Below are 70,458 nucleotides of genomic sequence, written 5' to 3'. Positions count from 1 at the left end.
CTAAAGAACTAGAGAGAGGTCAGCCCTACCTCAGGATGTCCTTAACCAGCAGGAGGAATGTGACTCTGAAGTCACTTCTGCATCTGCACTTGATAGGGCAGCAGCAGGAATGTGTCACGGAAAGAGACTGTGAGGCCACTTCTGTCTGGAGGTGGCAGGTCAGCCTTGACTTCTCCCTGGGATCTGCACTTTTGGGCTGACATCTGGCAGTGGCCCTGCTAGGCCAGCACAAGGCACCTGCTTGGCATGCTGACTGGGGGATCCCCTCTGCCTCCAGACCCAGAAGGACCCAGGCAGAAAGAAGGCCCCAACATGGGTTGTCCTGCCCCTTCTGCTTGAGTCCATGAGTGGGCAGCAGCAGGCACAAGGCTTGGCTGTGTGTAGCCAAGAAGCTGCAAGGCCAGCAGCAGGCCCCTGGCTTGGAAGCTGCTGCTGAGGTGACTTGAGTCTGGTTGGCTGACAGGCCACAAGAATTATGATGGGTTGGGATGCCGTCTTCAGCTGAGAGAATGGAGCATCAGTGTGGGCGAAACTTGAGAAAATGCAGGATTTTGCCTAGAGAATCCTCTTGACATTTACAAGAAGAACCCAGTCTTGCACCAGAGGAAGAGGAACCCTACACATGGGCAGACTGGGACCCTGCTAACTGAGCGGTGCCCAGGAGGAGGAAGGCCTGAGCACCACGAGGGATGCCATACAGCAGTGGTGCCTGCTCACCAGAAACCAGGCCAAGCTTCCTACAGAGCTGCCTTAGGAGGAGCATGGACACCAAGAAGATCTGAGTTATCAGACTCAGCTCAGACTCGGTGTAACACCTCACGGACAAGTGCCTACAATAGCCACTAAAGAGGTACAGGTCTGGGAGTCCCTAGGACAGCCTGGTGTGGAGAGGATCAAGGGTTATACCAAGGCTGAAAGTCCCTACTCTCATTTCTGACTGAAACTCACTGCCACTGATGAATTTGAAGAGACAAGTTGATAATGAGCCCAAGGTCCTCATTATCGCTATGCATGCACCCATGAACCAGGCAGGGGTTGTACCATTCTCCTGCACTTGGTCATGTACATCCCCATCTGCTACTGCACCACAAAGAGCCCTGAGCTGTCTCTGAATGTAAAGGATCTCCCTTCCCAGGGGACATGGGTCAAGGCCTGGCCCTTGTGCTTGGTGACACACATCCAGTTTTCCTACACATCAGTGTCACCTTCACATTGCCTTTTTCTCCTTGTCCTCACTGCCTCCAATGTTCTGCTCTAACGAGCTCCAAGGGAGGCTGTGTGAGTGCTGGCCCTCAGGAGAACACTGCAGGAAACTTGCCTCTGACTTGCACTTCTGGAGAGATGTCTTCAATTGTCTCTGAGTGCCTGAGGTTCGTGGGCTCATCAGGAAAGCCCCCAGAGGGGTGATTGCAGTGCCTTGGGCTGGTGCTGTGCTACTGAGCTGGGCCGGGCTCGTGGGACAGAGAGAGCTTGTGGCAAGAGGGCCCTGGTGCAGAGAGACAGCTGTGCCCAGGAGCAGCTCCTCTGCACAGCGCAGCAGGGCTGGGGGCTCTGACCGCAGCTGGCACACAGAGAGGAGAGGAGAGAGGGCTTGGAGGCACTGAGGAGCGCAACAACAGAGGGCAGCGTGTGGCAGGACACATCTGCAGGCTCTTGACACCGTGAGGCTCTGGCAGCAGGGCCATGCAGGTGGGGTTGCCAGAGGGTCTTCTACAGATGGCACATCTGATGGCTGATAGCATCTGTCAGGGTCGGTCTCACTCTTTTGGTAATTTGGACTAGGAGAAACTTTAGAGAATGGCATTTATGAATGGGCATTTCAGGAGGAAGACTGAGGCTCGCTTAGTCTGAGGAGAAAGGCTTTTTTGGATTCAGTGCCCTAAGTGCCAAATTCTTGCAGTGGAGGGGAATCTGAGTGAGTGTGAGCACACAGCTTGTGGTCTGGGGTCTCTTAGCATGGACAGGGAAGAGATGTGGGGACAGAGAACCAGTTCCCAGCAGGGCTATAGGCAGGCAGTGAGAGGGAGCTGCTGACAGAAATGCTGTTTGGGGGAGGGCTCAGGCACCTCCCTGGGACAATCGCTGCTCTTCTCTCCCACCAGCACAGGGCAGCTGAGACCAGAATGGATGGACAGACTGGCTGTGCTCTCTGAAGTACACTCTGCACTAGAGGAATAGTATCTATGACTCTGAGGATCCACAAGGCTTTTTTTTGTAGTGCAGCAGGAACGACAGCATAGAAAAAAGAAATTGCCACAGCCCTTCTCTGCCATTAGGTGATTTGGGAGTAAAAATTTCTTCATATGAAGAGTTAAACTGATCTGACAATACCCCATGCTCCTCTTTACTTTTTTTTTTTTTTTTTTATAGGTAGGGACTGTTAACTACACTGCCTACAGAAGAGTCCCCTGTTCCCACGGACTACTTTAGGAAGAATCCGTCAGGGCTCATGAAATGGACATGCCAAATGTCTGCTTAAAAGGCCGATATTGAATCAGATATCAACAGATAATTGTGTTGTATTTTCTTACTGCCTTTTCCCTCCTTGTAGAACCCCATGGCCACAACCAGCAAATGCCCAACATCAGCTCTGTGAGCGAGTTCCTCCTGCTGGCATTCGCAGACACACACGAGCTGCACCTCCTGCACTTCACGCTCTTCCTGGGCATCTACCTGGCTGCCCTCCTGGGCAACGGCCTCATCCTCAGCGCCGTAGCCTGCCACCACCGCCTCCACACCCCCATGTACTTCTTCCTCCTCAACCTCGCCCTCCTGGACCTGGGCTGCATCTCCACCACTCTGCCCAAAGCCATGGCCAATGCCCTCCTGGACACCAGGGTCATCTCCGATCAAGGCTGTGCTGCTCAGGTCTTTCTCTTTGTCTTCTTGATTGTATCAGAATTTTATCTTCTCACTGTCATGGCCTACGACCGCTATGTTGCCATCTGCAAGCCCCTGCACTATGGGAGCCTCGTGGGCAGCAGAGCTTGTGCCCAGATGGCAGCAGCTGCCTGGGGCAGTGGCTTTCTCAATGCTGTCCTGCACACAGCCAACACATTTTCCCTTCCCCTCTGCCACGGCAATGTTTTGGACCAGTTCTTCTGTGAAATCTCACAGATCCTGAAGCTCTCCTGCTCAGATGCCTACTTCAGGGAAGTTGGGCTACTTGTGTTTAGTTTTTCTTTAGCATTTGGTTGTTTTGCTTTCATTGTGCTGTCCTATGTGCAGATCTTCAGGGCAGTGCTGAGGATGCCCTCTTCTCAGGGCCGGCACAAAGCCTTTTCCACGTGCCTCCCTCACCTGGCTGTTGTCTCCCTGATGGTCAGCACTGGCATGTTTGCCTACCTGAAGCCCCCCTCCATCTCCTCCCCACATCTAAATCTGGTGGTGGCTGTTCTGTACTCCATGGTACCTCCAGCACTTAACCCCCTCATCTACAGCATGAGGAATAAGGAGCTCAAGGAGGCACTGAGGAGGTTATTGCAATATTCAGTATTTCAACGAGGAACTGATCTTCTGCATGTGACTCCCTGAAGTATACCTGGACAAGGCAGAAACACCTTTGTTCACATATTTCAAAAACAGTTCATTCTTTTCAATATTATTCGCATATGCTAAATATTTCTTTATACTTTTGTTTTATAAATTTAATATATTTTTCTTCTTCTGTGTCCTTCTACCTTTTCTTCTAAGCCAAAGACTTCATGTAGAGGTGCTGCTAAGATTTTTGTAACTAACTAAATAAAGGAACCAGCATGTAGTCAATTTCTGTGTATCTCATTTCTCATACACTCTTCTCAGGTACAGCAGTGGTTGTGGGATGAAGATCCCTGATGCAACATGTTGGAAAACCCTGGTGTTGTTTGGGGCTGCCCTTTTCTGCCCTGGCAGGCACTCCTTGCCTGCAGCCTTTGAGTCAGGGTTGCCACTTTCTTGGACCCACGAACACTGACAGCAGCAGGACATGGGCGTTTTGGTGCTGGTCTCACTTCTCTTCCACACTGCTGTCTTGTAGCAACCACTGAATGAGAACTGGCCTTCCAGCTAACACCCCTAGGAGTACGGCTTTCAAAAGTGAGGTGGAAGAAGCATTGAGGAAGCAGCCTGATCTGATGTGAAAGTTCTCCCTGCTCAGAGCAGATCTTAGCACTGGAAACCTCCAGAGCTCCCTTCTGACTCTAATCCTGAAGGAAAGAAGGGCAGGACAGGGAGATAGGGGGAGGAAATACTGTGGTGGGTTGAGGTATTGCTGACATATGTAGTCCTTGCTCCACATTGTCCTCAGGGTTACATCATGAATGAGTTCATCCCCAAAAGATCCTCTGCACCATGAGCACCCGGTGTCCAGCTGGTTTGGAGATATTGCAGAGACGTTCTTCTGATGCTTGTGTAACCAGATTGGTGATGGCAGGAAAAGACTGTTCCTTCACCAGTGATCAACTTTCTTCTTCATGTTAGGCCGCAACTGAACATCCCTCACAATTCTTAGAGTGTTTGCTTTATGTCAGGGATGAACTGCATTAGGTCTCCTTGATTAGTCTGAGGCACAATGCAATACTTTTTCCCTTCTGCCACTCCAGCACAAAACCTCTGAATATTTTTTCCACATTGACCTGATGGGGCATTTCACATTTTTTACTTTCATATCCCTGATGGAAGGGGATGATTCCCAAACTAGGATAAGCAGATGGGTTCTGCTTCAGCCATTTGAACTGTCCTGTTCTTGAGTATTTCAGCCTGAGTTTTGCCACAATTCCTGCACTGTAATGCATCCCTTGTCTGGCATCGCCCTGTCCCCTGTACTGTGGGATGACTGTGCTGTGGTGGGACGTGTTTCCACTGAGTCGTCTACCAGACATCGTAAAGAATACTATAAGCAGGACTAGAGGGGTTCTGCTTCCAGCCATGGGGAGGCGGGGAAGAAAGGAACAATCACGTTTACTGGACTGGGTATAGTTAATGGCCTGGTACATCAGACCCACAAATGTATCAGGCTCTACTGACACATCAGTACTCACCGGTGCACAGAGTACCCTAATGCCATCAAGCTAGAAAGAGGTAGAACCCACCTGTATTTCTGGAGTGACAGGGGGAACCCAATACATAACTGTACTGGAGGCTGAGGTGAGTCTAACTGGGAAGGAATGGCAAAAGCACCCCATTGGGACTGGCCCAGAGGCTATGTGCATCCTCGGCATAGACTGCTTCAGGAGAGGGAATTCAGAGTTCCAAGAGGGCACCACCGGTGCGGCTTTGGCAGAGCTGCCTTGGAGACAAAGGACATGAAACAGTTGTCTACCTTGCTTGGCCTTCCACAGAACCCTTCTGTTGGGGGTTAGCTGAGGGTTGAAGAACAGCAGGTGCCAATGGCTACCATGGTGGCGCACCTGAGGCAGCATCGCGCTAACCGAGACTCCCTGATTGCCATCCATGAGCTGGGTCATCAACTGGAGAGCCAAGGTGTAGATGTAGAGCTTGGCAGCGTGGTTTAATGATGGACTTGTCAGCACTAAGGTAAAGATGTATGACCTGGGTTACACGTCCCAGAGTAGTGTCAGGCACATTGCAATTTTTTTTACCTTCTGCATCTATAGCACAGGAAGAAGGACTTTGCCCTACTCTATTGACTGGGCAGGTCTTTTCACTTTACTCAGTTTAGGTTTCTGTGTCTAGAAGGTGAAATTCCCCAAATGAGGCCAAGCTCATGGGTGCAGCTACTGCCACTGGAAGATATATATTTTTTAATTTTCATCCTGAGTTTCCCACAGAAGACCCAATAGAGCATAGATGTCCAGTTGTCTGCAAAGATTCTAGCAGAATTTCTCAGGTTCCAATTGTCATTTCAATTTTTTGTTATTTTATTTTATTTTATTTTATTTTATTTTATTTTATTTTATTATTTTATTTCATTTTTTTCCCTAGGAACTCCTGACTTCTCTTAGAAAGGGTTTCATGTGCTGGGCTGGGCTGCACTTACAGGGACAAAGACTACTGCTGGCAGCAGATGTGTCAGATCTCTAGACTCTACTTTTCCTCCCAATGAAGGTTTCCAAAGAAGACACCATAGAAAAATAGCAGAAGAAGAAAGATGCTCAAAACTGAAATGTAGCAAAATTCAGGATTTATAAACTGAAAATATTTTCATTAGTTGCTTTTTGAAATCTTCTTCCTTAACTACATCATGCAAGCTCTGCAATTAGCTGCACAAGCCGTGAAGACTTTCTAAAACTATGGAAGAGATGTCAGGAGTTTCTGCATTTTAATGAGGTCCATGGAGTATTTTGGCACTGATGCTATGGAGCTCAGGTACTATAGAAGAGAGTGATGTAACCGCTTGAGCAAGTAAAGTCAGGAGGAAAAGTTGAAGCGACTTGGAGTATGAATGGGCCCAACTGAGGGCTGTTACTAAGAAAGCCTCCTCAGGGATATGTTAGGGTAGATAATTAGAGGCCATGATTGCAGACTGGCAAAGTCCTGTGCTGAGAAAACTCTTGGTTGATTTTAGTGAAGCAGAAGAGCCAAGGCCTGACCCCAGCCACTGGGAGAGGAGATCCTGCATCCCCATGTCTGGCTCAAGGCTCTTCCTGGCATCTGTGGGATGGAGTGGGCAGTGGGATGCCATGAGAAGAACAGTGGTATGACACCTCTGAGCTGCTGCTCAGAGTTGAAAGAAATCAATGAAGCCTCATCAGAATTAATATAACATATCTCCCAACAAACTCTAGCCAAGGGGACAAAAACCTCAGGGCTCTTGGGGCCTTCCCTTTTTACCAGCACCCTCTGCCTTCTCCTCTGCAGGCTTTCCTATGCTGTCCCGCACTTTGTCCTATTTCCTTCAAGTCTACAGACACCCATCTCTGTCTACAAACTTGCTCTCATCCTTTGTTTCACCCATGTCTCGCCAACTCTCACCAGGTACTCCTTGAAAGACAAAGCCCAGGTCTGATCAGACACAAGCCACCTCAGCAGCAGCTTCCAAGCCAGGGGCCTGCTGCTGGCCTTGTAGCTTCTTGGCTAGACACAGCCAAGCCTTGTGCCTCCTGCTGCCCAGTCATGGACTTAAGCAGAAGGGACAGGACAATCCATCTGGGGGCCTCCTTTCTGTCTTGGTCCTCCTGGGTCTTGAGGCAGAGGGGATCCCCCAGTCAGCATGCCAAGCAGGTGCCTTCTGCTGGCCTAGCAGGGCCACTGCCAGATGTCAGCCCAAAAGTGCAGCTCCCAGGAAGAAGGCAAGGCTGACCTGCCACCTCCAGACACAAGTGACCTCCCAGTCCCTTTCTGTGACACGTTCCCGCTGCTGCCCTATCAAGTGCAGAGACAGAATTAACCTCACAGTCACTGCCACAGTCACATTGCTCCTGCTGGGGCAGGAGATGCTGAGGCAGAGCTGAGCCCTTCAGAGCACTCCCATCCATCTCCTCTTTGTGGTCGACAAGCTGATCAGACCCATGACCCCTCACATCCATCTTTGCATGCCATGTGACTGCAGAGTAACCTCACAGTTCTTGGCCTGCACTAAGGGCCACACCCAGTATGGTACCTAAAGGTAAGGGTTAGGAGAGGGGCTGAAGGTGAGGAAGTCAATGCACAGGAACAGGGGAATCAGCTGTTAGGTGCTCATGCATCAGGGGACTAGGGCTCACCTTTCTGGGTTTGAATTTAAAGAAAGATTTATTGGGAGGGATTGGTGTTCTGCTTTGCGTATCAGGTCTGTGGTTAAAGTGCGGACAAGCTTAGTGATTTAGGGTTTGTTTATTTTTTCCAATAATTCTAGGCCTAAAAAGAGCATTTAAATCTAGCGTTAAGGGTAGGGATCAAGGTAAGCAAGAGAGTAAGGGTAAGGGAAAGAGGCTATGGACTGAGTTTTGGCTTCAGTGCACAATTAGATGTCAGGCATAGGAGTAGTTGATTCCTGTTTGGGTGTGGAGTAACATTTAAATGTAGGAATTAAGTTTGCTCTTTGAAGCTGGGGAATAGCCTCATATAAGTGTTTTAAGTCAACGTTACAGCAGCTTCCACATAGCCTGAACCAACTTACCTTTTACAAAATCTTTAGTTTCTGCTGGATAGTCCTATTCCCTCCTCCTAATCTCACATTTCTCCTGACCAGGGCTTCTCCTGACCACACTATATCAGTCATATTCTTAGGGACAACTTTCTGGTGGCTTTCATGATCTCAGAGTATCTGTCACAGCTTTGTTGGGTACTCTATTCCTGAGAAACGTGGCACTTAATACATGATGGAAAAGGACATAAAAGTCCATCAGAGCACCCTGAACATGTGCCCAGCAGCTCGGCACCATCACAAAAGTGCGCTTCCTGCCTACAACTTTCCTTTCCAGAATGGCTCCTATGGCTCCAGGGTAACTTTTCCCAGGCACTACATTCCACAGTCATGCCCGCAGGTCCCATGTGTCTCTCCAACCCTCCCCTCTGCCCCTGCAGTAGTGGCACCTCAGCGCAGCAGGTTGGTGCATCTCCAGGCTCAGGGGTGTTTCCTGAGGGCCTGCCCCGTGTGGGGAGTGGTGGGGAGGAAGAGAGCAAGGTCATCTCCTGGGGCATGGCTGAGCACAGCCCAGCCATCCTCCACCACGGGCAGGTCCCTGCTCCCAGGCTGAGGCACACATGCAAGGTACACATTTCTCCATCATCCCAGCTTCACGCAGGGACCTTCAGCCCTGTCCCAGTCCCAAGATTTGGCTACTTCTCCACCCACAGACATACCCTGCTTTCCATCTGGGGACTCAGGCAGGACTTTAAGGATCTGCTAAAGCCATGGATTTCCTTGTTTCTCACAGCCTTCTCACAAGTCTTTCTCCTGGCCCTCCCCACTGCCCAGCACTGCCTCGCAGGTGGCACTCAGTGACCCTTCAGAAGGGCCTTTGGGCTTCCTCAATTGTCCTGGTGCTTATTAGCACCTTCCTGGCTCCTTTCCGAGCTTAGAGAGAGTCTTCTTGTCCATCAGGGGCCCTGTACTGGCTGTTGGTGGGATGGAGTTACTCTCTGCAAAGCAGCCCCTTGTGGTACTGTGTTTTGGTTGTGTGACCAGTGATGGTCACCCACAGTTGTGGTTGCTGTTTTTGAGCATTTCTTGCACAGCATCAGGGCCTTCTGTGGCTCACAATTTGTGAGTTTTACTTGGTTTTGCTATTCTGTCCCCAGTTCCTCTAGAAGAAGAGAAAGCAGGTGGCCGATAGGTGTTTATCTGCTGGATACATGAAGCAAGGAGGTGTCCACGGTGCCAGGAAATGGAAGTCCGTGAAGCTGCAGGAGCCCTGATCTTTTGCCTGGCAGATCCCCAGCACACAGTGCCTGTGCCCCGCAGGGCCAGCCCCGCTCCCCAGGCCAGCACAAGAGGCCTGGCCCAGCCACAGAGCAGCCTGCCCCGAGCAGGGGCCTGCACAAAGAGCTTTTCCTTTCTCCTTTCCCCATCAGTGCAGGCCCAGCAATGCTGCCCTGCTCTTCCCCAGGGCCATCCCTGCTCCCAGAGAGCCTTACCCAGGGCACTGTGTCCGTGCTGGCCTGGACAGCCCTTGCTTCTTCCATCCATCCCTGTGCTCCCCACAGGGCCGCAAGCTTGCAGTGCTGCTGTGAGAGCCAGGGGCTGTGGTGCCCTGGGATCCCCGGGGATCTCCCCCGTACCCGTGATGGTCAGGCTGGGCACTAGACCTACGTCCATGGGGATTTCTGCTGCTGAGCCCCTTTCCATCTGCCCTGATGGCTCAGCAGCACAGGGCAGTGCTGGGCAGGGCCATGGGGTGTCTCTGAGGACACAAAGGACAGGCGAGTTCTGCACCAGACCTCACCCAGAGCACTTCAAAATGCATATCCTCAATTACTCTGCAGTCTTATGAGCCTTTGCCTGCTGGCTCTTCACCCCCTCTGCTGGCATTGCACAGCCCTCCTTTAGCCCATCGAATCCTCAGATTCGCCTTTTCCTTTACCAGACCCTTCTTTGCATGGTCACACATTTTATGAGGTTCTAATCATTACCCACTGAGCACCCTGTCCCTGCAGATCCCCTAACATCTCCTGGAAGCTCCAGATTCCTCTCCAGGCTGCAATCTGCATCTGCCCCACTGCAGGGGGTGCAGTCCCATGCAGATAAATTTAAGATCAGTTGTCATCTCCTTAGGCAAGTTCTGTCATAATGGAAGCTCTTAGTGCTGCCCTTGGTTCCTCAGGGACCACCCTGGGACTTTCAGCCTCTGTCCTTCACTCCATGACAAACCCCCAGAATAGAGAAGAGCAGGGAGCAACCCCTTGGCTCCATTCCTGATAGCACATTTGGAAGAGGTGTCCAGGCTTCTGGGTTTGCCGTGAGCAGCCACATTTGTTACTGTGGTGCTAGTAGGGAGGCCAGCTGTGACCCAGGCCTGCACAGTGCCTGCTGCTGCTTGCAACCACAGTGATGCCACTGCAGAGAGAACAGGACTGTCACCAAGGTGCATGAGATCTAAGGGCTTATCCAAACATAAGAGCACAAGAGAACAATGAGGAAACCAAAAGAGAGCAGCAGTGACAAGGCCACATCCTGCTGCTGGCCATGGCCGTGGCTCCAGGAAAGCAGTAGCCCCGACCCAAAGGCAGCAGAGAGGCAGAGCCCAGCGGGCAGTGAGGGGCAGCCCCGGTGGCCCTCGGGGCTGCTCCTGCATGTGTCAGCTGGGCTCTTGGTCCTGAGCCCCTCCTGCGTTCTGGGGCTGCTCCCCCAGCTCCAGAGGAGATGGGAAGAGATGGCAGCTCAGACCAATGAATTTCTGATGACTTTCTTATTAGGTTTATCTACACAGGAAGCCATCTTCTACAGGAAAACAATTGACTTGTAGGGGGCTAGGAATAATATTTAATCAAATGTGAAGTATTGAGAGAAAATAATAAAACTGACATTTAATAATAGAAGACATCATATTATTTTCTTTCTCAGAAAGGCTGGGATTTCTAATATTAGGCATAGGATTATAGGTGCATTTGGTGAGTCCTGATGGAATCCCTTAGTTCCCGGTTCCTCAAGCTATAGATAAGGGGGTTCGCTACTGGAGGAACCACTGAGTACAGAACTGTGACCACCAGGTCCAGGGATGGGGAGGAGATGGAAGAGGGCTTCAAGTAGGCAAATATGGCAGTGCTGATCATCAGGGAGGTGACAGCCAGGTGAGGGAGGCACGTGGAAAAGGCTTTGTGCCGGCCCTGCTCAGAGGGAATCCTCAGCACTGCCCTGAAGATCTGAACATAGGAGAAAACAATGAAAACAAAACAACCAAATGCTAACAAAATGCTAAACAGAATTGCCCAGACCTCTCTGAGATAGGAATCTGAGCAGGAGAGCTTGAGGATCTGGGGGATTTCACAGAAGAACTGGTCCACAACATTGCCTTGGCAGAGGGGAAGGGAAAATGTGTTGGCCGTGTGCAGGACAGCATTGAGAAAGCCACTGCCCCAGGCAGCTGCTGCCATCTGGGCACAAGCTCTGCTGCCCACGAGGCTCCCGTAGTGCAGGGGCTTGCAGATGGCAACGTAGCGGTCGTAAGCCATGACAGTGAGAAGGGAAAACTCTGCATCAAAAAAGAAGACTAAAAAAAGTACTTGTGCAGCACATCCTTGATAGGAGATGGCTCTGGTGTCCCAGAGGGCATTGACCATGGCTTTGGGCAGAGTGGTGGAGATGCAGCCCACATCGAGGAGGGCGAGGTTGAGGAGGAAGAAGTACATGGGGGTGTGGAGGCGGTGGTGGCAGGCTACGGCGCTGAGGATGAGGCCGTTGCCCAGGAGGGCAGCCAGGTAGATGCCCAGGGAGAGCGTGAAGTGCAGGAGCTGCAGCTCGCGCGTGTCTGCGAATGCCAGCAGGAGGAACTCGCTCACAGAGCTGATGTTGAGCATTCTCTGACTTTGTACTTGCTTGTCTGTTGAAGAGAAGGCAGAGCAATGTTAGAACAGACTTCTCTGAGGAAAATAGGAAATAAAACAGAAGGGTGGATAACTCAAAGTCAGACAAATGTCAGATCAATGAGCTTTGCAGTATCATTGCAAATAACTGAGCTGATTGGAAGGCAGACCTGCAAGTATTTCCCTCACTTTATTTTATCCCAGTTGCCCTATCCTAGTCGAGGTATTGGAGTTTTGAACTCCCTGACATTATTTGCACAGTCCTGGTTAAATCCAGTGGGTGCTAGGAGGCAAAAGGTCTGTCCCTAGGTGAAGACAGATCAGAGCAGCTCTGCCCATCAGTCCTGCTCTCAGCTGCCCCGTGTCACCTTTCTGTGAGCTGCAGGATGATCCCACTCAGGTCTTTCCCTGAGAAGAAACTGCAGAGCAGAGAAGCTCCAGTCCCAGTGCAGATGGACAGAATCCTCACCTTGTCTGCAGGGGACTGATCAGGATTTCAGCTCTTCCCTCCCAGACAGGTGCAAAGGTCTCACTCCAGCTGCCCACAGACAGTCATCCAGCAGCATGGACACGGTCTTAGCACGGAGGTTTCTTCTTCTTGGGGCACCTGGATAACACAAGGATGCCACAAGAGAGCTGCATCCTGCTGGAGAGCAGCCTGCAGCCCAGGAAGATGCTTCACAGACAGAGCTGGATAGCTGAAAGCTGGAGTGTCCCATATCCCAGCTGCACCCCCGGCAGGGTCTGGGGGAGGTTTGGCCACTCTGCTCATTGCTGTCCAGGGGCACTTGGCATAGGACACTGCAAGGGGCTTCTGCCAGGCTTCCTCACCTCGCACTGCAACCCAGCAGGACTCTCAAAGCCTACTGCATTGCCCACTGCCCTCCCAGAAACAAGACCCAGCAGGAGGAAACCCTTCCAGGACCTGCAGCTGCATGGCCCTGCAGCCAGACACTTACCTTGTCAAGGTCTGTGCAGGTTTCTCCTGCAGGCAGCTCTCAGCATCCTCCCACTCCCAGCTGCCTCCAAGCCCTCTCTCCTTCTCTCCTCTCCCCATGCCAGATGCAGTCAGAGCCCCCAGCCCTGCTGCGCTGTGCAGAGGAGCTGCTCCTGGCCACAGCTATATCTCTGCTTCATGGGACTTTCTGAAATGTGTTTTCTCTGTCCCACGAGCCCAGCCCAGCTCAGTAACAGAGGCCCAGCCCAAGGAATTGGAATCACCAATTAAATGAGCCCACAAGGAGTCAATTAGGCTCTGGTGCTTTAATGATTAGCTGTCTCCTCAAAAGCTTTAGTGGCAGAGACAATAGCCATAGCCATGGACCCAAATATCTCATAAGGCAGCTCTGTAGGAAGCTGGCCTGGTTCCTTGTGAGAAGGCACCACTGCTCATATGGAATCTTCATGGTGGAAACCCCTCCTGAAGTAGGCATCCAAAATCAGCAGGATCCTTGTGGCCTGGCAGCCAAGCAGACACAAATCACCTCAGCAGCAGCTTCCAAGCCAGGGGCCTGCTGCTGGCCTTGCAGCTTCTTGGCTACCACACAGCCAAGCCTTGTGCCTGCTGCTGTGCAGTCATGGACTCAAGCAGAAGGGACAGGACAACCCATCTGGGGGCCTTCTTTCTGCCTGGGTCCTCCTGGCTCTGGAGGCAGAGGGGATCCCCCAGTCAGCATGCCAAGCAGGTGCCTTCTGCTGGCCTAGCAGGGCCACTGCCAGATGTCAGCCCAAAAGTGCAGATCCCAGGGAGAAGTCAAGGGTGACCTGCCACCTCCAGACACAAGTGACCTCACAGTCCCTTTCTGTTCCTGCTGCTGCCCTACCAGCTGCAGAGATAGAAGTGACCTCACGGTCACTGCCACAGTCACATTCTTTCTGCTGGGGCCATGAGATCCTGAGGCAGAGCTCATCTCTCTGTCGTCCTCTATGAACTGGGGCTCACCTTTCTGGTTTAGAGAGTAAACAAAGTTTTAGTTGAAAGTTTTGGTGTTCTGTTTGTAGTGTCAGGTCTCTGGTTAGGGTATGGGCAAGCACTATGGATTAGGGTTTTGTTTAGGTCCGGCAAGAAGTCTAGGGATAAATAGAGCATTTTAATGGTAGTGTTAAGGGCAGGGATTAGGGTAAGCAAAAGAGTAAATGTAAGGGACAGGGGCTACGGGCTGAGTTTTTCTTCAGGTGATATTTTGAGTTCTGCTTTACAATAGCGGATTCCTGTCAGGATGTTGGACTAATGTTTAGGTTGAGGGATTATTGTTATTTTTTTCAGGCCTTACAAGACTGAAGTCAGTTTTAACAGCAGCATCAACATTACATGAACCCTCTTATCTCTACAAAGGTAAGCTTCCGAGCTCCTCTTCCCTTCCTCTTTCCTCCCCCAAATCTCACATCTCTCCTGACTTTCCCATATCAGTCATCTAACTGGGATCAGTTTACTGATGGTTGTCATTACATCAGAGGGTCTGGGGTCTGTGGGGTAGGGAGCGATGCCTGTGATATCATGTGAAGGACAATGGTATGACACCTTCCACTGTTTGCACAGGGTTGAAAGGAGAATTCATGGTCCCAATGCCATGAGGATAACACGTCTCCTCACAACCCATGGCCAAGGGGACAAAGGCGTCACTGCTGCTAAAACCTTCCATTCTTGTGAGAACCCCGTCTTCTCCTCTGCATGCTTTCCTATGCAGACCCACACTTCCCTGAAGGCTGCAGACATACACTTCTCTTCCCCACCTTGCTCTCACTCCGGTATTCCCATGATTTCACTGCTGCCTCTCCACTCTCGCCAGCTGTTCCTTCAAACACAAGGGCATGGGCTGATCCAAACTCCCTCTGGGTGACCTCTGGACCCACTGCACAAGTGCCAGTGCCTCACCTTCAAGTCAAGAATTTCATCTGACTATCGAATCTAAACCTACCCTCTTTAATTTGAAACCATTCCCCTTGTCCTATGATAGAGTCATAGAAATCATAAAAATACAAAGTTGTAAAGAACCTAGAAGACCATTTAGTCCAACCGTCCTATCACTAATACTACCCACTAAGCTACTGAGCCATATATCCTCTTTGGGGAGGTCCCAACTGAATGGCGGCTAGCAAACATGATGCCCATCTACAAGAAGGGCCAGAGGGCAGACCCGGGGAACTATAGGCCTGTCAGTTTGACCTCAGTGCCAGGGAAGCTCATGGATTATCTTGTGTGCCATCACGTGGCACCTACAGGGTAAGCAGGCGATAAGGCCCAGTCAGCATGGGTTTATGAAAGGCAGATCCTGCTTGACGAACCTGATCTCCTTCTTTGACAAAATGACGCGCTTGGTGGATGAGGGAAAGGCTGTGGATGTGGTCTACCTTGAATTCAGCAAGGCTTTTGACACTGTTTCCCACAGCATTCTCCTCAAGAAACTGTCTGCTTGTGATTCGACTGTCGTACGCTTCGTTGGGTTAAAAACTGGCTGGATAGCCGAGCCCAAAGAGTCGTGGTGAATGGAGTCAAGTCCAGTTGGAGGCCGGTCACTAATGGCATCCCCCAGGGCTCGGTATTGGGTCCGGTCCTCTTTAATATCTTTATCGATGATCTGGATGAGGGCATCGAGTGCACCCTCAGTAAGTTTGCAGGTGACACCAAGCTAGGTGCGTGTGTCGATCTGCTTGATGGCAGGAAGGCTCCGCAGGAGGATCTGGATAGGCTGCACCGATGGGCTGAGGTCAACTGCATGAAGTTCAACAAGGCCAAGTGCCGGGTCCTGCACCTGAGGCGCAATAACCCCAAGCAGAGCTACAGGCTGGGAGATGAGTGGTTGGAGAGCTGCCAGGCAGAGAAGGACATGGGAGTGATGGTGGATAGTCGGCTGAATATGAGTCAGCAGTGTGCTCAGGTGGCCAAGAAGGGCTAGGTGACCAGCAGTGCTAGGGAGGTGATCGTCCCCCTCTACTCAGCTCTGGTGAGGCCACACCTCGAGTACTGTGTTCAGTTTTGGGCCCCTCGCTACAAGAAGGACATCGAGGTGCTTGAGCGGGTGCAGAGAAGGGCGACGAAGCTGGTGAGGGGCCTGGAGAACAAGTCCTACGAGGAGCGGCTGAGGGAGCTGGGCTTGTTCAGCCTGGAGAAGAGGAGGCTCAGGGGTGACCTTACTGCTCTTTTTAGGTACCTCAAGGGAGGCTGGGGGTTGGCCTGTTCTCCCACGTGCCTGGTGACAGGACGAGGGGGAATGGGCTTAAGTTGAGCCAGGGGAGTTTTAGGTTAGATGTTAGGAAGAACTTCTTCACTGAAAGGGTTGTGAGGCACTGGAACAGGCTGCCCAGGGAAGTGGTGGAGTCACCATCCCTGGAAGTCTTCAAAAGACGTTTAGATGTAGAGCTTAGGGATATGGTTTAGTGGAGGGCTGTTAGCGTTAGGTCAGAGGTTGGACTCGATGACCTTGAGGTCTCTTCCAACCTAGAAAATTCTGTGATCCTGTGATTCTGTGTTTCTGAGGATCCACAAGGTTTCACTTGTAGTGCACCAGGAATGACAATATGGAGAAAAAAAATATTGCCACAGCCCTTCTCTGCCGTTAGGGGAATTGGGAGCAACAATTTGTTAATATCAAGAGTTGAAATAATCTGAGAATACCCCATGTTCCTCTTTACTTCTTTCTATAGGTAAGAACTGTTGACTACACTGCCCACAACAGAGTCTCCTGCTACCAGGAACACCCTCAGGCAGCATCAGTCAGGGCTCATGAAATGGACATGCCTAATGTCTGCTTAAAAGGATGATATTGAATCAGATATCAACAGATATTTGTGTTGTATTTTCTTATTGCCTTTTCCCTCCTTGGGAGAACCCCATGGCCAGAACCAGCAAATGCCCAACATCAGCTTGCTTTTAGCTTTTGTTTAGGCTGTGGTTGTTTTGTTTTTATTGTGGTGTCCTATGTGCAGATCTTCAGGGCAGTGCTGAGGATGCCCTCTGAGCAGGGCCGGCACAAAGCCTTTTCCACGTGCCTCCCTCACCTGGCCGTGGTCTCACTGTTTCTCAGTACTGGCATGTTTGCCTACCTGAAACCCCCCTCATTCTCCTCCCCATCCCTGGACCTTGCAATATCTTTTCTGTACTCCATGTTGCCTCCAGCTCTGAACCCCCTCATCTACAGCATGAGGAACCAGGAGCTCAAGGATGCACTGAGGAAATTGTTTGAATACATATAAATAATGTGCCCTTACATTCTGAGTTTATCTCAGAAACAGTTAGGAAAGTAATTTGGTTTTATTTTTCTTGATAAATATGTTCTTCAAGTTGTGGAGTGGATTTAATTAATGTCATTGTTAGCCTCCTACCTGTTCATTTATCTCTTTTCTTTTCCTAAACATCTCATGTATATCTAAAGCCAGGCTTTCTGTGTAGCTGTAGACAATAAAGAAGCGAGCAGAAATTCATAGGTCTCAGCTGCAGTGTATTCCCATCTCCTGTGAACTAGCAAAGAAGTTATTAAAAAAAAAAAAAAAAAAAAAAAAAAAAGCTATTTGTAAACATGATGCTTGACCACTTCCTTGAAACAGGGCCTCAATAGATACAGCTGATTTTCAGGAGGACAGACGTTTTCTTAACGGGAGCCCAGCTCTCCCCTCTCCTTCCATTTTCCACCTTTTATTGCTGAGTGTGACATCATATGGTATGGAATATCTCTGTGGCAGGTTTAGGTCAGCTGCTCTGGTGATGTCGCCTCCCTGTCTCTTGCACACCCACAGCCTGCTGGCTCTTTGGGGAGGGGGGATTAGAGGGATTCCTGATGCTGTGACAGCATTGCTCAGCAGTGGACAAAACACAACCATGATACCAGTGCTGTTCTAGCTACTCAAGCAGAGCACAACACTGGGTGGGCTTCTACAGGAAAAGTTAACTCCATCCCAGCCAGACCCAGTACGGTCACATATTGAAAACACAGCACCACAGGGGCTGCTCTGCAGAGACTAACTCTGTCCCAGACAGAGCCAGTGCAGGGCCACACACTGGACAAGAAGGCTCCCTCTGAGCTCTGTGGGGAGTCAGGAAGGTCCTAATAAGCACCAGGACAACTGAGGAAGCCCAAAGGCCCTTCTGAAGGTTGACTTATTCCCACCTGGGAGGCAGTGCTGGGCAGTGGGAAGGGCAATCAGAAAGACACGGGAGAAGGCTGTGAGAAACAAGGAAATATCACTGCCATTGACCCAGTGGTGGGCTGACCAGAGCTCAAGTGCTCAGTCTGCTGTGAGCAGGCAGAGGAGAGCTCTGCAGCCCCATGGCACGCAGCAGCCCCACCAAAGGAGCCTGGCAAGTGATTACGTGCAGCCCTGGGGCAATGGCAGTGACCCCATGAGCTGGGTCTGCCTCCCAGCCTGCCCAGCACGGCCCTGCAGAGTGCCCCTGTGCCCCGGGCACCACAGCCCCCTTGCTCTGCAGAGCAACACCTCTGGTTGTCATGTCAGAGATCTCAAATTTTGACTAAACTCATATCTCATAGCTGTTTTTAGTTTTCTCCATAGGGGTGACTACTGCCTCCAAGATGCCTGAGAGGAGGTAAATCCTGCACGAAGGCCTGCAAAATGTTACCCTGGATCCATAGGAGTCATTCTGGAAACAAGGCTTCTTCATAGGATGTACACTTTTGTGGAGGCGCAGAGCTGATGGGCACGTGCAGGATGCTCCTACAGAACTTTGTGCCCTTTTCCCTACTGACTACAACACCACTTCTCTCTCAGGAACGGAGTAGCCAGCAGAGTGAGACAGATACTCAGAGATCATGAAAGCCATCAGAAAGCTGATCCCAATAAGATAACCAATATGAGAATGACAGGAGAAGCCTGGCCAAGAGAAGTGAGATTTGGGGGAGGGAAGAGGAGTTTGGGAAGCAGAAATTAACGATTTTGTAGAGGTAAGAGGTTTCATGTAATATTGATGGTGCTTTAAAACTGGCTTAAAACAGTCATGTAAAACCCTTACCCTGTTTTGACCAGTAACCCTAATCCCAAAACCTGAATGTTGCTCCAACACCTTGACAGAAATCCCCTGCAGTAATACCTGACCTCAGAGTATCCCTTCAAGCAGAACTCAGCCCATAGCCCCTTTCCTTACCTTTACTCTCTTGCTCATCCTAATCCCTTCCATTAACAATAGCATTGAAACACTTTATTTAACCCTAGACGACTTCTTGGCAGACCTAAAGAAAACCATAAACCACGAAGCTTCTCCATACCCCAGCCACAGACCTGACACCCTATGCAGAACACCAAATCCTCCCAACAAACCGTTGCTTAAACTCAAACCCAGAAAGGTGAGCCCTAGTTCAAGGCCAGTTGGCAAGTGACTTTGGGCAACCTAATCTAATGGAAATTGTCCCTGGCCCTAGAAGAAGGTTTGACTAGACAATCACAGAATCACAGAATCATCTAGGTTGGAAGAGACCTCCAAGATCACCTAGTCCAACCTCTGACCTAACACTAAGCAGTCCTCCGCTAAACCATATCCCTAAGCACTACATCTAAATATCTTTTAAAGACCTCCAGGGATGGTGACACCACCACTTCCCTGGGCAGCCCATTCCAATGCCTAACAACCCTCTCAGAAAAGAAGTTTTTCCTAATATCCAACCTAAACCTCCCCTGGCATGACTTTAGCCCATTCCCCCTCATCCAGTCACCGGGCACATGGGAGAACAGACCAACCCCCACCTCGCTACAGCCTCCTTTGAGGTAGCTGTAGAGAGCAAAAAGGTCACCCCTGAGCCTCCTCTTCTCCAGGCTGAACAATCCCAGCTCCCTCAGCTGCTCCTTGTAAGACTTGTTCTGGGTTACACGTACTTGGGTAGTGTAAGGTACGATGCAATTCTTTTTGCCTTCTGCATCTACAGCACAGGAAGTAGGATTGATTGGACAATAGAGTAGGGTAAAAAAAGTAAATGTCTTTACTTTTCATCCCGAGTTTTCTACAAAAGACCCAAGAGAGACCATGGATGACCAGGTACCTACTAATATTTAATCTGAATTTCTCTGGTTCCAATGGTCATTTCAAATTTATTTTATTTTATTTTATTTTATTTTATTTTATTTTATTTTATTTTATTTTATTTTATTTTATTTTATTTTATCCCCCCGAAAACATGTGACTTGTTTTCGAAAGGGTTTCATGTGCTGGGCTGGGCTGCATTTACAGGGACAAAGATGACTGCTGGCAGTGGAGGTGTCAGACCTCCAGACTCTGCTTTTCCTCCTGATGGAGGTCTCCAAAGAAGTCATGCTGTATCAATAGCAAGAGGAGAATGATGTTCCAAACTGAAATGCAACAACATTCAGCCTTTGAAACAAGAAAATATTTTTATTATGTGCTTTGTGAAATCTTTTCCCCTAACTATGTCATGCAAGCTCTGCAGTTAGATGCACAAGGTGTGAAACCTTGAAGAAAACTATGGAGGAGATATTAGGAATTTCTGCATTTTAATGAGTTCCACAGTGTATTGTGGTGCTGAGTCTATGAAGCTCAGGTACTGAGAGGAGAATAATGTAACTGCTTGAGCAAGTAAAGTCAGGAGGAAAAGCTGAAGTGACTTGGAGTATTAATGGGCCCTACTGAGGGCTGTTACTAACAAAGCCTCCCCAGGGACTAGTTAGGGTAGATAATTGGAGGCCATGATTGCAGACAGGCGAAGCACTGTGCTGAGAAATGTCTTTGTTGGTTTTGGTAAAGTAAAAGATCCAAGGCCTGACCCCAGCCACTGGGAGGGGAGATCCTGCACCCCCACGTCCGGTCAAGGCTCTTCCTGGGGTCTGTGGGGTGTGGTGGGCAGTGGAATGCCATGAGAAGAACAGTGGTATGACACCTCTGAACTGCTGCACAGGGTTGCAAGGAATCTATGAGGTCCCATCACAATGAGTATAACATATCTCCTCCTAAGCTACTGCCAAGGGGAAAAACCTTCACGGCTGTTGGGCCTTCCCTTTTTACCAGCACACTCTGCCTTCTTCTCTGCAGGCTTTCCATTGCTGTTCCACACATTGCCCTACTTTCTTGAAGTCTGCAGACACTCATCTCTGTTCACCAACTTGCTTTCATGCCTTCCTTTCACTGATGTCTCGTCAGCTCTCACCAGCTGTTCCTTGAAGCACAAAGCCAGGGTCTGATGAGAGGGTGACCTCTGGCACCACAGCATGACCCTTTGAGGGACATTTCTCCCTCCTTGTGACCAGTGCCAGCTTTCCATGGAACACTTTGTGGCATTTTTTTTCTCTCCTGCTATTTCCAACTACCAAAGAAAGCTCTATCAAGGTGGAAACCACTCCTGAAGTAGGCATCCCAACCCAGCAGGCTCCTTGCAGCCTCTCAGCCAAGCACACACAAGTCACCTCAGCAGCATCTTCCAAGCCATGGGCCTGCTGCTGGCCTTGCAGCTTCTTGGCTACACACAGCCAAGCCTTGTGCCTGCTGCTGTGCAGTCATGGACTCAAGCAGAAGGGACAGGACAATCCATGTTGGGGCCTTCTTTCTGCCTGGGTCGTTCTGGGTCTGGAGGCAGAGGGGATCCCCCAGTCAGCATGCCAGGCAGGAGCCTTCTGCTGGCCTAGCAGGGCCACTGCCAGATGTCAGCCCAAAAGTCCAGATCTCAGGTCTATGTCAAGGCTGACCTGCCACCTACAGACAGAGGTGACCTCACAGTCCCTTTCTGTGACACGCTCCTGCTGCTGCCCTATCACGTGCAGAGACAGAAGTGACCTCAGAGTCCCTGCCACAGTCACATTCCTCCTGCTGGGGCAGGAGATCCTAAGGCAGAGCTGAGCTCCTCAGAGCATCCCCACCCATCTCTTCCTTGTGGCCCACAAGCTGATCAGATCAGGGTGAGCAAGAGACTCAAGATAAAGGGAAGTGGCTATAGGCTGTGTTTTGTCTTGAAGGGATACTTTGAGGTCAGGCATAAGAGTAGTGGTTTCCTGTCAGGGTGTGGAGTAGCATTTAGATTTGGGAATTAATGTCACTGGTTAGAATAGGGGAATGGCTTTACATGACTGTTTTAAGGCAGCGTTACAGCAGAATCAACATTAGCTGAACGTTCTAACCTCACAGAAATCATTAATTTCTACTGGCCAAACTCCTTTTCCCTCCCCCAAATCTCACATCTCTCCTGGCCAGGCTTCTCCTGACTTTCCCATATCAGTCATTTTCTTAGGGGCAGCTTTCTGATGGCTTTCATGATCTCAGAGTATCTGTCTCATATCTGTTGGCTACTCCTTTCTTGAGACTGACATGGCACCTAAGTCAGGATGAAAAATAGCCCAAAGGTGTAGGTGAACCTTGCACAATGTGCCCAGCAGCTCTTGTACCACCCCAAAATTTTGTTTCCTGCCTCCAACTTCTGGATACGGAATGGCTTCTGTGCACCCAGGCTATCTTTTTCCAAACCCTCATGCATGGTTCAGTTTGCCCCAAGCATCTTGGAGGCAGTGGCTCTCTCTGTGTAGAAAACTGAAAGCAGTCCTAAAGGATGACTTCAGGCAAAAGCTGACACCTCTGACATGACAACCCCTATCCAAGACCTCTTCCTCTATGGGGCCTACCAGGTACTTAGAAAGAGCCGATCTCAGAAACTACATGCACAGCAAGTGCCTTCTGCTGCCCTACCATGGACACTGGCAGATGTGAGCCTAAAGGCACAGATCCCAGCCAGGAGTCAAGGGTGACCTGTCAGCTACTTCAGAAAGCAGTCACCTCACAGGCCATTTAACAGCCATTCACTTCTGGCTGGACTTAGTGTTTCTGATGCACCACTGAGCTTATAATGCCACACCTACAAAACACCCCCTTTTTGGGCCAGGACCTGCCCAGGTAGAAATGATCTGGTTGTGATCCTCCAAGCTCATGGCACACCTGCTGGGCTCCCAGCCTCTCTGATGCACAGGAGCCAGTTCCGTGCCAGTCCTGTGAGGTGCTAGGGCAGGAGGGACCTTGCAGGCAATGTTCCAGCCCCGTGCCTGTTGGCGGTCTCTCAGCTCCTTGTGCACAGTGGAGATCACACTCAAGTCCAGAATCCTGAAGCCAGCCTAGAAGATACTCGCCCTCCCCAGCCTCAGTGCCAGCCTCAGCCCCAGCTGGTGGTGCTGCTCTGCAGAGCAAGGGGGGCTGTGGTGCCTGGTGCACAGGGGCACTCTGCAGGGCCGTGCTGGGCAGGCTGGGAGACAGACCCAGCTCAGGGGGTCACTGCCATTGCCCCAGGGCTGACAAGGAATCACTCGCCAGGCTCCTTTGCTGGGGCTTTTTTGTGCCGTGGGGCTGCAGAGCTCTCCTCTGCCTGCTCACACCAGATTGAGCACAGGAGCTCTGGTCAGTCCACCTTGGAGCAGATCCCCCCTTAGGAGGGAAGTGCTGCAGTGGAGGCCAGCTGTGCCACTGCCGTGCCCACTGCCTGTCCCTGCCTGCACTCCCAGCACAGCCCCACAGCAGCACTGGCACCAAGTGAGAGGAGCAGCCGGGCCTGACCCCACCAGCAGGGCTCAGCAGGACAGGGCGGCAGTGGCAAGAGAGCAGCTCTGCATGCCCCAAGCGCTGGTGCTCCCTGGCCGTGCTGCTGGGATGGGACTCTTTTCCTCTGCACCCCTGCAGATGGGCACTGCCCCTGCAGAGCCAGGCCTGGTCTCAGAGGACAGATGTCAGACAAAATGGCAGTTGAATTTTAACTCCATTAAGGTTAAATTCACAGAGAGCATGGCTTCACATGCACAGAGTCTATGAGCTATATTCAACAGGTACTTCCATATCATTGTAATGGGTGCTTATTAGCTGAATTAATGTAATAAGAATATGCACAAACACAACCACAAAACAAAACAAAACACACAAACAGGTATACTGGCTCTTCCTCCAATTATTGACATTGCAAGTCATGTGCAGAAGCAGATCAGACATTTCTTGCATCCAAGACACATCTAGTCATTAATTTCCACAAGGCATCCTTAAGCTCCTGGCTCCTCATGATACAGATGAGGACGTGCTCTGCTGGAGGCAACACTGGGTACAGAACTGCCACCACCAAGTCCAGGGATGGGGAGGGGATGGAGGGAGCTTCAGGCAGGCAACCATGACAGGCCTGAGGAAGACGGACACCGTGGCCAGGTGAGGGGGACATGTGGAAAAGGCTTTGTGCCGGCCCTGCTATAGAGACGACAGGACTGTCACCTAGATCCACAAGGTCTAATCCAAATACACTGCTCCTTCCTGTGGCAGCTGGGCTCTTGGCCCCTAGCCCCTCGTGGATGCTGAGGCTGCTCCCCCAGCTCCAGAGGAGATGGGAAGAGAGGGATACTGAGAGCAATGAATTTCTGATGGTATCTTTATTGTCTTTTTCTACCAAGGAAGCCTGGTTCTCTATGCATGTTAGATGATATGGTCAAAGCAAACACAAAATATAACATTCAGAATGCTAAGAATTACATTATTAAAAACAAAATAAAATATTTTTAAAATACTAACAGAAAAAAAATATTTTTTAAAATATTGTATCATTTTCCCAAATAACATTTTATTTCTTTTATGATTATTATTAATGATAATGTTTTGATAGCACTAGTAATGATAAAAATGATATGATATAATATGAATCAAAATTGCATATAATAAGAAATACATCTTCTGAACACATCACTGATGATTAAGATACATGTATTGAAGAAGTTTCCTCACTGCATCCTTCACCTCTTGGTTCCTCATGCTGTAGATGAGGGGGTTCAATGCTGGAGGCACCACCGAGTACAGAAGTGCGACCACCAGGTCCAAGGATGGCGAGGAAATGGAGGGGGGCTTCAGGTAGGCAAATATGGTAGTGCTGACAAACAGAGAGACAACGGCCAGGTGAGGGAGGCACGTGGAAAAGGCTTTGTGCCGGCCCTGCTCAGAGGGCATCCTCAGCACTGCCCTGAAGATCTGCACATAGGACACCACAATGAAAACAAAACAAACAAATGTTAAAGAAACACTAAACACAAGTGTCCCAACTTCCCTGAGGTAGGCATCTGAGCAGAAGAGCTTGAGGATGTGGGGGATCTCACAGAAGAACTGGTCCACAACATTGCCATAGCAGAGGGGCAGGGAAAATGTGTTGGCCGTGTGCAGGACAGCATCGAGAAAGCCACTGCCCCAGGCAGCTGCTGCCATCTGGGCACAAGCTCTGCTGCCCAGGAGGCTCCCATAGTGCAGGGGCTTGCAGATGGCAACGTAGCGGTCGTAGGCCATGACGGTGAGGAGATAATACTCTGAGCCAAACAAGAAGAATAAAAAGAAGACTTGAGCAACACATCCTTGATAGGAGATGGCCCTGGTGTCCCAGAGGGCATTGGCCATGGCTTTGGGCAGAGTGGTGGAGATGCAGCCCACGTCGAGGAGGGCGAGGTTGAGGAGGAAGAAGTACATGGGGGTGTGGAGGTGGTGGTCGTAGGCTACAGCACTGAGAATGAGGCCGTTGCCCAGGAGGGCAGCCAGGTAGATGCCCAGGAAGAGTGCGAAGTGCAGGAGCTGCAGCTCATGCGTGTCTGCGAATGCCAGCAGGAGGAACTCGCTCACAGAGCTGATGTTGGGCATTCTCTGACATTGAACACAGTTTTCTGTTAAAGAGGAAAATGCAGAAAAATGTTAAAACACTTTTCTCTGAGGAAAACCTATTGTTTGTCATAGAGGACCCCCAAACAGAGCCTCTTTTTTCCGGAGAACCTTTCTGCATCTCTCTTGTTTGAGCTGCAGTTGGTGTTGGCTGAGAGGGGCACGGGGAGCAGGGGCTGCTGTAGCTCCATAGGAGTCCTTCCTGATGTGCAGCTGGAGAGAAACATGGGAGAAAATTACATTCCATCCACTGGTCAGATCCGTGAGATCTGCAGTGTTGTTGCCAAAAACTCATCTTAATACAGAGGCAGAGCTGCAGGGATTTTGTTTCCTTTGTTTTGTTCCTATTATCCCAGTAACACTTAGGAGAAGTATTGGATGGTTGAGCTCCCTGACATTTCCTGTGCACTCCCAGAGAAACCCTGTGGGTGCCAGGAGGAAAACAGACTGTCCCTTGGTGAAGACTGAGCAGAGCAGCTCTGTCGATCAGACCAGTTCTCAACAGTCAATTTTCATCCCTCTGAGCTGCAGGACAATCGCTTTCAGGTGTTTCCCTGAGAAAAAATGTAGATGACTGCTAATCAAGGAGGGCCAAATAAAGCCAGAGTTTGAGAGCTTCTCCTCATATGGGCTCTGCCTGTACTGCTGGCCATGCCTGCCCCACAGCCCATGGGCTGCAGGGGGAGAGGAGGCCAGGGAGGGGCTGCTCCAGGGGAAGGCATCTGCACCGCAGGGCATGGCCACGAAGAACCCAAATCCCCCCTGCCACTGCGTTTCTACCAACAGCTCCTTCTGGCCGCCTGCTCCTCTCTACACTGCCTGCAGCTGTCCCTGCAGGGAGCTGCTGCTCTGCACCCACCTCTTCTTTCCCCCTGCCCGTGCTCACAGACCCCATCCCACTCGGCTGTGCTCAGCGCTGCCCTGCAGCACCCTGCCACCAACAGGGCCCTGCCAAGGGGCACCTCCATGGCTGCAGGAGCTACGGGGCAGCTGTCAGAGAGCCCGGCATGGCTACCCAGAGCACGGTGTTCTGGGCTGACCGGGGACACCTGCTTTAGGGCACTCCAAGGGGCTTCCGCCAGAATTCCTCCCCTCACATTGCAACTCAACAGGACTCTCAAAGCCTACTGCATTGCCCACTGCCCCCTCAGAAACAAGACCCAGCAGGAGGAAACCATTCCAGGACCTGTGGCATAATTTCAGCGGCATAATGTCAGCGGCATGGCCCTGCAGCCAGACACTCACCTTGTCAAGGGCTGTGCAGGTTTCTCCTGCAGGCAGCTCTCAGCATCCTCCCACTGCCAACTGCCTCCAAGCCCTCTCTCCTTCTCTCCTCTCTGTGTGCCAGCTGCGGTCAGAGCCCCCAGCCCTGATGTGCTGTGCAGAGAAGCTGCTCCTGACCACAGCTCTCTCTCTGCACCACGGCCCTCTTGCCACGAGCTCTCTCTGTCCCATGAGCCTGGCCCAGCTCAGCAGCACAGCACCAGCCCAAGGCACTGCAATCACCCCTCTGGGGGCTTTGCTGATGAGCCCACGAACCTCAGGCACTCAGAGACAATTGAAGACAGCTCTCCAGAAGTGCAAGTCAGAGGCAAGTTTCCTGCAGTGTCTCCCTGAAGGCCAGCACTGACACAGCCTCCCTTGGAGCTCGTTAGAGCAGAACCCTGGAGGCAGTGTGGACAAGGAGACAAAGGCAGTGTGAAGGTGACACTGATATGTAGGAAAACTGGATGTGTGTCACCAAGCACAAGGGCCAGGCCTTGACTCCCTACTCAAGGAAGGGAGATCTTTCCCTTGACAGGTTGCTCAGGGCTCTTTGTGGGGCAGTAGGAGATGGGGATGTGCATGGCCACATGCAGGAGAATGGTACGACCCCTGCCTGCTTCAATGGAGGGGGTGAGGAGGCAATGAGGCCTTGGTGCTTTCACAGTCAGCTGTCTCCTCATAGGCCTCAGTGACACAGACAATAGCCATAGCCGTTGACACGAAGACCTCAGTCCTGTTGGGACTTTGAGCCTTGGCACAGCCATTGCTCCTCTCCTCAACAGGCTTTCTGAGGGACTTCCAGACTTCTATATCTTTCACTACTGGATGCAGACCCTTCTGTGTGTAGTGTCACTTTGGATCTGGGCTGAGTCTGATAACTCAGATCTTCTTGGAGGTCCTGCTCCTCGTAAGGCAGTTCTTAATGAAGCTGGCCTGGCTCCTGATGAGCAGGCACCACTGCTCGTAGGGCATCCCTCGTGGTGCCCAGGCCCCCTCCTCCTAGGCACTGCTCACTCATCACGGTCCCAGTCTGCCCTCATGTGTGGGTTTCCTCTTCTTCTGGTGCAGTTCTGGGTTTTTCTCCTTGAAAGTGTCAAGAGATTCCTTTAGGCAAAATCCTTCAATTCCTAAAGATTCCCTCACACTGATGCTCCATGCTGTCAGTTGTTTGTGTCTGCAAGCAGTCAGTTCAGCCATCGTGTGATTACGCACTCTCTGACAAGATAGCAGCATCAGGAGCTGCAGGAAAGTTTGGATAATACAGGAGTAACCAGTGGAATGGAATTGCAGTACGGACTCACAGAAAGGCAGGGGATGGAAGGCTGCCACGTTCCACGTCTTCTGTGCTTCCATCTCATGCATGCTGTCAGTTTGTCTGGACTTCTGTCCTGAATGTTATGGGGCTGTGCAGGTAAAAATTAGAAGGCCTGTGCCAACCTTCTAGGGTAGGTTTGTGTCTTTTTTTTTTTTCTCTCCCGCTCTTTCATATTAGCAAAGGAAGCTCCATCAACGTGGAAACCATTCCTGAAGTAGGCATCACAAATCATCAGGCTCGTTGCAACCTGTCAGCCAATCAGACACAAGTCACCTCAGCAGCAGCTTCCAAGTCAGGGGCCTGCTGCTGGCCTTGCAGCTTCTTGTGGAGACACAGCCAAGCCTTGTGCCTGCTGCTGCCCACTCAAGGACTCAAGCAGAAGGGACAGGACAACCCATGTTGGGGCCTTCTTTCTGTCTGGGTCCTCCTGGGTCTGGAGGCAGAGGGGATCCCCCAGTCAGCATGCCAAGCAGGTGCCTTCTGCTGGCCTATCAGGGCCACTGCCAAATGTCAGCCCAAAAGTGCAGCTCCCAGGGAGAAGCCAAGGGTGACCTGCCACCTCCAGACAGAGGTGACCTCACAGTCACTGCCACGGTCACATTGCTCCTGCTGGGGCAGGAGATCCTCAGGCAGAGCTTAGCTCCTCAGACATCCCCACCCATCTCCTCCTTGTGGCCCACAAGCTGATCAGATCAGGGTGAGCAAGAGACTCAAGATAAAGGGAAGCAGCTATAGGCTGTGTTTTGTCTTGAAGGGAAACTTTGAGGTCAGGCATAAGAATAGTGGATTCCTGTCTGGGTGTGGAGTAGCATTTAGGTTTGGGGATCAATGTCACTGGTTAAAATAGGAGAATGGCTTTACATGACTATTTTGAGCCAGCGTTACAGCAGAATCAACATTGCCTGAATGTTCTAACCTCACAGAAATCATTAATTTCTGCTGGCCAAATTCCTTTTCCCTCCCTCAAATCTCACATCTCTGTTGTCCAGGCTTCTCCTGACTTCCCCATATCAGTCATCTTCCTAGGGGCAGCTTTCAGATGGCTTTCATGATCTCACAGTATCTGTCTCATATCTGTTGGCTACTCCTTTCTTGAGACTGATATGGCACCTAAGTCAGGATGGAAAAGAACACAAAGGCTGTAGGTGAACCCTGCACAATGTGCCCAGCAGCTCTTTTACCACCCCAAAATTTTGTTTCCTGCCTCCAACTTCTGGATACGGAATGGCTTCTGTGCACCCAGGCTATCTTTTTCCAAACCCTCATGCATGGTTCAGTTTGCCCCAAGCATCTTGGAGGCAGTGGCTCTCTCTGTGTAGAAAACTGAAAGCAGTCCTAAAGGATGACTTCAGGCAAAAGCTGACACCTCTGACATGACAACCCCTACCCAAGACCTCTTTCACTATGGGGCCTACCAGCTACTTAGGAAGAGCCAATCTCAGAAATGACATGCACAGCAAGTGCCTTCTGCTGGCCTTCCATGGACACTGGCAGATGTGAGCCTAAAGGCACAGATCCCAGCCAGGAGTCAAGGGTGACCTGTCAGCTACTTCAGAAAGCAGTCACCTCACAGGCCATTTAACAGCCATTCACTTCTGGCTGGACTTAGTGTTTCTGATGCACCACTGAGCTTATAATACCACACCTAGAAAACATCCCCTTTTTGGGCCAGGACCTGCCCAGGTAGAAGTGATCTGGTTGTGATCCTCCAAGCTCATGGCACACCTGCTGGGCTCCCAGCCTCTCTGACACTCAGGAGCCAGTTCCGTGCCAGTCCCGGGAGGTGCTAGGGAAGGAGGAACCTTGCAGGCAATGTTCTAGCACCATTCCATGTTGGCGGACTCTCAGCTCCTTGTGCACGATGAAGATCATGTTCGTATCCAGAAGCCGTGAGCCTGTAACTGGCTTAGAAGACACTCAGGAGAAGTGGCCTCCAAGCCCCAGTGCCCCAGCCCCAGCTGGCAGTGCTGCTCTGCAGAGTGAGGGGGCTGTGGTGCCCGGGGCATGGGGGCACTCTGCAGGGCCGTGCTGGGCAGGCTGGGAGGCAGACCCAGCTCAGGGGGTCACTGCCATTGCCCCAGGGCTGCAAGGAATCACTCGCCAGGCTCCTTTGCTGGGGCTTTTGTGTGCCATGGGGCTGCTGAGCTCTCCTCTGCCTGCTCACATCAGATTGAGCACTTGAGCTCTGGTTAGTTCACCTCGGAGGAGATCCCCCCTTAGGAGGGAAGTGCTGCAGTGGAGGCCAGCTGTGCCACTGCCGTGCCCACTGCCTGTCCCTGCCTGCAGTCCCAGCACAGCCCCACAGCAGCACTGGCACCAAGCTGCAGGAGCAGCCGGGCCTGACCCCACCAGCAGGGCTCAGCAGGACAGGGCGGCAGTGGCAAGAGAGCAGCTCTGCATGCCCCAAGCGCTGGTGCTCCCTGGCCGTGCTGCTGGGATGGGACTCTTTTCCTCTGCACCTCTGCACACGGGCACTGCCCCTGCAGAGCCAGGCCTGGTCTCAGAAGAAGGCTTCTCTCTGTAGATGTCAGAGAGTGATTTTTGAAAGTGTGATTTGTGCTGTTGGACTGTGGTTGTCAAGCATGTTGTGCTTTATCCTGGCAGACAACTCAGCACCACATTGCTCATCCTCACCCCCGAAATGCTCATGTGTTGAGATAAGGATTGTTTGATAGCAAAAGAAAGGAAGAGATGTTGCTGCTGCTGCTGATGATGATAATGTAGTTTAATAAATCAAGCGATGCACAGTGCAATTGCTCACCACACACTGACCTATACCCAGCTCGTCCTCAAGCAGGGGTCCCCCTGAACCTGGCCAGACTGCCTCAGGATCTCCTGTGTAGGTCCTTTGACCTTCCTTTGTTTTATGTCAAAATCAGCAGTGGTGGGACTTCATTCAGTCCACAGAAGTCCACCATTATCTTCCACTCCCCATTAGAATTTTACACTGTCCATATGGGACTATTAAATGGTGAGAGAGCCTTGGCTCTCACTCCTTGGCTCTGCAGTCAATGAACCAGCTCATGCAGGGGAATCAGGGAGTCTCTGTTAATGCAATACTGCCTCAGGTGCACTGCTGTGGTAGCGATTGGCACCTGCTGCTCATTGGCCATCAGCACCTCCACAGCAGAAGGGTCCTGTGAGAGAGTGGGCAAGGTAGACAACTGTTTAAAGGTAAGCCTTTGGATCTTTGGAGTACCCTTTCCTGAAGGAGTCTATACTAAGGGTGCACAGAGCTTCTGGGCCAGTCTCAAGGGGTTGCTTTTGCCACTCTTTCCCATTAGACTCACATCAGCCTCCAATACAGTTAACTACTGGGATTCTCCCATCATTCCAGAAATACGATTGGGTTCTGGCCCTTTTAGCTCGATGGCATTACACTACACTGTGCATTGGTGTCCTTTAAAACCTAACACCTGCTGTGGGTCTGATGTGCCAAGCGAGTAATCCTCAAAGTCCAATAGACTCAGTTGCCTCCTTCCTCCCCCCGGTTGGAGGTAGAACCCCTCTAGTCCCGCTCATAGTATTCATTACGCTGTTTGGAGGACTGCCCATGAGAAACAGGAGCAGCAATTTTCTCAGACAAACCACTTTTTGTGAATGTTTTTCCTTGTGCTTCATGTATCCATGCCTCTAGGATGGAGGTAGATTTTCCATCCCATTTACTCATGGCTTCTCCGTGATCACACAGTTAAAACCACAGAGCTGCACGTGGTATGTACCCACTATATCACCTTTCTTGAGTAGAGGGACACTTGCACCTGAGAGCTGAGGTATTGGTTCTTACAGGTGGGGAGGAAGATGTATTCTCTTGTAGTTCTTGGACCTACTCAGATAGTTTCTCCATTAACGAGACACAGGTTCGTAGGGAAGAAGAGAGACTTTCTTTGTACTGTAGCTGGCTAGCCGATTCATCCACCATGGGTTCCTCTTGGACTTTCCTGGTCATTACTGCCAACGAATTGGCATATGATTATGGTGCGTTCTCTACAAAATTCTGTCACATGGGTCATGTGCAGTTGACTTTATCTGGATCTTTGGACAGCTGTTAGTTTCTAGTTTTCTACAAATCACCTTCAGCATGGGTAATTCCCTCAGGTACAGGATACCCCTCTGCATGGTGGTCCACTTGCCTGGTTGACATAGAAGATCTTCCTTCAAGGGATACCTTTCTTTCAGGCCTGAGAGGATTAAGTTCCTTGTGCCCTTTTCCAATGGCTTTCTCAATCACCCCTCACCTACAGGAGGATCCCAGCTGCTTGGCTTCCCTGCCCTCTAAATCCAGACTGTTAGCCCCCTTCTCTCAGCACTGGAGCAGCCAGCTGACAATGTGCTCACCGAGATGATGGCTAAAATATTTTCCCATGTCTCGTAGCTTACACTGGGATAGGGATCACATGGTTTCTGATGCTTATATGACCTCTTCTTCTTCGTCATCCTGCTTCCATGATGGCCCAGCTTAGGAGAAACCTGCCTCTTCTTCCTCTTCCTTTCTTGTCTCGGTGCCTGAGTTTCTTTCCTTTCTAAAGAAAAACTGACTTTTACACCCATTTTTTTCTCTTGCATAAAGAGGCAACCGATACTGGCACAGGCTGGTTCTCTGGCCCAGCCATGGGGCCCATTGCAGGTGCTGGAGTGGCTGCAGGGCCCATCACTGGAGTTATTCTGCCTGCAGGGCCTTTTGGATGAGTTGGAGTGGCTGCAGTGCCTATCGCAGGTTTGGGAGTAGCTATAAGGCCTGTCATGAGTGTCCATTTAACTTTGGGCCCACCTCAAGAGCTGGAGTGCCTGCAGGGCCTGTTGCAGGGTTTGGAGTGGCTTTGGACAGGCTATATGCCTGTCCTGGAGGAGAAGGGGGAGGTGCAGGAGAAAGGGAGAGGGAAGAAGTGGTGAAAAGCATCCCCCACAGTCCATCCCAGTTCCACCCGCCCTGCATAGGTTTACTCCCCAAGGAGAAAAGGCAAAGAGTTTAAAAGAGTGTAATACTAAATAATTTCTAAGAGATGAAGAGATGGTTCCTGAGGTATGGAGGCAGCAATTATTTTATCCTGTCATAAGTCAGCGTTATCCAATACAGCAAAACAGTAACCTTAAACCAGCCCCCAGAAGTGATAAAGAGCACGCCATGGATGACAATTAGTAATGTGCTGTACAACACAATTCTGAAAACAAGCACCACAGACCCCAGATCAAAAATATCAATACTGTGATCAGAAGCTGTTAAACTGATCTAATGCTTTTAACAATTTACTTTTAAAACGCTGTGGTCAGCTCTGTCATCTCAACCTTTGTGCTCCATGCTAGGCACCAAAAAGCCTTGCTGTGGTTTGACCCAGCAGGCAGCTCAGAACTGTACAGATATTCATCCAATGGACTGCAGGAGAGAAGAGGGAGAAAAAAAAAAAAGTAAAAGTTTATGAGTGAATATAAAAGCAGATTAATAGGACACAATGGAAATAATAATAACAACAATAGCCATAAATTGTTATTATTATATATTTTGTTATTATTATTATTATTATTATTATTATTATTATTATTATTATTATATGATGATGATGATGATGATGATGATGATTTATAGACACAGATATAATTATTATTATGGCCTGGCACATCAGACCCACAAAATGTATCAGGCTCTACTAGACACTAGTGCACAGTGTACCCTAATGCCATCAAGCTAGAAAGAGGTAGAACCCACCTGTATTTCTGGAGTGACAGGGGGATCCCAAAAGTTAACTGTACTGGAGGTTGAAGTGAGTCTAACTGGGAAGGAATGGCCAAAGCACCCCATTGGGACTGGCCCGGAGGCTACGTGCGTCCTCGACATAGGCTGCTTCAGGAGAGGGAATTTCAAAGTTCCAAGGTGGGGCTTTGACATAGCTGTCTTGGAGAAAAAGGACATGAACCAGTTGTCTACCTTGCTTGGCCTTCCACAGAACCCTTCTGTTGGGGGTTTGCTGAGGGGTGAAGAACAGCAGGTGACAATGGCTACCATGGTGGCGCACCTGAGGCAGCGTCACGCTAACCGAGACTCCCTGATTGCCATCCATTAGCTGGGTCATCAACTGGAGAGCCAAGGTGTAAATGTAGAGCTTGGGAGCGTAGTTTAGTGATGGACTTGTCAGCACTAAGGTAAAGTTGCCTGACCTGGGTGACACGTCCCAGAGTAGTGTCAGGCACAATGCAATTCTTTTTGCCTTCTGCATCTACAGCACAGGAAGTAGGATTTTTCCCTGCTCTATTGACTGGGCAGCTCTTTTCACTTTACTCAGTTTAGGTTTGTGTGGCTGGAGGGGGACAATTTCCCAAAAGAAGCCAAGCTCATGGGTACAGCTACAGCCACAGGAAGATTTTTTTTTCACTTTTCACCCTGAGTTTTCCACAGAAGACCAAAGAGAGACCATGGATGTCCAGTTGTCTACTAAGATTCATTTAGAATTTCTCAGGATCAAACGGTCATTTCAAATTTATTTTATTTTATTTTATTTTATTTTATTTTATTTTATTTTATTTTATTTTATTTTATTTTATTTTATTTTATTTTATTTTATTTTGTTTTGTTTTATCTTATTTTATTATTTTTTATATTTTCCCTGATTATCTTAGAAAGCTTTTCATGTGCTAAACTGTGCTACAGTTACAGGGACAAAGGCTACTGCTGGCAGTGGAGGTGTCAGACCTCCAGAATGTTTTTCTTCCCAATGAAAGTCTCCAAAGTAGTCCCCCTGGATCAATAGCAATAGGAGAATGATGCTCAAAACTGAAATGCAGTAAAATTCAGCCTTTAAAACAAAAAAATATTTGTATTAGCTGCTTTTTTGAAATCTTCTTCCTTAACTACTTCATGCAAGCTCTGCCATTAGCTGTACAAGTCTTGAAGTCATGAAGAAAACTATGGAAGAGATGTCAGGAGTTTCTGCATTTTAATGAGTACCATGGTGTATTTTGGTCTGATGCTATGACGCTCAGGTACTGAGAGGAGAATAATGCAACTGCTAGAGAAAGTGAAGTCAGGAGGAAAAGCTGAAGTGACTTGGAGTATTAATGGGCCCCACGGAGGGCTGTTACTAATGAAGCCTCCCCAGGGCCTTGTTAGGGCAGATAATTGGAGGCCATGGTTAAAGACAGGCAAAGGCACTGTGCTGAAAAAAGTCTTGTATTCTTCTAATGAAGGAGAAGAGGCCTCATCCCTGGAAGTGGGAGGGGAGATCCTGCACTCCGACATCTGTGTCAGGGCTCTTCCTGGGGTCTGTGGGATGGGGTGGGCAGTGTGATGCCATGAGAAGAGCAGTGGTATGAAACTTCTGAGGTTCTGTACAACGTTGAAATGAATCAATGAGGCCCCATCACAATGATTTTAACATATCTCCTCCTAAGCTGTAGCCAAAGGGGCAGCTATGGCTGTTGTCTCTGTTACTCAGGCCTATGAGGACACAGCTTCTCATTAAAGCACCAGGGCCTCATTGCCTCCTTGCCACCACCCATGAACCAGGCAGGGCTCGTACCATTCTCCTCACTTGGCCATGCACATCCCCATCTCCTACTGACCAGGAAGCGTCCTGTGGAAGATGTGAAGGGAAAGGATCTTCCTTCCCAGAGGACAGGGGTCAAGGCCTGGCCCTTGTGCTTGGTGACACACTTCCAGGTTGTCTATACCTCAGTGTCACCTTCACATTGCCTTTGTCTCCTTGTCCTCACTGCCTCCAGGGTTCTGCTCTAACGAGCTCCAAGGGAGGCTGTGTCAGTGCTGGCCCTCAGGGGGACACTGCAGGAAACTTGCCTCTGACTTGCACTTCTGGAGAGATGTCTTCAATTGTGTCTGAGTGCCTGAGTTTCTTGGGCTCATCAGCAAAGCCCCCAGAGGGGTGATTGCAGTGCCTTGGGCTGGTGCTGTGCTGCTGAGCTGGCCTGGGCTCGTGGGACAGAGAGAGCTCGTGGCAAGAGGGCCCTGGTGCAGAGAGACAGCTGTGCCCAGGAGCAGCTCCTCTGCACAGCGCAGCAGGACTGGGGGGCTCTGACCGCAGCTGGCACACAGAGAGGAGAGGAGAGAAGGAGAGGGGGCTTGGAGGCAGCTGGGTGTGGGAGGATGCTGAGAGCTGCCTGCAGGAGAAACCTGCACAGCCCTTGACAAGGTAAGTGTCTGGCTGCAGGGCCATGCAGCTGCAGGTCCTGGAGGGGTCTCCTCCTGCTGGGTGTTGTTTCTGGGAGGGCAGTGGGCGATGCAGTAGGCTTTGAGAGTCCTGCTGGGTTGCACTGCGAGGTGAGGAATTCTGGCAGAAACCTCTTGTATAGCCATAGGCCAGGTCTCCCTGGTCTGCCCAGAACACCCTGCTCGAGCAGACCATGTCAGGCTCTCTGTCAGCTGCCTCATAGTTCTTGCAGCCATAGAAAAGAAGACAAGCTCACAAGCTCCATCTGGCTTTCTGTGGCGCTCCTCCCTCAGCAGCCTTCTCCAGTGTCTTCTCCAATTTTTCAGGGAAACAGTCTAACGGGATGGTCCTGCAACTCACATAGGGGTGACACAGGGCAGCTAAGAACAGGACTGGTGGGCAGAGCTGCTCTGCTTGATCTTCACCAAGGGACACTCCCACAGAGTATCAAGAGGAATGCACAGGAAATTTGAGGACATTCAGCAACCCAATTCCTATCCTAAGCATTGCAGGGCCTACTGGGATAGAATAAAGCAAACAAAATCCCTACAGCTCAGCTCTGCACTCAGCTGAGTTGTTTGCAACAACTAACAAGTAGAAGGCACTTGAGGTTCCCTCATGTTCCTGCTTTCCTCCTACTGCACAGGAGGAAGGAACTCTAGGGAGCCCACAACTGCCCATTCTTCCAGTGTCACTCTCAGCTAGCACCAGCCACAGCTCAAGGAAGAGAGCTGCAGAAAATGTCTTCACATACTGAGGCTTGCTCTGGGGTGTACTCTAAGGCTTGCAATAGTTCTTCCACAAAGAAATCTTTTTTAACTTTTTCTACCATTTTCTCTCAAACAGGCAGCTGTGTTCAATGTCAGAAAATGCCCAACATCAGCTCTGTGAGTGAGTTCCTCCTGCTGGCATTCGCAGACACGCGCGAGCTGCAGCTCCTGCACTTTGCGCTCTTCCTGGGCATCTACCTGGCTGCCCTCCTGGGCAACGGCCTCATCCTCAGCGCCGTAGCCTGCCACCACCGCCTCCACACCCCCATGTACTTCTTCCTCCTCAACCTCGCCCTCCTGGACCTGGGCTGCATCTCCACCACTCTGCCCAAAGCCATGGCCAATGCCCTCTGGGACAACAGGGCCATCTCCTATCAAGGGTGTGCTGCTCAGGTCTTCTTTTTTGTCTTCTTGATTGTAGCAGAGTTTTCCCTTCTCACTGCCATGGCCTACGACCGCTACGTTGCCATCTGCAATCCCCTGCACTACGGGAGCCTCCTGAGCAGCAGAGCTTGTGTCCAGATGGCAGCAGCTGCCTGGGGCAGTGGCTTTCTCACTGCTGTCCTGCACACGGCCAACACATTTTCCCTGCCCCTCTGCTATGGCAATGTTGTGGACCAGTTCTTCTGTGAAATCCCCCACATCCTCAAGCTCTCTTGCTCAAATACCTGCCTCAGGGAAGTTAGAGCACTTGTTTTTAGTGTTTTTTTGGCCTTTGGTTTTTTTATTTTCATTTTGGTGTCCTATGTGCAGATCTTCAGGGCAGTGCTGAGCATTCCCTCTGAGCAGGGCAAGCACAAAGCCTTTTCCACGTGCCTCCCTCACCTGGCCGTGGTCTCTCTGTTCATCAGTACTGCCATATTTGCCTACCTGAAGCCTCCCTCCATTTCCTCTCCATCCCTGGACCTAGTGGTGGCATTTCTGTACTCAATGGTGCCTCCAGTAGTGAACCCCCTCATCTACAGCATGAGGAATCAGGAGCTCAAGAATGCAGTGAGGAAATTGTTTCCATACTTGCTTCTTTAGCATCTGTGATGTATTCAGAGAATGTATTCTTAATAATATGCAAATATTTTGATTCATACTATATCATATCATTTTTATCATTATTAGTGTTATCATAACATTTTCATTAATAATAATCCTAACAGAAATAAAAGGGTATTCGGGAAAATGACACAACATTTTAAAAATTATTTTTCTCTGTTAATATTTTATTTTATTTTATTTTATTTTTTTTGTAGTGTAGTTCTCAGCATTCTGAATGTTACATTTTGTCTTAGTTTTTACCATATCATTTAATGTACACAGAGATCATGTTTCCTTTGTTGTTAAAGACAATAAAGATACCAGTGGAAATTCATTAGTCTCAGTATCCTTCTCTTTCCATCTCCTCTGGAGCTGGGGGAGCATCCTCAGCATCCTGAAGGGGCTCAGGGCCAAGTGCCCAGCTGCCACAGGTAGGAGCAGTGTATTTGGATTCGACCTTGTGGATCTAGGTGACAGTCCTGTCGTCTCTATAGCAGGGCCGGCACAAAGCATTTTCCACGTGCCCCCCTCACCTGGCCACGGTGTCCGTCTTCCTCAGGCCTGTCATGGTTGCCTACCTGAAGCTCCCTCCATCCCCTCCCCATCCCTGGACCTGGTGGTGGCAGTTCTGTACCCAGTGTTGCCTCCAGCAGAGCACGTCCTCATCTGTAGCATGAGGAGCCATGAGCTTAAGGATGCCTTGTGGAAATTAATGACTAGATGTGTCTTGGATGCAAGAAATGTCTGATCTGCTTCTGCACATGACTTGCAATGTCAATAATTGGAGGAAGAGCCAGTATACCTGTTTGTGTTTTGTTTTGTTTTGTTTTGTGGTTGTGTTTGTGCATATTCTTATTACATTAATTCAGCTAATGAACACCCATTAAAATGATATGGATGTACCTGTTGAATATAGCTCATAGACTCTGTGCATGTGAAGCCATGCTCTCTGTGAATTTAACCTTAATGGAGTTAAAATTCAACTGCCATTTTGTCTGACATCTGTCCTCTGAGACCAGGCCTGGCTGTGCAGGGGCAGTGCCCATGTGCAGGGGTGCAGAGGAAAAGAGTCCCATCCCAGCAGCACGGCCAGGGAGCACCAGCGCTTGGGGCATGCAGAGCTGCTCTCTTGCCACTGCCGCCCTGTCCTGCTGAGCCCTGCTGGTGGGGTCAGGCCCGGCTGCTCCTGCAGCTTGGTGCCAGTGCTGCTGTGGGGCTGTGCTGGGACTGCAGGCAGGGACAGGCAGTGGGCACGGCAGTGGCACAGCTGGCCTCCACTGCAGCACTTCCCTCCTAAGGGGGGATCTCTTCCAAGGTGGACTGACCAGAGCTCAAGTGCTCAGTCTGCTGTGAGCAGGCAGAGGAGAGCTCTGCAGCCCCAGAACACACAAAAACCTCAGTAAAGGAACCTGGGGAGTGATTCCTTGCAGCCTTGGGGCAATGGCAGTGACCTCATGAGCTGGGTCTGCCTCCCAGCCTGCCCAGCATGGCCCTGCAGAGTGTCCCCGTGACCAGGCATCACAGCCCCCTCGCTCTGCAGAGCAGCACTGCCAGCTGGGGTTCGGGCTGGGGCGGGGGCTGAGGAGGGCGAGTATCTTCTAGGCTGGCTTCAGGCTTCTGGACTTGAGTGTGATCTCCACTGTGCACAAGGAGCTGAGAGACCACCAACAGGCACGGGGCTGGAACATTGCCTGCAAGGTCCCTCCTGCCCTAGCACCTCACAGGACTGGCACGGAACTGGCTCCTGTGCATCAGAGAGTCTGGGAGCCCAGCAGGTGTGCCATGAGGTTGGAGGATCACAACCAGATCATTTCTACCTGGGCAGGTCCTGGCCCAAAAAGGGGGTGTTTTGTAGGTGTGGCATTATAAGCTCAGTGGTGCGTCAGAAACACTAAGTCCAGCAGGAAGCTAATGGCTGTTAAATGGCCTGTGAGTTGAGCTCTTTCTGAAGTAGCTGACAGGTCACCCTTGACTCCTGGATTGGATCTGTGCCTTTAGGCTCACATCTGCCAGTGTCCATGGTAGGGCGGCAGAAGGCACTTGCTGTGCATGTAGTTTCTGAGATTGGCTCTTTCTAAGTAGCTGGTAGGCCCCATAGTGGAATAGATCTTGGGTAGGGGTTGTCATATCAGAGGTGTCAGCTTTTGCCTGAAGTCATCCTTCAGGACTGCTTTCAGTTTTCTACACAGAGGGGGCCACTGCCTCCAAGATGCTTGGGGCAAACAGAACCATGCATGAGGGTTTGGAAAAAGGTACCCTGGGTGCAAAGAATTTCCCAGTTTATTAAAGAATTTATTAGGAAATTTTTTTGTTAATTTGTTTTTACAATTAAGTTTCTTGGGTTAGATTTAAATAAATGTATTTTTAACATCTTGTAATATTTTTTTAATTTCTTTTATCCAGTCATCTAATATAGCTAAAGAAGCAAGCTTAATGAATATGTAAAGACAATAACAAGTCCCTCAGAATATCATTCATCTCAGTTTCTCTGTCTTCCCATCTCCTCTGGAGCTGGGGGAGAAGCCCCAGCACGCAGGAGGGGCTCAGGATCAAGAGCCCAGCTGCCACATGCAGGAGACGCTCTGGTGGCCCTTGGGGCTGCCCCTCACTGCCTGCTGGGCTCTGCCTCTCTGCTGCCTTCGGGTTGGGGCTGCTGCTTCCCTGGAGCCATGGCCATGGCATGCAGCATGACGTGACCTTTTCACTGCTGCTGTCTTTTGGCTTCCACATTGACCACTGCTGGCAGTGGAGGTGCCCTGGGAACTCCACCATGCTCCACCTGATTTTCCCAAAGGGCTCCGGCTTCCTGCAGCTCTTTTCTGACATCTGCTGGTCCAGGGAAGTGCCTGAAACACAACAGGGCCACTGGAGGTTTTCCCTGGTTGCTTATGGTCAGACAGCAAAGCTCTGCCAGAATACCCAGTATTTTTTTCAGTACTTGAATGATAAAGCAACAACTCATCAACTCAAAAGATTCAATCCCTTCCGTATAATGTCTCATGTGAAGTGTAATTTCTATCATGAAGAAATGTGATTTTTCAGGATGCATATTCATCCCAGGAGAAGAAATACTGGTGTTCACCTGTAGTTGCATAGTCCTCGCTTTTCTATCATGGTGTGCTCCCTCCCTCATCTTCCAGGCACAAAACTCATCTTGATTACATAGACCCTGCTGAATTTCCCCTTTCCAGCTGCCTTTCTGGACCTATACACTTCCCATCATTCTCCTGGTTTGCCCTCCTCTTACCGTTTAATCATTCAGACCACTCTCAGTGACCCAGTTGCTGCTTGGAGTTTCAGTGAGTTCAAGGTCACCCATCTCGCAGCAGTCTGTCTAATGGTTTCCTTAGTAAGACCCTCATCATTTATCATTGAATTAGTATGATATGGATTAATATTAACACAGTTATTTAAATCACTGTAAAATACATCATGTACAGTCATCCTTTTGGGAAGGTAAACATCACTGGAGGCAACAAAATAAGGAACTTGAACTTTTTTTTTTTTTTTTTTTTTGAAAATTGCAGCATGATTTCCTGTTGTTTGTTTTGAAATAGGAAAAACCCTGCTCTTCCCACCTAAGCAGGGCTTCCAAGGAGAAACCCTAGACCAATATAACCAGGAGAATGATGCTCTAAACTGAAACACAACAAAATTCAGCCTTTAAAATGAAGAAAGATTTTTATTAGATGCTCCTTGAAATCTTCCCCCTTAACTACAACATGAAAGCTCTCCAATTAGCTGATCAAGTCTTGAAGACTTGAAGAAAATGGTGGGAGAGACATGGCTCCTTAGGAGTTTCTGTGTTTTAATGAGTTCCATGGTGTATTTTGGTGCTGAGTCAGTGAAACTTGGGTACTGAGAGGAGAATGATGCAACAGAGCGAAAAAGCAAACTCAAAAGGAAAAGCTGAAGTGACTTGGAGTATTAATGGTCCCACTGAGAGCTGTTACTAACAAAGCCTCCCCAGGGACTGCTTAGGGCAGATAATTGGAGGCCATGATTACAGACAGGCAAAGCACTGTGCTGAGAAAAGTCTTGGTTGACTTTGGTGAAGACAAGGCCCAAGGCCTGACCCCAGCCACTGTGAGGAGGGATCCTGCACCCCCCTGTCTGGCTCAGGACTTTTCCTGGGGGTCTGAGGAATGTGGTGGGCAGTGTGATGCCACGAGAGGAAAACTGGTATGACACCACCCTGCCTCTGCACAGGGTTGCAAGGAAGCAAAGAGGCTGCACTGCAATGACTATATCTCGTTTTCTCAAAAGCTCTAGGCAAAGTGTCAGGACTGTTGGGGCCTTCCCTTTTTACCAGCAACCTCTGTCTTTTCCTCTGCAGGCTTTCCTATGCTATCCCACACTTTGTCCTGTTTCCTGGAAGTCTGCAGACACCCACCTCTGTTCACCACCTTGCTCTCATCCCAGCATTTCCATCATATCACCAACGTCTCATCAACCCTCACCAGCTGTTCCTTGAAAAATGAAGCTGAAGTCACATCATAGATACTCACCAGCACCTTCCAAGCCATGGGTCTGGTGCTGGCCTTGCAGCTTCTTGGCTAGATACAGCCAAGCTTTGTGCCTGCTGCTGTCCACTCATGGACTCAAGCAGAAGGGACGGGACAACCCATCTGGGGGCCTTCTTTCTGCCTGGGTCCTCCTGGGTCTGGAGGCATACCAAGCCAGCATGCCAAGCAGGTGCCTTGTGCTGGCCTAGCAGGGCCACTGCCAGCTGTCAGCCCAAAAGTGCAGATCCCAGGAAGAAGTCAAGGGTGACCTGCCACCTCCAGACACAAGTGACCGCCCAGTCCCTTTCCATGACACGTTCCTGCTGCTGCCCTATCAAGTGCAGAGACAGAAGTGCCCTTTTGTCGGGGCTGCTGCGTGCCCTGGGGCTGTAGAGCTCTCCTCTGTGTACTCACACCAGACTGAGCACTTGAGCTCTGGTCAGGCCACATGGGACATAACATGGTGCTCAGCAGTATATATTGGGGTCATCTTTCCAAGACAAGGTATCAGTTTCTCAGAGACTGGCAGCACAGTGGTCTGCTTATGGGAATAGAGGAGTTACTACATATTCCTCATGTTTGGGGTAGGAATTTCTTTTTCTTTTATTTTCCATTTCCTTTCCCTTCCTCAAGTGTCTATCTCTCTGTGAGTTTATATGTTCTTTCCCCTCTCCCTCTAGATGTGTTTCCTCCTCTCCCTTCAGAGGAGGAAGAAGCAGACAGCTCATGCATGTGTAGTTTCTGGTTGAGGTGAGCAAGGAGGAGGCTGGGTATGCTGCAAGGTGATGGAGGTCCGTGAAGCTGCAGGAGCCCTGCTCTCTTGCCTGGCAGATCCCCAGCCCACAGTGCCTGTGCCCCGCAGGGCCAGCCCCGCTCCCCAGGCCAGCACAAGAGGCCTGGCCCAGTCACAGAGCAGCCTGCCCCGAGCAGGGGCCTGCACAAAGAGCTTTCCCTTTGCCCTTTCCCCATCAGTGCAGGCCCAGCAATGCTGCCCTGCTCTTCCCCAGGGCCATCCCTGCTCCCAGAGAGCCTTGCCCAGGGCAGTGTCTGTGCTGGCCAGGTCAGCCATTGCTGCTTCCCTCCCTGTGCTCCCTCAGGGCCCCAAGCTGGCGGTGCTGCTGTGAGAGCCAGGGGCTGTCGTGCCCTGGGACCCCCGTGGGTCTCCCCCCCTGCCCATACTGCTCAGGGTGGGCACCAGACCTACGTCCATGGGGATCTCTGCTGCTGAGCCCCTTTCCACCTGCCCTGATGGCTCAGCAGCACAGGGCAGTGCTGGGCAGGACCATGGGGTGTTTCTGAGGGCACAAAGGGCAGGCAAGTGCTGCACCAGACCTGGCCCAGGAGCCTATAAGGAGGGTCTCTACTGTTCCTTTGCAGTCTTACGGGCCTTCACCTGCTGGCTCTCCACCACGTCTTCTGGCATTGCAGAGCCCTCCTTTAGCTCGTCGAATCCTCAGATTCCCCTTTTCCTTTACCAGACCCGTCTTTGGATACTCATACATTTTATGAGGTTCTAAGCACTACCCAGTGAGCACCATGTCCCTGCAGATCTCCTGACATCTCCAGGCTGGCATTGGCCATCTCACTGACTGCAGTGGGCAGTGTTGTCTATTTGGGCATGTGCTGCCACAAAAGGAGTTCTTGGCCCAGCCCTTGGTTCCTCAGGGACCACCCTGGGACTTTCAGCCTCTGTCCCTCACTCCATGACAAACCCCAGAAAACAGAAGAGCAGGGAGCAACCTCTTGGCTCCATTCCTGATAGCACATTTGGAAGAGGTGTCCAGGGTCCTGGGTTTGCCCTGAGAAAGACCCTCTTGTTATTGTGGTGCTAGCAGGTAGGCCAGTTGTTACCCAGGGCTGCACAGTGCCTGCTGCTGCCTGCAGACACAGACACTGCAAAGACAACAGGACTGTCATCAATGCATATGAGACCTCGAGACTAAGACAGATACAAGAGCACAAGAAAGCAATGAGGAACCAAAAAGAAAGAAGCAGTGAAAAGGCCACTTCCTGCTGCTGGCCATGGCCATGGCTCCAGGGAAGCAGCAGCTCTGACCCAAAGGCAGCAGAGAGGCAGAGCCCAGCGGGCAGTGAGGGGCAGCCCCGAGGGCCACTGGGGCTGCTCCTGCATGTGGCAGCTGGGCTCTTGGTCCTGAGCCCCTCCTGCATGCTGGGGCTGCTCCCCCAGCACCAGAAGAGATGGGAAGAGACAGCAGCTCAGACCAATGAATTTCTGATGGCTTTCTTATTAGGTTTATCTACACAGGAAGCCAACTTCTACAGAAAAATAATTGACTTGTAGGAGGCTAGGAATAATATTTAATCAAAATTGAAATAATGAGAGAAAATAATAATACACACATTTATTAATAGAAGACATCATATTATTTTCTTTCTCAGAATAGCTGGGATTTCTAATATTAGGCATAGTATTATAGGTGAATTTGATGACGATGTGTGTATTCAAGTAGAGTCCTGATGGAATCCCTTAGTTCCTGGTTCCTCAAGCTGTAGATGAGGGGGTTAAATACTGGAGGAACCACAGTGTACAGAAGTGTGACCACCAGGTCCAGGGATGGGGAGGAAATGGAGGGGGGCTTCAGGTAGGCAAAGATGGAAGTGCTGATCATCAGGGAGGTGACAATCAGGTGAGGGAGGCACATGGAAAAGGCTTTGTGTCGTCCCTGCTCAGAGGGCATCCTCAGTACTGCCCTGAAGATCTGCACATAGGACGCCACAATGAAAATAAAACAAACAAATGCTAACGAAATGCTAAATAGAATTGCCCAAACTTCTCTGAGATAGGAATCTGAGCAGGAGAGCTTGAGGATGTGGGGGATTTCACAGAAGAACTGGTCCACAGCATTGCCTTGGCAGAGGGGCAGGGAAAATGTGTTGGCCGTGTGCAGGACAGCATTGAGAAAGCCACTGCCCCAGGCAGCTGCTGCCATCTGGGCACAAGCTCTGCTGCCCAGGAGGCTCCCGTAGTGCAGAGGCTTGCAGATGGCAATGTAGCGGTCATAGGCCATGACGGTGAGAAGGGAAAACTCTGCATCAAAAAAAAAGGCTAAAAAAAGTACTTGGGCAGCACACCCTTGATAGGAAATGGCCCTGGTGTCCCAGAGGGCATTGGCCATGGCTTTGGGCAGAGTGGTGGAGATGCAGCCCAGGTCGAGGAGGGCGAGGTTGAGGAGGAAGAAGTACATGGGGGTGTGCAGGCGGTGGTGGCAGGCTATGGCGCTGAGGATGAGGCCGTTGCCCAAGAGGGCAGCCAGGTAGATGCCCCGGAAGAGCGCGAAGTGCAGGAGCTGCAGCTCACGCGTGTCTGCGAATGCCAGCAGGAGGAACTCGCTCACTGAGCTGATGTTGGGCATTCTCTGACTTTGCACTTGCTTCTCTGTTGAAGAGGAGAAGGCAGAGCAATGTTAGAACAGAGCTGATTGAGGAGCAAAACTGCAACTATTTTCCTCACTTTATTTTATCCTAGTTGCCCGTATAACACATAGGAGAGGTATTGAATGGTGGAACTCCCTGATATTACTTCCACACTCCAGGTGATATCCTGTGGGTGCCAAGAGTCAAAGGACTTGTCCTCTGGGGAAGATTGAGCAGAGCAGCTCTTCCCAACAGTCCTGCTCTCTGCTACCCCTCTATAAGCTACAGGACCATCCCTCTCAGGTGCTGCCCTGAGAAGAAACAGGAGACAGCTGAGAGCAGAGAAGCCCCACTCCAAGTGCAGCTGAACAGAATCTTCACCTTTTCTCCAGGGGACTGATCAGGATCTCGGCTCTTCCCTCCTAGACAGGGCTACAGAGGCCTCATTTCTGCTGCCCACAGACAGCCATCTAGTAGCATGGACATGATGTTAGTATGGAGGTGTCTTTTCCTTGTGGCACCTCGATAACACAAGGATGCCACGAGAGAGCTGCATCCTGCGGAAGAGCAGCCTGCAGCCCAGGAGGTTACCCCACAGACAGAGCTGGATATCTGAAAGCTGGAGTGTCCCATATCCCAGCTGCACCCCCTGCAGGGTCTGGAGGAGGCTTGGCCACTCCTCTCTTATCTGACTAGGTGTAGCTAGGTAATGACACTCCAAGGGGCTTCTGCCAGACTTCCTCACCTCGCAGGGCAACCCAGCAGGACTCTCAAAGCCTACTGCATTGCCCACTGCCCTCCCAGAAACAAGACCCAGTAGGGGACCCTTTCAGGACCTGCAGCTGCATGGCCCTGCAGCCAGACACTCACCTTGTCAAGGGCTGTGCAGGTTTCTCCTGCAGGCAGCTCTCAGCATCCTCCCACTGCCAACTGCCTCCAAGCCTTCTCTCCTTCTCTGCTCTCCCCATGCCAGCTGCAGTCAGAGCCCCAGCCCTGCTGTGCTGTGCAGAGGAGCTGCTCCTGGCCACAGCTGTCTCTGTGCTTCGTGGGACTATCTCAAATGTGTTTTCTCTGTCCCACGAGCCCGGCCCAGCTCAGCACACAGCACCAGCCTAAGGCATTGGAATTACCCCTCTGGGGCTCTTCTGATGAGCCCACGAACCTCAGGCACTCAGAGACAATTGAAGACAGCTCTCCAGAAGTCCAAGTCAGAGGCAAGTTTCCTGCAGTGTCCCCCTGAGGGCCAGCACTGACACAGCCTCCCTTGGAGCTCGTTAGAGCAGAACCCTGGAGGCAGTGAGGACAAGGAGACAAAGGCAATGTGAAGGTGACACTGATGTGTAGGAAAATTGGATGTGTGTCAGCAAGCACAAGGGCCAGGTCTTGTCGCATGGCACACAGGAAGGGAGATCCTTTCCCTTGACAGGTTGCTCAGGGCTCTTTGTTGGGCAGTAGGAGATGGGGATGTGCATGGCCAAGTGCAGGAGAATGGTATGACCCCTGCCTGGTTCATGGGTGGGGGCGAGGAGGCAATGAGGCCCTGGTGCTTTAACTATTAGCTGTCTCCTCATGGGCCTCAGTGGCAGAGACAACAGCCATAGCCATGGACACAAAGACCTGGGTTGTGACTTTGAGCCCTCGTAGAGCCCTTGATCCTTTCCACACCAAGCTGTCCTAGGGACTCCCAGACCTGTACCTCCTGAGGGCTGCAGACCCTCTTCTGTGTGGTGCCACACTGGATCTGAGCTTGAGTATGATAACTCAGATTTTCTTGGAGGTCCTGCTCCTTGTAAGGCAGCTCTAGGAAGCTGGCTTGGCTCCTGGTGAGCAGGCACCACAGCTCATAAGGCATCCCTTGTGGTGCCCAGGCCCTCCTCCTCCTGGTCACTGCTCATTCAGTAGAGTCTGCCCTGATGTGTAGTTCCTCTTCCTCTGGCACAGGACTAGGCACTTATTGTTCGAGATGTTCCTTTAGGCAAACTACTGCAGTTTCTCAAGATTGCACTGGACAGATGCTCCATTCTGTCAGGTGTTCATGTCTGCAGGCAGATAGTTCAACCTTCCCGTGTCTGTGCTGTCTCTGACAAGATAGCAGCATCAGGAGCTGCATGGATCGTTTGGATAATACAGGAGAAAGAAGCTGACTAAAAGTGCAGCATAGAATCACAGGAGAGTAGGGGATGGAAGGCTGCCAGGTTCCACCTCTTCTGTGCTTCCTTCTCATGCATGCTGTCAGTTTGTCTGGAGCTGTGTCCTGAATGTTATGGGGCTGTGCAGGTGAAAATTAGAAGGGCCAAAGCCCAGCTGGAGCTCAATCCATCTACTACCGTCAAAGACAAAAAAAAAAAAAAAAAAAAAAAAACCAAAAAAAAAAAACAAAAGAAACAAATAAACAAACAAAAAAGTGTATATAAATACTTTTATAAAAGAGGATTTAGAAGAATGATCATCTTTAATGGGTGTGTGGGAAAACCTGATGACAAAACCTGAGGAACATAATGCCTTCTTTTCCTCAGTCTCAAACAGCAAGATTAGTTGTTCCCCTGGATATTTCTTCCACAACATGGTCAGAGCTACACTTCAAGTTTAACTTTGTGGCTGTTTTTTCTCTCCTGCTCTTTCCTATTACCAGAGAAAGCTCGATGAGGGTGGAAACCCCTCTTGAAGTAGGCATCCCAACCCAGCAGGCTCCTTGCGGCCTCTCAGCCAACCACACACAAGTCACCTCAGCAGCACCTTCCAAGCCAGGGGCCTGCTGCTGGCCTTGCAGCTTCTTGGCTAGACACAGCCAAGCCTTGTGCCTGCTGCTGTGCAGTCATGGACTCAAGCAGAAGGGACAGGACAACCCATGTTGGGGTCTTCTTTCTGCCTGGGTCCTCCTGGGTGTGTAGGCAGAGGGGATCCCCCAGTCAGCATGCCAAGCAAGTGCCTTGACTTCTCAAAATCAAGGGTGACCTGACACCTCCAGACACAAGTGACCTCCCAGTCCCTTTCTGTGACACATTCCTGCTGCTGCCCTATCAAGTGCAGAGACAGAAGTGACCTCACAGTCCCTGCCACAGTCACATTCCTCCTGCTGGGCCATCAGATCCTGAGGGAGAGCTGACCTCTCTCTTGCTCCATAGGTACCTGTTTTTCTCTTTCTGGTTTGGAGAATAAGCAAAGTTTTAGTGGGAGTGTGTGTTGTCCTGCTAGTGGTGTCAGGTCTGTGGTTAAGGCATAAACAAGACCTACGGTTTAGGGTTTTTTAGGTCTGCCAAGGAGTCTAGGGTTAAATAGAGCATTTTCATGTTAGTGTTAAGGGAAGGCATTATGGTTAGCAAGAGGAAAAAAAGAAATGATTCCTTTCAGAGTACTGTAGTAGCATTTATGTTTAGTGATTAAAATGACTGTTTCAAGTAAGGAAAGGGCCATATGTGACTGTTTTACGTCAGTTGTACCGCAGCATCTACATTACATAAACCATCTTACTTCTATGAAATCATGTTTCTGCTGGCCAAGCTCTTCTTCCCACAGAATCACAGAATCATAGAATTGTCTAGGTTGGAAGAGACCTCAAGATCATTGAGTCCAACCTGTGACCTAACACTAACAAGTCCTCCACTAAACCATATCACTAAGTTCAACATCTAAACACCTTTTAAAGACCTCCAAGGATGATGACTCCACCACTTCCCTAGGCAGCCCATTCCAATGCCTCACAACCCTCTCGGTAAACAATTTCTTCCTAATATCCAACCTAAAACACCCCTCGTGCAACTTTAGCCCATTCCCCCTCATCCTGTCACTGGGCATGTGGGAGAACAGACCACCCCCACCTCGCTACAGCCTCCTTTGAGGTAGCTGTAGAGAGCAAAATGGTCACCCCTGAGCCTCCTCTTCTCCAGGCTGAACAAGCCCAGATCCCTCAGCCGCTCCTCGTAGGACTCCAGATCCCTCACCAGCTTTGTGTGTTCTCTGGACTTGCTGGAGCACCTCGATGTCCTTCTTGTAGTGAGGGGCCCAAAACTGAACACAGTACTAGAGGTGTGGCCTCACCAGAGCCGAGTACAGGGGGACAATCACTTCCTTAGCCCTGCTGGCCGCACTGTTCCTGATACAAGCCAGGATGCTGTTGGCCTTCTTGGCCACATAAGCACACTGCTGACTCTTGTTCAGCTGACTATCCACCATCACTCCCAGGTCCTTCTCCGCCTGGCAGCTTTCCAACCACTCATCTCCCAGCCTGTAGCTCTGCTTGGGGTTATTGTGCCCCAGGTGCAGGACCCTGCACTTGGCCTTGTTGAACTTCATACAGTTGGCCTCAGCCCATCGGTGCAGCCTATCCAGATCCTCCTGCAGAGCTTTCCTACTCTCGAGCAGATTGACACACGCACCTACCCTGGTGTCATCTGCAAATTTAGTGAGGGTGCACTCGATCCCCTCATCCAGATCATTGATAAAGATATTAAAGAGGACTGGCCTTAGTACTGAGTAGTCATGCTAAATCCAAAACACAGCTTCATACCAGCTACTAGGAGGAAAATTATCTGGATCCTAGCCAACTCCAGGACACTCACAGACTAAGGGCATGATATATCTGTGTGTATATCATCTGAGAAAAGGTGGTGGTGATTAATTGGAAAGTACTGGAGCTGAGCATGGTGCAGATGGTATGGAATATAGGATGGATATTGACCATGTGTTGGCTGGGATAGACTTAATTTCCTTCCTATTAGATGATACAGTGCAGTGTTTTGTATATAGGATGCAGTTCCAGACAAAGTAACAGCATGCATGAGAAGGAAGAACAGAAAAAGTGGAATCTGGCAGCCTTCTATCCCCAACCCTTCACTGATTCTGTGCTGTAATTCCATTCAAATAGTTCCTGCTGTATTATCCAAACTGTCCTGAAACCTTCTGTTACTGTTACCTTGTGAGAAACAGCATAGTCAGGGTGAGCCATCTGCCTGCAAACATTAACAGCAAACAGAATGGAGCATCAGTGTGGGGCAACCTTGAGAAACTGCAGGATTTTGCCTACACAAACCTCCTGACATTTACAAGGAGAAGAGCCCGATCCTGAACCAGAGGAAGAGGAACCACAGACATCAGGGCAGACTGGGACCCTGCTGAGTGAGCAGTGCCCAGGAGGAGGAGGGCCTGGGCACCATGAGGGATGCCATACGAGAAGTGGTGCCTGCTCACCAGGAACCAGGCCAGCTTCCTACAGAGCTCCTTATGAGCCGCATGGCCACCAAGAAGATCTGAGTTATCAGACTCAGCTCAGATCGAATGTGACACTACCCACAGAAGGGTCTGCATCTCGCAGCAGAAGATTTGGAAGTCCAGGAGTCCCTCAGGCAGCCTGGTGTGGAGAGGAGCAATGGCTGTGGCAAGGCTGTGAGTCCCATCAGGACTCAGGTCTTTCTGTCCATGGCTATGGCTGCTGTCTCTGCCACTGAGGCCTATGAGGAGACAGCTGATTGTTAAAGCACCAGGGCCTCGTTGCCTCCTCGCCCCCGCCCATGAACCAGGCAGGGGTCATACCATTCTCCTGCACTTGGCCATGCATATCCCCAACTCCTACTGCCCCACAAAGAGCCCCGAGCCAGGTGTGACTGCTAAGGATCTCCCTTTCCAGGGAACATGGGTCAAGGCCTGGCCCTTGTGCTTGGTGACACACATCCAGTTTTCCTACACCTCAGTGTCACTTTCACATTCCCTTTGTCTCCTTGTCCTCACTGCCTCCAGGGTTCTGCTCTAACGAGCTCCAAGGGAGGCTGTGTCAGTGCTGGCCCTCAGGGGGACACTGCAGGAAACTTGCCTCTGACTTGGACTTCTGGAGAGATGTCTTCAATTGTCTCTGAGTGCCTGAGGTTCGTGGGCTCATCAGCAAAGCCCCCAGAGGGGTGATTGCAGTGCCTTGGGCTGCTGCTGTGCTGCTGAGCTGGGCTGGGCTCGTGGGACAGAGAGAGCTCGTGGCAAGAGGGCCGTGGTGCAGAGAGACAGCTGTGCCCAGGAGCAGCTCCTCTGCACAGCGCAGCAGGGCTGGGGGCTCTGACCGCAGCTGGCAGGCAGACAGGAGAGAAGGAGAGAGGGCTTGGGGGCACTGAGGAGCGCAACAACAGAGGGCAGCGTGTGGCAGGACACATCTGCAGGCTCTTGACACTGTGAGGCTCTGGCAGCAGGTGGAGTTGCCAGAGGGGTCATCTACAGCTGGCACATCATAAGCCTCATAAAGCATATGTCAGAGTGGCTCTCACTCTACTTGTAATTTGGACTAGGAGATACTTTAGAGTATGTCATTTATGAATGGGCATTTCAAGAGGAAGACTGAGGCTTGATTAGTCTGAAAAGAAAGGCCTTTTTGGATTCTCTGCTTTAAGATTCTTGCAGTGGAGGGGAACCTGAGTGAGTGTGAGCACACAGCTTGTGGTATGGAGTCTGTTAGCGTGGACAGGGAGGAGATATGGGGACACAGAACCAGTTCCCAGCAGAGCCATGGGCAGGCGGTGAGAGGGAGCTGCTTCCAGAAATGCTGTGCGAGGAAGGGCTCAGGCACCTCCCTGGGACAATCGCTGCTCTTCTCTCCCACCAGCACAGGGCAGCTGAGACCAGAACGGATGGACAGACTGGCTGTGCTCTCTGAAGTACACTCTGCACTAGAGGAATAGTATCTGTGACTCTGAGGATCCACAAGGTTTCACTTGTAGTGCAGCAGGAATGACAGTATAGAAAAAAGAAATTGCCACAGCCCTTCTCTGCCATTGGGTGATTTGGGAGTAAAAATTTCTTCATATGAAGAGTTAAATTGATCTGAGAATACCCCATGTTCCTCTTTACTTTTTTTTTTATAGGTAGGGACTGTTAACTACACTGCCCACAGCAGAGTCCCCTGTTCCCACGGACTACCTTAGGCAGCATCCGTCAGGGCTCATGAAATGGACATGCTTAATGTCTGCTTAAAAGGCCGATATTGAATCAGATATAAACAGATAATTGTGTTGTATTTTCTTACTGCCTTTTCCCTCCTTGGAAGAAACCCATGGCCAGAACCACCAAATGCCCAACATCAGCTCTGTGATTGAGTTCCTCCTGCTGGCATTCGCAGACACACGTGAGCTGCAGCTCCTGCACTTCGCGCTCTTCCTGGGCATCTACCTGGCTGCCCTCCTGGGCAACAGCCTCATCCTCAGCGCCATAGCCTGCCACCACCGCCTCCACACCCCCATGTACTTCTTCCTCCTCAACCTCGCCCTCCTTGACCTGGGCTGCATCTCCACCACTCTGCCCAAAGCCATGGCCAATGCCCTCTGGGACACCAGGGCCATCTCCTATCAAGGATGTGCTGCACAGGTCTTTTTGTTTGTCTTCTTGATTGCATCAGAATTTTATCTTCTCACTGTCATGGCCTACAATCACTATGTTGCCATCTGCAATCCCCTGCACTAAGGGACCCTCCTGGGCAGCAGAGCTTGTGCCCAGATGGCAGCAGCTGCCTGGGGCAGTGGCTTTCTCAATGCTGTCCTGCACACAGCCAACACATTTTCCCTGCCCCTCTGCCATGGCAATGTTTTGGACCAGTTCTTCTGTGAAATCCATCAGATCCTCAAGCTCTCCTGCTCAGATGCCTACCTTAGAGAAGTTTGGGCACTTGTGTTTAGTTTTTCTTCAGCCTTTGGTTGTTTTGTTTTCATTGTGCTGTCCTACATGCAGATCTTCAGGGCAGTGCTGAGGATTCCCTCTGAGCAGGGCCGGCACAAAGCCTTTTCCACGTGCCTCCCTCACCTGGCAGTTGTCTTTCTGACTATCAGCACTTCCATATTTGCCTACCTGAAGCCTAAATCAATCTCTTCGCCATACCTGGACTTGGTGGTTGTATTTTTATACTCGGTGGTGCCTCCAGTATTGAATCCTCTCATCTACAGTATGAGGAACCAGGAGCTCAAGGAAGCCCTGTGGAGATTGATGATTTAATGTGTTTCAGGAGAATAAGTGCTCAGTCTGCTTCTGCACATGAGTCTTAATGTCACTTATTATAGGAACAGACTATATTCTGTTTCTTTTCGTTTCTGTGTGTGCATTTTATTAACCGATTTCGTTAGTTTTAGTTCAGTTAATGTTACCCACTAAAATGATATTGGTCATCCCAATTCCACTTTGGTATATATTTTTCAAGTCTAGCTCAGCAACTGTACACAAAGATCATGTCTGTCTGTGTACTTCAGGAAGGAGCTTGCACTGCCTGGTCTGTGTGCAGGGGTGCAGAGGAAAAGAGTCCCATCCCAGCAGCACGGCCAGGGAGCACCAGCGCTTGGGGCATGCAGAGCTGCTCTCTTGCCACTGCCGCCCTGTCCTGCTGAGCCCTGCTGGTGGGGTCAGGCCCGGCTGCTCCTGCAGCTTGGTGCCAGTGCTGCTGTGGGGCCGAGCTGGGACTGCAGGCAGGGACAGGCAGTGGGCACGGCAGTGGCACAGCTGGCCTCCACTGCAGCACTTCCCTCCTAAGGGGGGATCTCCTCCAAGGTGGACTGAGCAGAGCTCAAGTGCTCAGTCTGCTGTGAGCAGGCAGAGGAGAGCTCTGCAGCCCCACGGCAAACAGCAGCCCCAGCAAAGGAGCCTGGGGAGTGATTCCTTGCAGCCCTGGGGCAATGGCAGTGACCCCATGAGCTGGGTCTGTCTCCCAGCCTGCCCAGCACAGCCCTGCAGAGTGCCCCCATGCCCCAGACACCACAGCCCCCTCACTCTGCAGAGCAGCACCGCCAGCTGAGGCTGGGGCTGGGGCTTGGAGGGTGCTTCCCCTGAGTGTCTGCTAGGCCAGTTTCAGGCTTCTGGATGTAAGCGTGATCTTCACGGTGCACAAGGAGCTGAGAGACCGCCAACAGGCACGGGGCTGGAACATTGCCTGCAAGGTCCCTCCTGCCCTAGCACCTCACAGGACTGGCACGGAACTGGCTCCTGAGTGTCAGAGAGCCTGGGAGCCCAGCAGGTGTGTCATGAGCTTGGAGGATCACAACCAGATCATTTCTACCTGGGCAGGTCCTGGCCCAAAAAGGGGGTGTTTTGTAGGTGTGGCATTATAAGCTCAGTGGTGCGTCAGAAACACTAAGTCCAGCAGGAAGCAAATGGCTGTTAAATGGCCTGTGAGGTGAGTTCTTTCTGAAGTAGCCAACAGGTCACCCTTGACTCCTGGCTGGGATCTGTGCCTTTAGGCTCACATCTGCCAGTGTCCATGGTAGGGCAGCAGAAGGCACTTGCTGTGCATGTAGTTTCTGAGATCGGCTCTTTCTAAGTACCTGGTAGGCCCCATAGAGGAAGAGGTCTTGGGTAGGGGTTGTCATGTCAGAGGTGTCAGCTTTTGCCTGAAGTCATCCTTTAGGACTGCTTTCATTTTTCGACACAGAGCGGGCCACTGCCTCCAAGATGCTTGGGGCAAACTGAACCATGCATGAGGGTTTGGAAAAAGATAGCCTGGGTGCACAGAAACCATTCCATATCCAAAAGTTGGAGGCAGGAAACCAAATTTTGGGGTGGTACAAGAGCTGCTGGGCACATTGTGCAGGGTTCACCTACAGCCTTTGTGTTATTTTCCATCCTGATTTAGGTGCCATGTCAGTCTCAAGAAAGGAGTAGCCAAAACATATGAGACAGATACTCTGAGATCATGAAAGCCATCAGAAAGCTGCCCCTAGGAAGTTGACTGATATGGGGAAGTCAGGAGAAGCCTGGCCAGGAGAGATATGAGATTTGAGGGAGGAAAGAGAAGATTGGCCAGCAGAAATTAATGATTTCTGTGAGGTTAGAACATTCAGGCAATGTTCATTTTGCTGTAACACTGACTTAAAATAGTCATGTAAAGCCCTTGCACTATTTTAATCACTGACATTAATCCCCAAACCTAAATGCTACTCCACACCCTGACAGGAATCCACTGTTCTTATGCCTGACCTCAAACTATCCCTTCAAGCCAAAACTCAGCCCATAGCCCCTTTTCCTTACCTTTACTCTCTTGCTCACCCTGATCTGATCAGCTTGTGGGCCGCAAGGGGAAGAGGGGTGGGGATGCTCTGAGGAGCTCAGCTCTGCCTCAGCATCTCCTGCCCCAGCAGGAGGAATGTGACTGTGGCAGGGACTGTGAGGTCACTTCTGTCTCTGCACTTGATAGGGCAGCAGCAGAAACGTGTCACAGAAAGGGACTGTGAGGTCACTTGTGTCTGTAGGTGGAAGGTCACCCTTGACTTCTCCCTGGGAGCTGCACTTTTGGGCTGACATCTGGCAGTGGCCCTGCTAGGCCAGCAGAAGGCACCTGCTTGGCATGCTGACTGTTGGCATTGCTTCCTTGCAACACTGTGCAGGGCTGCGGAGGTGTCAAAATGAAGTTCTTCTAGTAGCATCACAGTACCCACCACATCCCACAGACCCCAAGACTAGCCCTCAGCCAGAGAGGGGGTTGCAGGATCTCTTCTCCCAGTGGCTGTGGTCAGGCCTTGGCTCTTCTTCACTGAAACCAACCAAGACCTTTCTCAGCACAGTGCTTTGCCTGTCTGTAACCATGGCCTCCAATTATCTGCCCTAACAAGGCCCTGGGGAGGCTTTGTTAGTAACAGGCCTCAGTGGGGCCCATTAATACTCCAAGTCACTTCAAGTTTTCCTTCTGACTTTAGCTTCTCAAGTGGTTACATCACTCTCCTCTCAGTACCTCAGCTGAGTACAGGGGGACAATCACTTCCCTGGACCTGCTGGCCACAATGTTTCTTATGCAAGCCTGGATGCCGTTGGCCTTCTTGGCCACCTGAGCACACTGCTGGCTCATATCCAGCCGACTATCCACCAGTACTCCCACGTCCTTCTCTGCCAGGTAGCTCTCCAACCACTCATCTCCCAGCCTGTAGCTCTGCTTGAGGTTGTTGAGCCCCAGGTGAAAAACCCAGCACTAGAACCCCAGAAAACCAAAGAGCAGGGAGCAACCCCTTGACTGTGTTCCTGATAGCACATTTGGAAGAGGTGTGCAGGGTTCTGGGTTTGCCCTGAGCAAGACCCTCCTGCTACTGTGGTGCTAGCAGAGAGGCAGCTGTGACCCGGGGCTGCACAGTGCCTGCTGCTGCCTGTAGCCACAGGGATGCCACTGCAGAGAGAACAGGACTGTCACCAAGGCCTATGAGATCTGATGGCTTATCCGAATAAAAGAGCACAAGAGAACACACTGGAAGCCAGAAGAGAGCAGCAGTGACAAGGCCACGTCCTGCTGCTGGCCATGGCCATGGCCCCAGAGAAGCAGCAGCCCCCACCCAAACTCCATGTAGCAGCTGGACTCGCAGTCCTAAGCCCCTCCTGTGTGCTGGGGCTGCTACCCCAGCTCCAGAGGGAATGGGAAGAGATTGAAGCAGATTACAATGTCGTTCTGATGATTTTGTTTTGTTTTCATAGAATCATAGAATCATAGAATCATAGAATATCCTGAGTTGGAAGGGACCCTTAAGGATCATCAAGTCCAACTCTTGACACCGCACAGGTCTACCCAAAAGTTCAGACCATGTGCCTAAGTGCACAGTCCAATCTCTTCTTAAATTCAGACAGGCTCGGTGCAGTGACCACTTCCCTGGGGAGCCTGTTCCAGTGTGCAACCACCCTCTCTGTGAAGAACCCCCTCCTGACGTCCAGCCTAAATTTCCCCTGCCTCAGCTTAACCCCGTTCCCACGGGTCCTGTCACTGGTGTTAATGGAGAAAAGGTCTCCTGCCTCTCGACACCCCCTTACGAGGAAGTTGTAGACTGTGATGAGGTCTCCCCTGAGCCTCCTCTTCTCCAGGCTTAACAGGTCCAGTGATCTCAGCCGTTCTTCGTACGTCTTCCCCTCCAGGCCTTTCACCATCTTCGTAGCCCTCCTCTGGACACTCTCCAACAGTTTCATGTCCTTTTTATACTGTGGTGCCCAGAACTGCACACAGTACTCGAGGTGAGGCCGCACCAGCGCAGAGTAGAGCGGGACAATCACCTCCCTTGACCTACTAGCGATGCCGTGCTTGATGCACCCCAGGACACGATTGGCCCTCCTGGCTGCCAGGGCACACTGCTGGCTCATATTCAACTTGCTGTCTACCACGACCCCCAGATCCCTCTCTTCTAGGCTGCTCTCCAGCGTCTCATCACCCAGTCTGTACGTGCAGCCAGGGTTTCCCCATCCCAGGTGCAGGACCCGGCACTTGCTCTTATTGAACTTCATGCGGTTGGTGATCGCCCAGCTCTCCAACCTATCCAGATCCCTCTGCAAGGCCTTTCCACCCTCATTCGAGTCCACAACTCCTCCAAGTTTGGTGTCATCAGCAAACTTGCTCAATATACCTTCTATTCCTACATCCAGATCGTTTATAAAAATATTGAAAAGTACCGGCCCTAAAATGAAGCCTTGAGGGACTCCACTGGTGACCGCCCGCCAGCCTGACGCAGCCCCATTTACCATAACTTTTTGGGCCCTGCCAGTTAGCCAATTGCTCACCCATCGTATAACGTTTTTATTTAGCTGTATGGTGGACATTTTGTCCAGTAGGATCCTGTGGGATTTTAGGTAATTAGGTAAATTAATATCTGTAATAATCTATGCACAGCCACAAACAAAACAAAAATATTGGCTATTCTTTGTATTATTGACATTAGAAGTCATATGCAGAAGCAGATCAGAAATTTCTTGCATCCAAGACACATCTAGCCATCAATTTCCACAAGGCATGCTTGAGCTCCTGACTCCTCATGCTACAGATGAGGACGTGCTCTGCTGGAGGCACCACTGAGTACAGAACTGCCACCACCAGGTCCAGGGATGGGGAGGAGATGGAGGGGGGCTTCAGGTAGGCAACCATGACAGGCCTGAGGGAGGCAGACACCATGGCCAGGTGAGGGAGGCACAAGGAAAAGGCTTTGTGGTGGCCCTGCTATAGAGACGACAGGACTGTCACCTAGATCCACAAGGTCGAACCCAAATACACTGCTTCTACGTATGGCAGCTGGGCTCCTGGACCTGAGCCCCTCCCGGATGCTGGAGCTGCTTCCCCAGCTCCAGAGGAGATGGGAAGAGAAGGACACTGAGACCAATGAATTTCCGCTGACATCTTTATTGTCTTTCTCTACCAAGGAAGCCTGGTTCTGCATGTACATTAGATGATGTGGTCAAACCTTACACAAGATGTAACATTCAGAATGCTAAGAATGAGATTATTAAAAACAAAATGAAATATTGTTCAAATACTAACAGAGAAATATAATTTAAGAAATGTTGTATCATTTTATTGTTCAAATACTAACAGAGAAATATAATTTAAGAAATGTTGTATCATTTTCCCAAATACTCTTTGATTTCTGTTAGGATTACTATTAATGACAAACTTATGATAACACTAGTAACGATAAAAATGATATGATAGATGATATGCAGAGGCAGGGTGGTGTCATACCAGTCTTCTTCTCATGGCCTCACACTGCCCACCACGTCCCACAGATCCCCAAGAAAAGTCCTGAGACAGATGTGGGGGTGCAGGATCTCTCCTCCCAGTGGCTGGGGCCAACCCTTGGCCCTTCTGCATCACCAAAACCAACCAAGACTTTTCTCAGCACAGTGCTTTGCCTGTCTGTAACCATGGCCTCCAATTAGCTGCCCTAACAAGGCCCTGGGGAGGCTTTGTTAGTAACAGCCCTCAGTGGGGCCCATTAATACTCCAAGTCACTTCAACTTGTCCTTCTGACTTTACTTTCTCTAGCAGTTGCATCATTCTCTTCTAGTACCTGAACTTCATAGCCTCAGCACCAAAATACACCATGGAACTCATTAAAACACAGAAACTCCTAAGGAGCCATATCTCTCCCACCACTTTCTTCAAGTATTCAAGACTTGTTCAGCTAATTGGAGAGCTTTCATGTTGTAGTTAAGGGGGACGATTTCTAAGAGCATCTAATAAAAATCTTTCCTCAATTCAAAGGCTGTTTCAGTTTAGAGCATCATTCTCCTGGATATATTGGTCTAGGGTTTCTCCTTTGAAGCCCTGCTTAGGTGGGACGAACAGGGGTTTTCCTATTTCAAAACAAACAACAGGAAAACATGCTGCAATTTTCAAAAAAAAAAAAACAAAACAAAACTCAAGTTCCTAATTTTGTTGCCTCCAGTGATGTTTACCTTCCCAAAAGGATGACTGTACATGATATATTTTACAGTGAGTAATAGGAAATTTCAGATAATTTTGTTAATATTAATCCATATCATACTAATTCAATGACAAACGATGAGGGTCTTACTAAGGAAACCATTAGAAAGACTGCTGATAGATGGGTGAGCTTGAACTCACTGAAACTCAAAGAATCAACTGGGTTGGTGAGAGTGGTCTGAATGATTGAAGAGAAAGGAGAGGGCAAACCAGGAGAATGATGGGAAGTGCATAGGTCCAGACAGGCAGCTGGGAGAGGGGACATTCAGCTGTCTGACTGTAAGCAACGAGGGAAAACCTCCAGTGACCCCGTTGTGTTTGAGGCACTTCCTTGGACTGGCAGATGTCAGAAAAGACTTGCAGGAGGCCAGAGCCCTTTGGGAAAATCAGGTGGAGCATGGTGGAGTTCCCAGGGCACCTCCACTGCCAGGAGTGGTCTTTGTCCCTGTAACTGCAGCCCAGTCCAGCACAGGAACACCCCTTCAAAGACAAACCTCTTCTTCAGTGGGTTCCTTGGATTGACCTAGATCTGAAATGGCCACTGGAAACCTGAGATACTCTCCCTTACTTAAACTAGACACTTGAACATCTGTTGATGACCTTCCTGGGTCATCTTTAGCAAACTCAGGCTGAAAAACTCAAGTATAGCATGCTTCAAATGGCTGAGGCAGGACACATCAGCTTGCCCCACTTTGCAAATGGCCCCCGTCCAACTGAGGATTTGAAAGCAAAAAGTGTGGAATGACCCGTTGACCCGTGAGGTCAATGTGCAGAGTAAGGGAAAGTCACCCATATTGTGCTGGAGTAGCAGAAGGCAAAGAGCATTGCATTGTGCCTCAGAATAATCAAGGAGACCTAATCCAGTTCATCCATGAGGAAAAGCAGAGAGAAGGACGTTGATTTTGGCCTAACATGAAGAAGGATGTGCATCACTGGTGAAGGAACCAGCATTTATGCCATCACCCATGTGAATTACACAAGCACCAGCACACCTAATGGTAACCTGTCCACCCCGGCTTGGTATTCCCACAGGGCTGTGGAAAGGGAGCCGACAGCCAAGGGACACATCTGAGTGTGGAAGGTGGGGCCCAGCAAAGACAAGGAGCCAAACCCAAGGCCAGGCGGGTGGCAGAGCCCCATGCCCCATGTACGGCCTGGCTGGGGGTCCCTGCTGCTGCAGCCAGCGCACGCAGCATGGCAAGAGGAGGGCTCCCTGCACATCACAGGGCACAGCCTGGCCCCGCGGGGGCTCTTCCTGACATCTCTGCAGCTCCTGGCAGGCTGCGGTGAGGTGCCCCTCAGCCTTCCCTCCTGTGCTCCCAGGGCACATGGCTGCCTCCTGCCCAGCTCACTGCCCACTAAGTACGTCCAACACAGCTGCTTCCCAAGCTGGGCCTTGCCCAGGGTCAGTCTCCTGCAGGGGCAGAAAATGGCCCTTGTCCTGGTGGCTTTTTATGAACTTCCTGTTCTCATCCTTGATCTCTTTTTACTGAATACAGAGGCCTCGGTGACCATTTTGGTTCTAATACCAAGAAAACATGTCTAGTTCATCTCTGTCTGCTGCTATGAGCTGTCTGTGAGACATGGATATGCTATCAGATCTTTTCCTCTGACAGTCTCAGCAATGTCCAGTGATTGGACAAGACATGGGAACTGCACACAGGAAAACACTTTTACTGTGAGTAATATCAAGAACTGGATCATGTTTCCAATACCAAGCACTCAATCAGGTTTCCCCAAAAGTGGGGGAGTCCTCCTCAACTGGAGATACAACAAACCCAACTGGAAACGGGCCTGGGCTGCCTGGTGCAGGTGCCCATGCTTGGCTAGTGGGGGTGGCTAGATGGGCTTTGGAGGTCCCCTCCAGTCTCAGTGAACCTATCACTCTGCAGAGCCTGGCACTGTTTCTGAGAACTTCTCTACAGTGTCTTCAAACCATCTGGACACTGGGTGCTCATGGGCAGAGGATCCTCTGGGGATGAACTCGTTCATGATGTAAACCTGAGGACAACATGAAGCAGGGATTAGAAATGTCAGCAACACCTCTGCCATAGCAGTGTTCTCTCCCCCTGCCTCCACTCTCCTGCCCCTTTTTCCTTCAGGATTAGAGTCATAAAGGACCTCTGGAGGTTTCCAGTGCTAAGATCTGCTCTGAGCAGGGAGAACTTTCACATCAGATCAGGCTGCTTCTTCAGTGCTTCCTCCACCTCACTTTTGAAAGCCGTACTCCTAGGGGTGCTAGCTGGAAGGCCAGTTCTGATTCAGTGGTGCTACAAGACAGCAGTGTGGAAGAGAAGAGTGACCAGCACCAAAACGCCCATGTCCTGCTGCTGTCAGTGTTCGTGGGTCCAAGAAAGTGGCGACCCTGACTCAAAGATTGAAGGGAGGGCGTGCCTGCCAGGGCAGAAAGGGCAGCCCCAAAGGAGGACACCAGGGCTTTCCAGCACGTTGCAACAGGGATCTTCACCCCACAACCACTGCTGTATCTGAGAAGAGTGTATGAGAAATGAGATCCACAGATACTGACTACCTGCTGGCTCCTTTATTTAGTTAGTTACAAAGAGCTTAGCAGCACCTCTACATGAGGTCTTTGGGTTAAAAGAAAAGGTAGAAGAGGAATAGAAATATCTTAAATTTATAAAATAAAAAGATTAAAAACATTTAGCATATTGGAATAATATTGAAAAGAATGAACAATTTTTGAAATATATGAACGAAGATGTTTCTGCCTTGTCCACGTATATTTCAGGGAATCAGATGCAGAAGACAGGTTCCTCTCTGTAATACTGAATATTGCAATAACATCCTCAGTGCCTCCTTGAGCTCTTTTTCCTCATGCTGTAAATGATGGGGTTCACTGCTGAAGGCACCACCGAGTATAGAAATGCCACCACCAGGTCCAGGGATGGAAAGGAGATGGAGGGGGGCTTCAGGTAGGAAAACGTGGCAGTGCTGAGATACAGGGAGACCACAGCCAGGTGAGGGAGGCACGTGGAAAAGGCTTTGTGCTGACCCTGCTCAGAGGGCATCCTCAGCACTGCCCTGAAGATCTGCACATAGGACAGCACAATGAAAACAAAAAAAAAAAAACAAGACCTATAACAGGCACTAACCAGAAGAAACCCAATTTCCCTGAGGTAGGCATCTGAGCAGGAGAGCTTGAGGATGTGGGGGATTTCACAGAAGAACTGGTCCACAGCATTGCCTTGGCAGAGGGGCAGGGAAAATGTATTGGCCGTGTGCAGGACAGCATTGAGAAAGCCACTGCCCCAGGCAGCTGCTGCCATCTGGGCACAAACTCTGCTGCCCAGGAGGCTCCCATAATGCAGGGGCTTGCAGATGGCAACGTAGCGGTCATACGCCATGACAGTGAGAAGGTAATATTCTGCTCCAGCCAAGAAGACAAAAAAGAAGACCTGTGCAGCACATCCTTGATAGGAGATGGCCCTGGTGTCCCAGAAGGCATTGGCCATGGCTTTGGGCAGAGTGGTGGAGATGCAGCCCAGGTCGAGGAGGGCGAGGTTGAGGAGGAAGAAGTACATGGGGGTGTGGAGGCGGTGGTCACAGGCTATGGCGCTGAGGATGAGGCCGTTGCCCAGGAGGGCAGCCAGGTAGATGCCCAGGAAGAGCGCGAAGAGCAGGAGCTGCAGCTCGCGCGTGTCTGCAAATGCCAGCAGGAGGAACTCTGTGATGGAGCTGATGTTGGACATCTGTTATTTCTGGTCATGAGGTCCTGTACAAGGAAAAGAAAGGCAGTGATTGTGTACCACAGACATAACTGTCGAAAAACCCTTTCTATATTCTCATTTAAAATCACCAAAATATTGCCCATTTCCAGGCAGATATTTTGAAGCTCTCTTTCATTGATTCTGCCTCCTCTGGTAGCAGGGGATCCTCTGTGAACAATGGAAGAATCAGTCCTGCACTACAGCCAGAGGGAGTAGCATGGTAGGAACATGGTAGGAACATGGGGTAGTCTCAGATTAACTTTACTGCTGATATCAAAGAGATTTCTCCAGTTTTGCTGCTAGTTCACCCAACTGCAGAGCAGAGGTGTGGAGGTTTAGATATGCAATTATTTGTTTTGTATTATTGGTTCTAGCTGCCCCACCACACTGGAAAATGGTTTCTAAGGGATAAATCCTGGACATTCTGCTGCACTCCAAGTAAAACCTTGTGGATCCTCAGAGGCAAAGAGACTGTCCCTTCAGTGCAGAGCATACCTCAGAGACAACAGCCAGCCTCTCCATCAGTGCTGGTCTCAGCTGCCCTGTGAGAGCTGCACAAAAGTTGTACTCAGTCGTTCATGTGAAAAGGACCTGAACACTGCTGAGGGCAGAAGAATCCAGGATCAAAATGCCCATCTCCACACCCCTCACCTTGTCCCTGTACTCACCTTTCCCCAAACACCCTGACGGCACACCAATGCCTCTGAAACCTCCATCCCCAGCCAGCCTGGGAACAAGACCAGCAGCAGCACGGCCAGCTGGAGAAGCCAGGAGGAATGCCAGCGTGCTGCTGCCAGGGGAGGCAAGGCCAGGGAGGGACAGACGGACACTCAGCAGACCCTCCTGTGCTGCAGCTCTGCCTGCAGAGGAGGCAGCTCATGCTCTTTGCAAATGATCTGTGATCATCTCAAACTGGCAGAGACCTCCCAAAGACAGAGCACTGGGCATTGGAGGGTTTGCAGCTCCTAAAGATCAGCTAGGATAAAACCTGAGAGGACCACAATGATGATGTTGGTGTAGTCTGTGGGCTGAGGTGTGGGAAGGGACTTCATGAAGTTCATTGATGAAATATTGATCTCTCACTGCAATGCTCTAGCAGTCTCAGTCTGCAGTACAAACCTGACCACCCATTACCATGAAAATGACGCCCACTCTAACAAAATCACAGGCTACAGAAAATGTCTTGCCTTTCAGGTAGCCCCTGCCTTGGTCTTATTGTTGAAAACTCCAATCATAAATGCCATTCTCTAAAGCATTCTCTACTCGTTTCTGGAGAAACAAAGAAACCCATCCTGACAGATGCTATCTGTAATCAGATGTGCCAGCTGTAGAAGACCCCTCTGGCAACCCCACCTGCAGTGCCCTGCTGCCAGAGCCTCACGGTGTCAAAAGCCTGCAGATGTGTCCTGCCACACGCTGCCCTCTGTTGTTGCGCTCCTCAGTGCCTCCAAGCCCTCTCTCCTTCTCTCCTCTCCCGTGCCAGCTGCGGTCAGAGCCCCCAGCCCTGCTGTGCTGTGCAGAGGAGCTGCTCCTGGACACAGCTGTCTCTCTTCAGCACTTGCCAGGAGCTGCCCTTGGGCCCAGGAGCCCGGCCCAGCTCAGCAGCACAGCACCCAACCATGGCATCGCTTGTTCTGTGCCCTTAGGCTCCCTCGAGGTGTCCCCAAGGCCTCAGGGCTGACAGCTCCCCAAGGCAGCAGGGTCTCTGCTGGGGTGTGCTGATTGAAGCACACTGAACGCATCACCAACTACTCCTTGCTGAATTTGGGAGAGACTGATTTTAGAAGCGTAATTTATTCTATTAAAGTTTGATTGTCAAACATGAGTAAAACAATACCCTTCCTTAACCCGTATTCCCCCCACACTGCATGGCAGGATACCTCAGCCATGACTACCAGGGATCATTTCACCCCTCTGAACGTGTTCTAACAAAAGAGGGGGGACCAGAATGCTCTAAAAGGGTTTCCATGAAGGGAATGGGACTCTAAGACACCATTTGTTGAGTTTTCCCAGCAATCCACATTGAAGATCCTCTACCCATAGACAACTCTCGTCTTCCTCTTTCTCATGACCAGCACGGTGACTGGAATGTGGAACACCCTCATCACTGTGCTGGTGCCTGCGTCCAAGCACCTACTGATGCTTGTGGCCTTCTTCCTGAGGGAGAGTTGTCCTCCTTGCACAGCTCCAGCAGCCTGCCCCAGATGCAGGCCAGCTTCCTGGCTGGGGACAGCACCCCCTTTGCTCAGAGGTGGCAGCACTCTCAGCTGCACCTTCTGCATGACTGCAGTGCTTCCTGCTGGGGGCCAGGTCTTATGGTCAGCCCTGGGCTGTATGCCATCCCTCTTCTCTGCAAGGCTCGAGAAGTGGAAGGCCTGACTCCAGAAGGCAGCTGTACCTGAACCAGGGGAATTTCTCTCATGTACAGGAATTATTTATCCTCCTCCCAGCTCCAGCTCTGCGGCCCCAGTGTCGTAGACACCTCTTGCGTGGTTTTGCCCCATTGCTGGAGCTCTCCTGCAGTGCCACGGTGATACTCATGGTCTTTGATTTCATAATCTACATTTTGGATCCAATCTACCTCTTCCCTCCCACACAGTTTTTATGTGCGTGCATCCTGTGTTGGTAGGCTCAAGCCCTTATCCACTTGCTCTTCTGTCCTCATGGGTGTCACTGTTTCTTATGACACCATGATATCTCCATGTGAAGTGCAGAACAGTGCATAACATAAGCTACTAATACAATCAGCAAGTCAAAAATAAATAATTAAATAATAAATCAGTATCTTATTTCCTTCAAGCATTTGGTACAGCATTTTATTTATTTATTTATTTATTTATTTATTTATTGTGACTGTACAGCAATCATAACATTAGTCCACACAGGAACAGGACATACTCTTAGGCATGAACAAAATTTCTCTTTTATTGAGAAGAACTTTTGGTCTTCCTCCTCAGAGATTTTAACCAAGCCCTTTCCCAAATCATCATCATCCTCCCTGTCCGTCCTCAGGTTGCTTAGAGGTGGTGTGGGAAGGGCGAGAGAGGTACTGGTGGAGATGCAGATGTCATCATAAGACCTCTCTCAAAGACCTTGGAAAAGCCAGATATAGGAGAGACGTTGCTCAGGATTTGGAAAAGGCAGAGGTAAAAGGCATCTTCTACAAGAAGGCTAAACAGAAAGCTGATTAAGTCTAACTAAGGATTAAAATGCCATCCTTAAATCTAGCCTTCAAATCAAATCTAAATTAAAAGCCTCAAAACTTGTCATTATCCTAAACCTTGAGCAGGCACCTTCAGCAGAACACCAATCCATCCCTCGATGTCCTTGCCATTCCCTTAACCCTGGAGGGTGACCTCTAATCCCTAAACATTAACCTGATCATCTAACCCCCAAAGCCCTCCACCATGCACACAGCACATCTCAGCTTCAAACCCACTCCTATCCCTATCTTCATCTTCTTGTCCCATTGGGGCAGGGCAGGGACTGTGAGGTCCTGCAGCAGTCCCATGGCATTGGAAGAGGCATGTGAGGTGACAGGTATGTGATCAGATCCGAGGCCACAAGGAGGAGCTGGCTGGGAAGGCTGGAATGGGATCAGGTGTGCCACAGGATCTCCTGGGCCTGCAGGAGGCACATGGCTGTGAAGGAGTTCTCATTTCTACCCTTTTTAAAAATGGGAGTGATGTTTTCCTTTTTCCAGTCACCAGGGACTTCACCTGACTGCCAGGACTCTTCAAATATGATGGAGAGAGGCTTGACGACTACATCAGCCAGTTCCTTCAGGACCCTGGGGTGCATGTCATCAGGCCCCATAGACTTGCACATGTTTAGTCCTTCAGGTGGACTCAAACCTGCTCTTCACTTACAGTGGGTGGGACTTGGCCCCTCAGCCTCCATCTCTGGGTTCAGAGAAATAAAAGACTTGGGAAGCCTGACTGGGAGGGAAGACTGAGGCAAAGACACCGTTGAGTACCTCAGCCTTCTCCATGTCTGTCATTACCAGTTCACCCTTCTCATCCATCACAGGGGGTACACTCTCCTTGGCCTTTCATATCTGAGCAAGGTACCTACAGAATCTCTTCCTGTTATTCATTGCATCCCTTGCCAAGCTCAGTTCCATTCATGCATTGCTTTCCTTTTCCCATACCTCCACGTCCAAAACAGAAACATGCATGAGGGTTTGGGAAAAGTAACCCTGGATCCACAGAAGCCATTTGGGAAAAAAAAAAAAACATGTAGGTCGGAAGCATGATTTTGTGGAGGTGCAGAGCTGATGGGCACATTGTGCAGGATGCGCCTAAAGACCTTTGTGTTCTTTTCCCTCCTGAGTACAACGCTACTTCATTCTCAGGAATGGAGGAGCCAACAGGGGTGAGACAGATACACTGAGATGGTAAATGCCATCAGAAAGGTGATCCCAATAGGATATGGGGAGGTCAGGAGCAGCCTGAACAAGAGACATGTGAGATTTTGGGGTGGTAAGAGGAGCATGGCCAGAAGAAATTAATGATTTCATAGAGGTAAGAGCATTCATGCAATGCCAGTAGTGCAGTAACACTGACTTAAAAAAGTCACATATGGTCCTTACCTTACTCAAGCCAGTAATTTTAACGCTTAAACCTAAATGCTACTGCAACACTCTGAAAGGAATCAATTTTCTCTCTTGATAATCGTAATCCCTTCCCTTGACACTAACATTAAAATGCTTTATTTAACTCTAAACTCCTTGGCAGAGGTAAAACACCTGTAAGCCACAGAGCTTGTCCATACCTCAACCACAGACGTGACACCACAAGCAGAACACCAAACAATCCCACTAAAACTTTGCTTAATCTCTAACACAGAAAGTAAAAAGAGAAACCAAGGGGGCTAGAGAAATCTCAGCTCTGCCTCAGGATCTCGTGCCCCAGCAGCAGGAATGTGACTGTGGCAGTGACTGTGAGGTCACTTCTGTCTCTAGACTTGATAGGGCAGCAGCAGGAACGTGTCACAGAAAGGGACTGTGAGGTCACTTGTGTCTGGAGGTGGCAGGTCAGCCTTGACTTCTCCCTGGGAGCTGCACTTTTGGGCTGACATCTGGCAGTGGCCCTGCTAGGCCAGCACAAGGCACCTGCTTGGCATGCTGACTGGGGGATCCCCTCTGCCTCCAGAGCCTGGAGGACCCAGACAGAAAGAAGTGAGAGGTTGGACTCAATGATCTAGAGGTCTCTTCCAACCTAGAAATTGTGCGTGTGTGTGTGTGTGTGTGTCTCTGTGTGAAGGCCCCCATATGGGTTGTCCCATCCCTTCTGCTTGAGTCCATGAGTGGGCAGCAGGAGGCACAAGGCTTGGCTGTGTCTAGCCAAGAAGCTGCAAGGCCAGCAGCAGGGCCCTGGCTTGGAAGCTGCTGTGTCTGGTTGGCTGAGGGGCCGCAAGGAGCCTGCTGGGTTGGGATGCCTACTTCAGGAGTGGTTTCCACCCTGATGGAGCTTTCTGTGGTGGTAGGAAAGAACAGGAGAGAAAAAACTGCCACAAAGTGTGCAATGGAAGGATGGCACTGGCTATGAGGAGGAAGAAATGTCCAGGGGAACAACTAGTCTTGCTGCTGGAAACAGAGGCAAAGAATGCATTAAGTGTCTCAGCCTTTACCTAATCCCTTGTCACTGGGTTTTCCCCTCAAAATCCAATAAAACATTATGATTCTCCCTAATCCTCCTTTATTTAAACTAATTATATATTTTTATTTATATATATATTTTTTAATTTTCTTTGACAGTAATAGATGGATTGAGCTCCAGCTGGGCTTTGGCCCTTCTAATTTTGACCTGCACAGCCCCATAACATTCAGGACACAGCTCCAGAGAAACTGACAGCATGTATGAGAAGGAAGCACAGGAGCGGTTGAACCTGGCAGCCTTCCATCACCTACTCTCCCATGATTCTATGCTGCAATTCCATTCAGCTGGTTACTCCTGAATTATCCAAATATCCCTGCAACTCTTGCTGCTGCTGCTGTCTGGTCAGAGATAACACAAGCACAGGAAGTTTGAACTGTCAACCTGCTGACACTAACAGCTGATAGAATGGAGCATCACTGTGGGTGAACCTTGAGAAACTGCAGGATTTTGACTTCAGAAAACTTTTGACTTTAACATGGAGAAGAGCCCAGTCCTATACCAGAGGGAGAGAAACCCTACACATCAGGGCAGACTGGGACCCTGCTGAGTGAGCAGTATCCAGCAGGAGGAGGGCTGGGGAACCACGAGGGATGTCATATGTGCTGTGGTGCCTGCTGAGCAGGAACCAGGCCAGCTTCCTACAGAGCTTCCCTATGAGGAGCATGGCCACCAAGAAGATCTGAGTTCCCAGATTCAGCTCAGACTTGGTGTGACACCACACGGACAAGGGTCTACAGCCAGCAGTGAATGATGTGGATGTATCGGAGTCTCTAGGAAAGCCATGTTTAGACAGGATAGAGGGCTGTGGAAAGGCTGAAACTCCCAATAGGACCCAGGTCTTTGTGTCCATGCCTATGGCTGTTGTCTCTGCCACTGAGGCCTATGAGGAGACGGCTGATCGTTAAAGCACCAGGGCCTCATTGCCTCTTCGCCCTCAACCATGAAGCAGGCAGGGGTCATACCATTCTCCTGCACTTGGCCATGCACATCCCCAACTCCTACTG

At 50.3% G+C, this 70,458-nt stretch overlaps 5 protein-coding genes across 5 annotated transcripts; 2 read left to right on the top strand and 3 right to left on the bottom strand.

Annotated features, from left to right (window-relative positions):
* Positions 1-2,574: 2,574 nt before the first annotated feature.
* Positions 2,575-3,534, top strand: LOC311427893 (olfactory receptor 14C36-like; the record flags this gene model as incomplete). The annotated part of the gene is made up of 1 exon (XM_084539480.1): positions 2,575-3,534. One exon carries the CDS (start codon positions 2,575-2,577, stop codon positions 3,532-3,534), a length of 960 nt encoding a protein of 319 aa, XP_084395606.1.
* Positions 3,535-10,956: 7,422 nt separating this feature from the next.
* On the bottom strand, positions 10,957-25,462 carry LOC311427892 (uncharacterized protein; the record flags this gene model as incomplete). Its single annotated transcript, XM_084539479.1, has 3 exons — positions 10,957-11,900; positions 24,065-24,162; positions 24,546-25,462. 3 exons carry the CDS (start codon positions 25,460-25,462, stop codon positions 10,957-10,959), a joined length of 1,959 nt encoding a protein of 652 aa, XP_084395605.1.
* An 11,624-nt stretch (positions 25,463-37,086) lies between these two features.
* On the top strand, positions 37,087-38,013 carry LOC311427891 (olfactory receptor 14C36-like; the record flags this gene model as incomplete). The annotated part of the gene is made up of 1 exon (XM_084539478.1): positions 37,087-38,013. The coding sequence occupies one exon, from the start codon at positions 37,087-37,089 to the stop codon at positions 38,011-38,013; it is 927 nt and encodes a 308-aa protein (XP_084395604.1).
* A 6,940-nt stretch (positions 38,014-44,953) lies between these two features.
* LOC311427890 (olfactory receptor 14A16-like) lies at positions 44,954-46,149 on the bottom strand (the record flags this gene model as incomplete). The annotated part of the gene is made up of 2 exons (XM_084539477.1): positions 46,063-46,149; positions 44,954-45,918 (listed from the first exon to the last, which is right to left on the bottom strand). The coding sequence occupies exon 2, from the start codon at positions 45,893-45,895 to the stop codon at positions 44,954-44,956; it is 942 nt and encodes a 313-aa protein (XP_084395603.1). The 5' UTR covers positions 45,896-45,918; positions 46,063-46,149.
* Positions 46,150-62,873: 16,724 nt separating this feature from the next.
* LOC311427926 (olfactory receptor 14A16-like) lies at positions 62,874-63,797 on the bottom strand (the record flags this gene model as incomplete). Its single annotated transcript, XM_084539508.1, has 1 exon — positions 62,874-63,797. The coding sequence occupies exon 1, from the start codon at positions 63,774-63,776 to the stop codon at positions 62,874-62,876; it is 903 nt and encodes a 300-aa protein (XP_084395634.1). The 5' UTR covers positions 63,777-63,797.
* Between the last annotated feature and the right edge of the window lie 6,661 nt (positions 63,798-70,458).

Source organism: Aythya ferina (assembly GCF_964211825.1).
Source record: "Aythya ferina genome assembly, contig: HAP1_SCAFFOLD_29, whole genome shotgun sequence".
Classification (NCBI taxonomy): Eukaryota; Metazoa; Chordata; class Aves; order Anseriformes; family Anatidae; genus Aythya; species Aythya ferina.
Note: the sequence above shows the minus strand (reverse complement) of the source record. Positions and strands in the feature narration are given on the sequence as shown.